Genomic DNA, 72,089 nt, shown 5'->3' with positions numbered 1-72,089 from the left:
GTTTATTACTGAGCTGGGTATTTTTTTATTATTAAATTGATTTATTTATTTTCAGAAAAACAGTATTCATTATTTTTTCACCACACCCAGTGCTCCATGCAATCCATGCCCTCTATAATACCCACCACCTGGTACCCCAACCTCCCACCCCCCCCACCACTTTTTATTTTAAGATTTTATTTATTTATTTGAGAGAGAGCAAAAGTGATCACAGAGGGAGAGGGATCACAGAGGCAGAAGGAGAACCAGACTGCTGCTGAGTGGAGAGCCCAGTTTGAGGTTTGATCCCAGGATCCCGAGATCACAATCTTTGAGTTGAAGGTAGATCCTGAGCTGGGTATTTTATATTGGATAGAAATTGTTGTCTGCCTCCTCACTTTGACTGTATAGGTTCTGTGCCACACACAAAAGTGGAATGGCAAAATTATGGGATAGCAAGTTAAAGAATAAGAGAAAGCACTTCAACTAGGTTGCCATCATTCCAAAGACAAGCAAAAAATTCCCATTACTCAATACTCATAGTTTTTTGAGAGAAACTTATTTTGTTCAGAATTTGTTCAGACAAGACAATGGACAAATATATGTTATTTCTCTACCTTCTTATTATTGTGTTTTATATATATATATATATATATATATATATATATATATACAGAGAGAGAGAGAGAGAGAGAGAGAGAGAGAGATGGAGAACTATAGCCTTGCAGCATTGTATGCTGCAAATAGCATGAAAAGATGAAAAATAAGAGGATTCTTGTCTTGTGTCTGCTCTGGAACCATTGATTATTCCATAAACAAAATAAAAACCCCATACTTTTGGTACCTGCCTGAATCTTTGGTGGGTATCTTATTAGCTCATACTAAAAATGTTCCCTTCCCCTCCTAAATGCATTATCAACCTCAATATTGCAGCTCTGAGTCTGGTTATACATTGGGCCAACATAGAGGGACAAAGGATAATAAGAGTAAAATAGAATGTCATATAAGGCAGTGATGCTTTGACATCAGACACCTGAGTTCAAATTCTGGCTCTACCATTTACCAGCTCTGTCACCTTGGAAAGTTATTTAACCTCTTTGTGCCTGTTACCTCATTTGTAAAATGAGGGTAGTAACACATACCTCGAGGAGTTACAAGGATCAGGGAAATAATGTTAGGCAGAGAACAAGTGCTCAATAAGTATTTGTTGTAATAATAAATACAGTGATCCTCTCAGAGAAGTGTCCCTTCTTATTTTTTTTTAAGATTTCATTTATTTATTTGACAGGGAGAAATGCAGTGAGAGAGGGAACACAAGCAGGGGGAGTGGCCCAAGGCAGGACTCAATCCCAGGACCCTGAGATCATGACCTGAGCCGAAGGCAGATGCTTAACCAACTGAGCCACCCAGGCGCCCCCGAGAGGTATCCCTTCTGATACCAAGCCAACGCAAACACAGACCGACTAAGGTCAGCCTTGGATAACCCATGTCTGGGTAATTGGGGGAATTTCCAGCCTATCTTCTAGCTCAGTAGAACCTTCCAGAAAACACACGGGTGCAACACACACGCACACCCACACCCACTCACACGCCAAGCAAAATAATGGGAAGGCAGTTCACATATAACTCAGATTCAATCACATATATTCTTAAAGAAAATGTTTTTCATAAACAACTTATTATTTGGGGGAAAATGTGATTCACAAATTTTCAGTTGAAGATATTTGGCTCAGATGCCAGTGCCAATAAAAAATGCCATTTCGGGGACAGAGTCTAATATAGAATGTCTTCCATAAAAAGGAAAAAATTAATTCCATTTTAGCCTGTGTCTAGAAAGACTATCTCACTCAGCTTTACAAGCGGATGGCAGTATCTCCGTTTCTGTGACTCTCAGGCCCTTCCCTAGCCAGTTAGATCCTGCTGGTTAGCACTTTTGACTCATGATTGTGTTTGACAGCATCCCTTGATAGGTTCCATTCCTGCCTTCCTCCATGTACCTGCCAATAAACCACAGGGATGGAAAAACTAGAAAGTCAATTTCCCATGCTCTCTTACAGCTACGATTACAGCTACAATTCTGGATGTGAATTCCACATAGCCAACGAGATGCACTTGCACCTTCCAATTCTTGGAAGAAGGTGCAAGTGTGACAAAGGCCATCTTCCTGCTGCTGTTTGCTGGTCGAGGGTCAGTGAGAGAGCGAGGAGGCAGCAGCTCTGTTGGCGGGGGTTGGAGAGCAGCTTCCAACTGTCTGGGTCCCAGTTACAGAGCTGCCTCCTGATCCCCAAGCTTCTAGTCCTTCCAAGGATTTTATAAGCACTGAACCCTGACTGATAAAATTCCCTAGATGCTTTAAAAGCTGTTCCATCAAAGACTTGAATAGTAGTGAGGCATGAACTCTATCTCCTCAGGGTCTGGAAATAGAGCCCCAAATGAACCCTTTCAGACATTAAATGTCTAAGGCTCATGTTTTATTTCAGAAATTAATGCAAATCTTGAATTCTGATTCATAATTCATCTGTTTGTTTTAATGGGAAAAATGTTTTTAATTTTTTGCCTGCAAACAAAATATATGTTAGAGGAAAACATGCTATGCTTATTGTGTATCATAGATCAATGGTCTCCAAACCAGGATCAGCATATGCACAGAACATCCATAACTCTAGGCTCTTGGGTCCAGCACCAGACCTTCAGAATTAGAATCTGAATTAGAATCTCTGAAGATGCATGGTAGACCATGGAATCTGAATTTCTAAAAACTCCTTAGTTGGTTTGAAAATGATTGGTTAGGATCATCAGGAAAATATGTTTCTGGACTTGGTTCCCTCAGTTTCCCCAAAGACATTTTTTCAGTGATTGAGTTGTGATCTGATACTTCGTCTGCATTTCTACAGAGGGTAAATGGAGAAAATATGCAAAGATTTCTGTGTCTTCTCTATACAATATAATAAAAAACATTGTCCAATATGTCACTCAGTGTTGCTTATACAAGATATCATATCATAAGTTTTTTTTAATATTCCTCCTTTAATATAAATACAAACACAAATACAAACAACAGAGTTGACCTACTTGTCTTTTTTGTTTAGGAACCAGAAAGCTCAGAGCTGAACTCTGCTCTCTGCAGTAGAGAAGTCATCCAATATTCCTGCTACAGTTATCTCAATCCTTCTAAATGGTTATCTCATTTCTTCCAAACAATCTGTCTTTTTCAATTTATACATTTATTTTTATTGTTCCATTTCAGGTCTTTTAATATCGCAAACAGCTTTGAATGTAGAAAGGATATAATTTATAATTTAATTAATTGGCATTCTTTGGTTTTAGTCTGTTCAAGATGAATGACAGAACTGATTATACTGAACAACAATTACATTCTGCATATGAAGGTCTCGGAGGATTGTGCCAACATATGCTCCCCTTGTATCATTATTTATTCAGACTACATTCTCATAAAAAAATCCTTGAAGATGCAGGGGGAGAAGTTAAGAGTTCCTTTCTAAAGACATGCCTATTTTACTGTTTAGTCTCTCACTTGTAGTCATATTGCTAACTACTGGTAGCTCATCATCCTCAATAAGGAATTCTCTAACACTAATGTTTAGAAAGCAAAAAAAGAAAAAAATGGTAAGAATTCAGTAAATGATACTTTAAACCAACTACAAACTGCTCATGCATCGTAAATGGACATTTTATTCTCCCTTGGTTGATTCTAATATGTGAGCCTTTAAAAAAAATAATCCATACCACACCGATAGCCAGATCAAGGCACTTAACAGGGATTTTCTTTTGCAATCAAGTCAATATACAAGTTTTTAAGACACCTGTCTTCCAGGTTGTTTTCAGTTCCTCAGAAAACAAAGCCTGCTCTTTGGTTAGTGAATCAAAAAGAGAGGAGTCTTAAGTGGTTTGGCTCTCAATTTGCAATATGAACAGCTTGCAGGAATACTGGGAGGAAACCAACAGGCACAGGTGACATGCACAACACAGTAGAAGCTTCCTGAAGTCACAAGAAGCTTGGCTCATGTCACCATAAAAAACTTGAACTCTTTGGATAAATATTAATAAAGAGAAAGCTTTATATGGCCAGCATCTCCATTGACCAATAAACTATTTTTCTTTGGGAAGGGAAACAATAAACAGATGCAAACAACTGATTCTGCTTGGTAGGGAATTGCTTTATGTGACCACAAATATTTTCCTAAATACATTTGATCTCGGTGTGTGGGTTTGGGGAGTAAGGTAGGGAGGAGGGACACGTTATGCCCCAGTCATACCTATGTCTTTTGACTCCCTTCCATCTACATCCATCCATTCCTACATCAATCCACTTAACAAATACTCATTGCCAGGGCACTGTACTAAACTCACCTTCAGAGAACTTATTAAAGGAAAATGGTTTAAACTATTACTGACCCTGATGTTGTTAAGACATTGACCTAGTCCCACTTTCTTGAACCCCTCAACCTTCTCATTTGGGGGGTGATAACTGACTGACTACTTTGAGACATGGTGAAAGTTGTGGATATTCTCACCAGAAAAATTGCCCCCACACACAATGTTTTAGATAGAGTTTAAGAGTTTTTTGGACCAAACTTGACAAAATGGTACTTCAATCAAAGCAATCCATAGAATGAGACAGCGAAACAGCATTTTGTGCTCATACTTTTGTATAACTTTTCATATAAATGGATTCACAAAGCAAAAACAATCCTTTTGTTGGATTTCACATACTGCTTCCGAAATCAGAAAATAAGGTCACCTTACAGAAGGTGGCAGAGAAACACATTCTAAGAGTGTTCCTCTTCTGCCATCTTGTGGATTTTTGTTGAAAAATATAGTAAAAAGCTGCAAGGGTATTTTTTCCTTCTCTTTTTCACAACACCCAAATACCCCTCACCTATGTTCACCAACTGTTAACATCTAGCTACAACCAGTCCGTATGGCTACACACCCACAAGCCCACTCTTCCTTTTTTTTTCCAAATCATAGAAAAGTAGGCTACTTTCATTGTGACACTTCGCCATGAAATGTTTCAGTATCTATGTCCCAATAAGATCCCCCTATTTAACTACATTAGCACACTCTGTAGAAAAATCATCATAAATTCAATATCCAGCATCCAGTCTATACTACAGTTTCTTCTATTGTCCCCAAAATGCCCTTCGTGACTTCTGTTTTTCCAATCCATGATCCATTCAAGACTCAGAGCATTTGGCTGTGTCTCTTTAGGGTCCTGCAATCCAGAACAATCCCAACTCCTTCTGTCCTTCACGACATCAAATCCTTTGAACTGTCCAGGTCAGTTGTCCTTCATCGTTCCTCACATTATAGAATGGCCTGTTTCCTCATGATGAAATTCAGGTAAAACATTTCCAGCAAGAACATCACATTGTTCTCATTACATAAATGTCACATAAATGACATTGTGTACCTCACACTGGATCTTAGTGGAGGCACTCAGTCAAATCACTACAGGCATTTGCAGGCTTGACCACTTGGTTAAGCTGGTGGCCACTAGACTTTCCATTGTAAGAGCACATTTACCCCCTTTATTAAAAGTAATCTGTGAAGTGATCGTTTGAGACTCGTTCCCAAGAACATTTTACTCAGTCATATTCGCATCAACTGAAGATCCTTACCTCAACCAATTATTCCTTCAAGGGTTACAAGACAGGAACTTTCTAACTAAACCATTCCTTTTATATTTAATAGCTGGCATTCTTCTGTAAAAATAAAAACAAAAACAGAACTTTTCTCTTTTACTCTCTTCTCCTTTAATTTAAATGTCACCATGGATTTCTAGATTTTACATAGGTCAATGTATTACACACTATAACCAACAGTGTTTTTTAAGTTTATTTATTTAAGTAATCTCTACCATCAATGTGGGGCTCAAACCCATGATCCCTGAGACCAAGAGTCACATGATCTACTGACTGAGACGGTCAGGAGCCCTTACCATTAATATTATTATTTTTTAAGCTATCTTAATTTTTTCTTCAAATTTTTATTTAAATTCTAGTTAGTTAATATATAGTGTAATATTGATTTCTAGAGTAGAATTCAGTGGTTCATCACTTATATAAAACACCCAGTGTTCATCACAAGTGCTCTCCTTAATAACCATCATCCATCTAACCCATCCCCCACCTACCTACCCTCCAGCAACCAACCCTCAGTTTGTTCTCTATCTTTGAGAGATTTGTTTCTCTCTCTCTCTTTTTCACCTTCCCGTATGTTCATCTGTTTTGCTTCTTAAATTCCACATATGAGTGAAATCATATGGTATTTGTCTTTCTCTGATTGACTTATTTCACTTAGCATAATATACTCTAGCTCTATGCACATCATTGCAAATGGCAAGATTTCATTTTTTTCCCCCATAGGATAACTTTTATTTTTAACTCGTTCCCGCTATTCTGGTTCATTTTTTTTAATATAAATAATTTTTTTTATTAAATTGATTTATTTATTTTCAGAAAAACAGTATTCATTATTTTTTCACCACACCCAGTGCTCCATGCAATCCATGCCCTCTATAATACCCACCACCTGGTACCCCAACCTCTCACGCCCCCACCACTTCAAACCCCTCAGATTGTTTTTCAGAGTCCATAGTCTCTCATGGTTCACCTCCCCTTCCAATTTCCCCCAACTCCCTTCTCCTCTCTAACTCCCTATGTCCTCCATGCTATTTCTTATGCTCCACAAATAAGTGAAACCATATGCTAATTGACTCTCTCTGCTTGACTGATTTCACTCAGCATAATCTCTTCCAGTCCGGTCCATGTTGATACAAAGGTTGGGTATTCGTCCTTTCTGATGGAGGCATAATACTCCATAATGTATATGGACCACATCTTCCTTATCCATTTGTCCGTTGAAGGGTATCTTTGTTCTTTCCACAGTTTGGCGACTGTGGCCATGATTTCAAGCTTTATTACAAAGATTTCGTTCTTTTTGATGGCTGAATAACATTCCATTGTATATATGTACCACATCCTTTTTATCCATTCATCAGTCAATGGACATCTGGACTCTTTCCATAATTAAGCTATTTATAATGCTGCTATAAACATCAGGGTGCTTGTGCCCCCTTATCTGTATTCTTGTACTTTTGGGTAAATATGTAGTATTGTAATTGCTGGATTGTAAAGTAATTCTTTGTTTAACTTTTTTGAGGAACCTCTGTACTGTTTTCCAGAGTGGCTGGAAAGTTTGCATTCCCATAAGAAATACAAGAGAGTTCCCCTTCTCTACATCCTCACCAACACCTGTTGATTCTTGCATTGTTAATTTTAGCCATTCTGACAGGTGCAAGATGGTATCTTATCATGGTTTTGATTTGTATTTCTCTAATGATGAGTAATATTGAACATCTTCCCATGTGTCTGTTGGCCATCTGAACATCTTTTTTGGAAAAATATCTATTCCTGTATTCTGCCCATTTTTAATTGGATTATTTGATTTTGGGGTGTTGAATTTAATAAGTTTTTTTGTAGATTTTGGATACTAACTCTTTATCAGATATATCATTTATAAATATCTTCACCCATTCTGTAGGCTGCCTTTTAGTTTTGTTGATTGTTTCCTTTGCTCTGCAGAAGCTTTTTATCCTGATGAAGTCCAAATACTTCATTTTTGCTTTTGTTTCCCCATCGTTAGTATTTTTGATGTTCAAATTATTCCAGACTTAGCCAGTGGGTGTCCTTTCAGTTTGGCTTCTGTGTCTTTATGACATGTTCCCATCACTCTCTGATGTTTTTCTTAATTTGTGATCCAGCAAGCCACTCAGGCTCATCTTGTACTTACCTTAAAATCAGCTACTTCTTTAAGGAAACCTGATTCATCTTCATGGGAAATGGTGTATAGAAACAAAGATCTGAGTGTTAGTCATGTTCACTGCTACTGGAGAGTTTTTCTTCTTATATTCTTTTGATCAATGTACAGAGATAAGGGGAAATACATGCCTAAAAATACACATACATTTTAATCTTGAGTTCAGAAGACTTCTGTGATAGAGTAGCCTTCTAGCAGACCAATATTCTAACAAGAAAACTAGAAAAGTCAGGTTTTAAAAAATATCTTTTGTGAAGGAATCAAAGGACCACTGAGGCAGCCAAGATTTGAGAAAGCAAATCCAGAAAGAAGAGAAGCTCATTAAGGTAAGCCTTACTTTCTGCATACTATTTTCCCCTCAGGTTCTTTTTGGCATAGGGCATAAGACAAGCCAGCAGATCAGCTTTAGGTTGCCTCATGGGGCTCAGAAGTCTAAAACAGTAAAGTTTGGAGTTGTCAAGGCAGCTAACAGTTGAGGGACCAAGATCCTAGAAATAAAAGGAGGACACAAAATAGAACATAATACATGGAACCAGTTTTTTTCTAGAGATATTTGCGGTTTAAGCTGCACAGAAAATAAGGGCAGAAAGCATCAGCAAAGCAGAGCAGGTTTGTGACAGACTTACAGTGCTGAGAGAACAAAAGAGGTTATAAAGTGCTACGTAGAAGAAGCCCTATCAAACAATCCTGATTTTTATTTAGAAATCCTAGAGGGCTACCCCCCTAGAAATGGGGGTGAACCAGAGGCAAACCTGGACATTTAAAGACTGCAAACTACCCTAGAGTCAGCAAAGTCTATAGTTGAAATAAGGTGATCAGAATCTCTGCTTCCTGACAGAAGGGAGGGGTAAACCTCTCTGGAAGAAGATAACATGATCTGGAGCCCTTATAATTTTCACACACAATGTTGGGCATTCAATCAAAATTTACTGGCATACAAATATACAAGACCAAGAGCAATAGACAGAGGATAGAAACAGAAACATAGGTGATACTGAAGTTATCAGACACAGACTCTGGAATAATTGTGATGAATAGGTTCAAGAAAATAGATGGCAAGAGAGAAATTTTCACCAGAGAACTGGAAACTATAATAAAAAGCCAAATGGAAAATCTGGAACAGAAAATAACTAAAACTAAGACCTCAACAGATGGATTTAACAGTAAACTGAGCCAAGTTGAAAACATGATTTGTGAACTAAAGGATCAATAGATAATATCTAGAAAGAAGAATGGGGAGCAAAAGGGATGGAAATGAGACATATGAGAGACATATGAGATACGGAAAAGAGTGCATCTGGGAGATCCAGAAAAGTGAGAGAATGGGTCAGAAGCAGCCCTTGAAAAAGCAGACAAATTCCTTGAGAAACACAATTCAATAAAACTGACACAAGAAGAAAATAGTCTTATATGAGTATTATAAATGAAACTTGTTATTAAAAAGTTAAACTGCAGACCTAAATGGCTTCACTGGTAAGTTCTTTCAAACACTTAAAGAAGAAATAACATTGATCTTTAACAAACACTTCCAAAGCTCAGAAAAAAAGGGGATATTTGTTATCTTATTTTATGAAGTCAGCATAACCAAAACCTGAAAGAAATTATAAGAAATGAAAATCACATAATAATAATAATAAAAGGGGCAAGAAGGAAATTTGGGAGGTGATGGATATGTTTTTGGTCTTGATGGTGGTGATTGTTTCACAGGTATATACTTATCCCCAAACTCATCAAATTATATTCATTAAATATGTACAGCTTTTAACATGTAAGCTATAACTTAATAAAGTAGCTTAAAAAGAAATGAAAATTATAAACAATGATATATATGTTTGAATCTAATCCAGTGATATTTAACAATGATTAATACATCTCAACAAAGTGGGTTTATGGGAAGATCAATTAGTGTAATTAGGCATATTAATAAGAAAAGCTAGAAAATTATAGATGCAGAAAATGCATTTAATAAATTGTACTCCTACTTGATGTTAAAAAAATACTCATAGCCAAAAACAAACAAACAAACAAAAACAAACTCATAGATAACTGGGAAGCAAAGGCAACTTTCTTAGTCTGAGTAAATAGTGGCTGCAAAAAAAAATCATTACTTTTTAAAAATCATTATTTTTTAATTTCCCCTGAGATCATGAATAAGACAAGGATATCAGCTAGCAATGCATCTATTTAATGCTGTCCTGGAGGTCCTAGACAGTGTAATCAAGCAAGGAAAACATAGAAAAGGCAAAAGTAGTAAAAACGAAGAAAGAAAAACTATCAAAGACATGACTATACATAAGAAATCCAAAAGAACCTACAAATAATGTAAACTAATAACTGTACTTAATAATATTGATATAAAGTTAAAATGTAAAAATCAATTTATATAGATCAGGACGAGTAAGAAAAATTTTTAATTTATAATACTACCTGGTGTAAGGTGATATCTCAATGTAGTTTTAATTTGAATCTCCCTGATGGCTAGTGATGATGAACATCTGTACCCCAATGTTTATAGCAGCAATGGCCATGATCGCCAAACTGTGGAAAGAACCAAGATGCCCTTCAACAGACGAATGGATAAGGAAGATGTGGTCCATATACACTATGAAGTATTATGCCTCCATCAGAAAGGATGAATACCCAACTTTTGTAGCAACATGGACCAGACTGGAAGAGATTATGCTGAGTGAAATAAGTCAAGCAGAGAGAGTCAATTAGCATATGGTTTCGCTTATTTGTGGAGCATAAGAAATAGCATGGAGGACATAGGGAGTTAGAGAGGAGAAGGGAGTTGGGGGAAATTGGAAGGGGAGGTGAACCATGAGAGACTATGGACTCTGAAAAACAATCTGAGGGGTTTGAAGTGGTGGGGGGGTGGGAGGTTGGGGTACCAGGTGGTGGGTATTATAGAGGGCACAGATTGCATGGAGCACTGGGTGTGGTACAAAAATAATGAATACTATTATGCTGAAAATAAAAAATAAATTTAAAAAAAAAGAAAGAAAGCATTTAGAAAAAAAAAATTATAATACTACCTAAAAGACACCAAATACTTAAGAAAAATTTTAACAAAAGATCTGTAAGATCTTCACACTGAAAACTAGAAAATATTATTGAGAGAAATTAAAGAAAACCTAAATAAATATAGGGATATACCATGTTCATAGGCTATAGTCTCAATATTGTTAATACTGGGTTTTTTTTTATAGAAGTAGGATTTATTGGTGGGCATGAATAGGGAGAGGGCAGTGCCAAAATTCTCAAGAGTGCAGTACCCACCATTTGTCCAAGGGGACATGATTTGACCCCATAACCATCTTGGATGAACCAATTTTTTGCCACCATATCTTCAAATTCATCCACATCAAACTTAGTAAAGCCTTAATTCCTGGAAGTGTGGATATTCTGGTGGCCAGGGAATTTGAACTTGGTCCTGCCTAGGGCCTCAATCACATGCTCTTTGTTCTGTAGCTGGGTACTGATGGACATGATGACTTGGCCAATATGGACCCTGGCCACTGTACCTTGGGCTTTGCAAAGGTATACTGCATACCTGTCTGGAGCCTAGTTTGGAGATAGCATAAGGTCAGACATCAATGTCCACTGGAAAGGGCTATCTCCAAGGTCTCTTAGGGCAACCCATACAATCAACAGGCTGCATACACGATCAAGGAGGGTAGTGGTTGCTGCCATTGTACACTGGGACCCCATTTGGTACACTGTTAATATGCCAATTCCTCCGTGATTTATGGAGTCAATGAAATCCAAATAAAAACTGTAACTGGTTTGTTATGAAAACTGACAAGCCAATATTGAAATTTATATGGATACACAAAAGGTCAAGAATAGCCAAGGCAATTTTAAAGAATAAAGCTGAAGGAATTACACAACCAGGTATCAAGACCTACTATACAGCTTTAACAAGACAGTGCGCTTGTGGGGTCAGCATAGATAAATACATCAGTGAAACAAAATAAAAAGTATAGGAACAAACCACAATGATATAATCTCCTGATTTTTACATCTTTTTTTTTTAATTTGACAGACAGAGACCACAAGTAGGCAGAGAGGCAGGCAGAGAGAGAGAGGAGGAAGCAGGCTCTCCACCGAGCAGAGAGCCCGATGCGGGGCTCAATCCCAGGACCCCGGGACCATGACCTGAGCCAAAGGCAAATACTTTAACCCACTGAGCCACCCAGGTGCCCCAGATTTTTACAGCTTTTTAAAACAGATTTTATTTATTTATTTGGCAGAGAGAGAGAGAGGGCACAAGCAGGGGGAGCAGCAGGCAGAGGAAGAGGGAGAGGGAGAAGCAGGCTCCCCACTAAGTGGGGGGTCCAATGTGAGGCTTGGTCCCAGGACCGTGGGATCATGACCTGAGCCAAAGGCAGACACTTAACCAACTGAGCCACCCAGGTGCCCCTGATTTTTGTATATTCAGGTTATATCCTACTGAGATTATTCAGAGTCAAAATTTACTTGAATTCTTTCATCTGTGATTAAGTTATCAATCTGATACACAAGATCATTTGTTTTTGTCTTTCTTCTGTGATCAAGTTATCAATCTGATACACAAGATCATTTGTTTTTGTATGCATTCAACTTAATATTTGCTTTTCTTAAATCTTTTTTGGATATGTCAGATATGTACATGATACAAAAGTCAAAATTATATTAAAAGAGTAGATATTATTATTTTTTAAAGATTTTATTTATTTTAGAGTGAGATAGAGAGTATGAGTCGAAGGAGGGGCAGAGGGAGAGAGAGAATTCCAAGAAAACTCCATGCTGAGTGCAGAATCTGATGTGGGACTCAATCCCAGGACCTTGAGACCATGATCTTAACTGAAATCAAGAGTTAGATGCTTAACTAACTGAGCCACCAGGTACCCCAAAAGAGTAGAAATTAAACAACACAACTTCATAACCATAAGGTCAAAGAAGACATCACAAAGAAAATTGTAAAATAGTTTGAGATGAATGAAAATGTAAATACAACATACCAAACTTATATGGTACAACTAAAACAGTATTTAGATAAAAATTTATAGCTGTGAAGACTTATATTAAAAGAAAAAGATCTCAAATCAGTAACCTAAACAATAAAAGGAAGAGCAAACTAAACCTAAAGCAAGCTGAAGGGAGGAAATAGTAGATATTAGAACAGAAATAAATAATAGAAAGTTGAAAAATAAAGATCAATGACACAAAAGGTAGGTACTTTGAATAGGTCAACAGAATTGACAAATTTTAAACTATATCAACCAAGCAAAGAAGAGAGAAGATTCAAATTATTAAAATGAGAAATGAAAGAGGGAACCTTATTATCAACCTTACAAAAATAAAAAAGGATACAGAAATAAAATGGATACTATGAACAATTATATGCCAATAACGTTGACAACTTAGATGAAGGCATCAATTCCTAGAAAGGTACAGATTACTGAAATTCAAGAAGATTCAATTAGTAAATTAAAAACTATCCTCACACAAAAGCCCAGGTCCAGATAGCTTCACTGGATTTCACAAACTCTTTCAGATAATAGAAGAAATACTTCTCAACTCATTCTATGAGGCCATTATTACCTTCATATCAAAACCATATAGGTCTTTTTTGAAGATGGTACTGAAGGCAGAGAAAGAAGCCCCTGTCCCTCCCAAAGCTGAAGCCAAAGCAAAAGCTTTGAAGACCAAGAAAGCAGTGCTGAAAAGTGTCCACAGTCACACACACAAAAAATGACACGTGTGACCTACCTTCCAATGGCCTAAGACACTGCTTCTCTGAAGGCAGCCCAAATATCCTCAGTAGAGAACCCCCAGGAGAAGCAAGTTTGATCACTATGCCATCATCAAGTTCCCCTTGACTACTGAATCAGGCATGAAGAAAAGGGAAGACAATAACACACTTGTGTTCATTGTGGATGTCAAGGCCAACAAGCACCAGACCAAACAGACTGTGAGGAAGCTCTATGGCATTGAGGTGGCCAAGGTCAGCACCCTGATCAGGCCCAAAGGAAAAAAGAAGGTATAGGTTTGACTGGTTCCTAACTATGATGCTCTGGATGTTGCCAATAAAATTGGTACCATCTAAATGAGTCCAGCTGGCTAAAGCTAAATCTAACCTTTTTTCACCTTATAAAAAAAGATATAGGGGTGCCTGGGAAGTTCAGTTGGTTAGGTGTCTGACTTCAGTTCAGGTCATGATCTCAGAGTCCTGAGACTGAGCCCCTTGTCAGGCTCCACACTCAGTGGGGTGTCTTCTTGTCCTTCTCCCTCTCTCCCTCCACTCATGTTCCCTCTCTCTCTCTAAAATATATAAATTCTTTTAAAAAAGACATAGACATCACAGACTAATATCCATAAGAAAAGCACAGACCAATATCCTTTATGAATATAGGCACAAAATTCCTCAACAAAGTACCCAATCCAGCAATATATAAAAAATTTATACATCATCACCAAATGGGACCTTGAGAATTAGGTTGGCACAACATATGAAAATCAATCAATGCAACATGCCATATCAATAAAATAAAGTAAAAAACCACATAATCTGAGGAGGAGTCAAGATGGTGGAGAAGTAGCAGGCTGAGACTACTTCAGCTGGCCGGAGATCAGCTAGATAGCTTATCTAAAGATTGCAAACACCTGAAAATCCATCGGCAGATCGAAGAGAAGAAGAACAGCAATTCTGGAAACAGAAAAACAACCACTTTCTGAAAGGGAGGACCGGCGGAGACGTGAATCCAAAGCGACGGGAAGACAGACCCCGGGGGGAGGGGCCGGCTCCCGGCAAGCGGCCGAGCAACCGCGCACAAAATCAGGACTTTTAAAAGTCTGTTCCGCTGAGGGACATCGCTCCAGAGGCAAACCGGGGCGAAGCCCACGCGGGGTCAGCGTGGCCTCAGGTCCCGCAGGGACACAGAAGGATCGGGGGTGTCTGAGTGTCGCAGAGCTTGCGGGTGTTGGAACGGGAAAGCCGGCTACAGAGACAGAGCCGACAGTGAGCTCACAGCTCGGTGTGACCTTGAACTGGTCGCAGGCTCGGTGAGCTCGGAGCGCCACCGGAGGTCAGGCAGACGGGAGTAACTGGGCGCTGTTCTCTGAGGGCGCACTGAGGAGTGGGCCCTGGGCTCTCGGCTCCTCCGGGCCGGAGACCAGGAGGCCGCCATTTGTATTCCCGTCCTCCGGAACTCTACGGAAAGCGCTCAGGGAACAAAAGCTCCTGAAAGCAAACCCCAGCGGATTACTCACCCCGGCCCCGGGTAAGGGCGGTGCAATTCCGCCTGGGGCAAAGACACTTGAGAATCACTACAACAGGCCCCTCCCCCAGAAGATCAACAAGAAATCCAGCCGAGACCAAGTTCACCTACCAAGGAGTGCGGTTTCAATACCAAGGAGAGCAGCAGAATTCCAGAGGAGGAGAAAGCAAAGCACGGAACTCATGGCTTTTTCCCTGTGATTTTTCTTAGTCTTGCAGTTAATTTAATTTTTTTCTTTTTCATTTTTTTGTTTTTTTTCTCGCCTTGTGGCAAAATTTTTTTTTAACTTTTACCTTTTTCTTTTTTAACGTTTTTTAACTAGTTTACCTAATATATATATTTTTTTCTTTCTTATTTTTCTTATTTGTTTTCTTTTTTTTAATTCTTTTCTTTTCTTTTTTTTTTTCCTTTTTTCTTTTTTTTTTCTTTCTTCCTTTTTGAACCTCTTTTTATCCCCTTTCTCCCCCCTCACGATTTGGGATCTCTTCTAATTTGGTTAAAGCATATTTTCCTGGGGTTGTTGCCTCCCTTTTAGTATTTTACTTGCTCCTTCATATACTCTTATCTAGACAAAATGACAAGACGGAAAAGTTCAACACAAAAAAAAAAGAACAAGAGGCAGTACCGAAGGCTAGGGACCTAATCAATACAGACATTGGTAATATGTCAGATCTAGAGTTCAGAATGACAATTCTCAAGGTTCTAGCTGGGCTCAAAAAAGGCATGGAAGATATTAGAGAAACCCTCTCGAGAGATATAAAAGCCCTGTCTGGAGAAATAAAAGAACTAAAATCTAACCAAGTTGAAATCAAAAAAGCTATTAATGAGGTGCAATCAAAAATGGAGGCTCTCACTGCTAGGATAAATGAGGCAGAAGAAAGAATTAGTGATATAGAAGACCAAATGACAGAGAATAAAGAAGCTGAGCAAAAGAGGGACAAACAGCTACTGGACCACGAGGGGAGAATTCGAGAGATAAGTGACACCATAAGACAAAACAACATTAGAATAATTGGGATTCCAGAAGAAGAAGAAAGAGAGAGGGGAGCAGAAGGTATACTGGAGAGAATTATTGGGGAGAATTTCCCCAATATGGCAAAGGAATGAGCATCAAAATTCAGGAGGTTCAGAGAACGCCCCTCAAAATCAATAAGAATAGGCCCACACCCCACCACCTAATAGTAAAATTTACAAGTCTCAGTGACAAAGAGAAAATCCTGAAAGCAGCCCGGGAAAAGAAGTCTGTAACATACAATGGTAAAAATATTAGATTGGCAGCTGACTTATCCACAGAGACCTGGCAGGCCAGAAAGAGCTGGCATGATATTTTCAGAGCACTAAACGAGAAAAACATGCAGCCAAGAATACTATATCCAGCTAGGCTATCATTGAAAATAGAAGGAGAGATTAAAAGCTTCCAGGACAAACAAAAACTGAAAGAATTTGCAAACACCAAACCAGCTCTACAGGAAATATTGAAAGGGGTCCTCTAAGCAAAGAGAGAGCCTACAAGTGGTAGATCAGAAAGGAACAGAGACCATTTACAGTAACAGTCACCTTACAGGCAATACAATGGCACTAAATTCATATCTTTCAATAGTTACCCTGAATGTTAATGGGCTAAATGCCCCTGTCAAAAGACACAGGGTATCAGAATGGATAAAAAAACAAAACCCATCTATATGTTGCCTCCAAGAAACTCATTTTAAGCCCGAAGACACCTCCAGATTTAAAGTGAGGGGTTGGAAAAGAATTTACCATGCTAATGGACATCAGAAGAAAGCAGAAGTGGCAATCCTTATATCAGATCAATTAGATTTTAAGCCAAAGACTATAATAAGAGATGAGGAAGGACACTATATCATACTCAAAGGGTCTGTCCAACAAGAAGATTTAACAATTTTAAATATCTATGCCCCCAACATGGGAGCAGCCAACTATATAAACCAATTAATAACAAAATCAAAGAAACACATCAACAATAATACAATAATAGTAGGGGACTTTAACACTCCCCTCACTGAAATGGACAGATCATCCAAGCAAAAGATCAGCAAGGAAATAAAGGCCTTAAACAACACACTGGACCAGATGGACATCACAGATATATTCAGAACATTTCATCCCAAAGCAACAGAATACACATTCTTCTCTAGTGCACATGGAACATTCTCCAGAATAGATCACATCCTCGGTCCTAAATCAGGACTCAACCGGTATCAAAAGATTGGGATCATTCCCTGCATATTTTCAGACCACAATGCTTTAAAGCTAGAACTCAACCACAAAAGGAAGTTTGGAAAGAACCCAAATACATGGAGACTAAACAGCATCCTTCTAAAGAATGAATGGGTCAACCGGGAAATTAAAGAAGAATTGAAAAAAATCATGGAAACAAATGATAATGAAAATACAACGGTTCAAAATCTGTGGGACACAACAAAGGCAGTCCTGAGAGGAAAATATATAGCGGTACAAGGCTTTCTCAAGAAAAAGAAAGGTCTCAGGTACACAACCTAACCCTACACCTAAAGGAGCTGGAGAAAGAACAAGAAAGAGACCCTAAGCCCAGCAGGAGAAGAGAAATCATAAAGATCAGAGCAGAAATCAATGAAATAGAAACCAAAAAAACAATAGAACAAATCAACGAAACTAGGAGCTGGTTCTTTGAAAGAATTAATAAAATTGATAAACCCCTGGCCCGACTTATCAAAAAGAAAAGAGAAAGGACCCAAATAAATAAAATCATGAATGAAAGAGGAGAGATCACAACTAACACCAAGGAAATACAAACTATTATAAGAACATACTATGAGCAACTCTACGCCAATAAATTTGACAATCTGGAAGAAATGGATGCATTCCTAGAAACATATAAACTACCACAACTGAACCAGGAAGAAATAGAAAGCCTGAACAGACCCATAACCAGTAAGGAGATTGAAACAGTCATTAAAAATCTCCAAACAAACAAAAGCCCAGGGCCAGACGGCTTCCCGGGGGAATTCTACCAAACATTTAAAGAAGAACTAATTCCTATTCTCCTGAAACTGTTCCAAAAAATAGAAATGGAAGGAAAACTTCCAAACTCATTTTATGAGGCCAGCATCACCTTGATCCCAAAACCAGACAAGGATCCCATCAAAAAAGAGAGCTATAGACCAATATCCTTGATGAACACAGATGCGAAAATACTCAACAAAATACTAGCCAATAGGATTCAACAGTACATTAAAAGGATTATTCACCACGACCAAGTGGGATTTATTCCAGGGCTGCAAGGTTGGTTCAACATCCACAAATCAGTCAATGTGATACAACACATCAATAAAAGAAAGAACAAGAACCATATGATACTCTCAATAGATGCTGAAAAAGCATTTGACAAAGTACAGCATCCCTTCCTGATCAAAACTCTTCAAAGTGTAAGGATAGAGGGCACATACCTCAATATTATCAAAGCCATCTATGAAAAACCCACCACAAATATCATTCTCAATGGAGAAAAACTGAAAGCTTTTCCGCTAAGGTCAGGAACACGGCAGGGATGTCCATTATCACCACTGCTATTCAACATAGTACTAGAGGTCCTAGCCTCAGCAATCAGACAACAAAAGGAAATTAAAGGCATCCAAATCGGCAAAGAAGAAGTCAAATTATCACTCTTCGCAGATGATATGATACTATATGTGGAAAACCCAAAAGACTCCACTCCAAAACTGCTAGAACTTATACAGGAATTCAGTAAAGTGTCAGGATATAAAATCAATGCACAGAAATCAGTTGCATTTCTCTACACCAACAGCAAGACAGAAGAAAGAGAAATTAAGGAGTCAATCCCATTTACAATTGCACCCAAAACCATAAGATACCTAGGAATAAACCTAACCAAAGAGGCGCAGAATCTATACTCAGAAAACTATAAAGTACTCATGAAAGTAATTGAGGAAGACACAAAGAAATGGAAAAATGTTCCATGCTCCTGGATTGGAAGAATAAATATTGTGAAAATGTCTATGCTACCTAAAGCAATCTACACATTTAATGCAATTTCTATCAAAGTACCATCCATCTTTTTCAAAGAAATGGAACAAATAATTCTAAAATTTATATGGAACCAGAAAAGACCTCGAATAGCCAAAGGGATATTGAAAAAGAAAGCCAACGTTGGTGGCATCACAGTTCCGGACTTCAAGCTCTATTACAAAGCTGTCATCATCAAGACAGCATGGTACTGGCACAAAAACAGACACATAGATCAATGCAACAGAATAGAGAGCCCAGAAATAGCCTCAACTCTACAGTCAACTAATCTTCGACAAAGCAGGAAAGAATGTCCAATGGAAAAAAGACAGCCTCTTCAATAAATGGTGCTGGGAAAATTGGACAGCCACATGCAGAAAAATGAAATTGGACCATTTCCTTACACCACACACAAAAATAGACTCAAAATGGATGAAGGACCTCAATGTGTGAACGGAATCCATCAAAATCCTTGAGGAGAACACAGGCAGCAACCTCTTCGACCTCAGCCACAGCAACATCTTCCTAGGAACAACGCCAAAGGCAAGGGAAGCAAGGCCAAAAATGAACTATTGGGATTTCATCAAGATCAAAAGCTTTTGCACAGCAAAGGAAACAGTTAACAAAATCAAAAGACAACTGACAGAATGGGAGAAGATATTTGCAAACGACATATCAGATAAAGGACTAGTGTCCAGAATCTATAAAGAACTTAGCAAACTCAACACCCAAAGAACAAATAATCCAATCAAGAAATGGGCAGAGGACATGAACAGACATTTCTGCAAAGAAGACATCCAGATGGCCAACAGACACATGAAAAAGTGCTCCATATCACTCGGCATCAGGGAAATACAAATCAAAACCACAATGAGATATCACCTCACACCAGTCAGAATGGCTAAAATAAACAAGTCAGGAAATGACAGATGCTGGCGAGGATGCGGAGAAAAGGGAACCCTCCTACACTGTTGGTGGGAATGCAAGCTGGTGCAGCCACTCTGGAAAACAGCATGGAGGTTCCTCAAAATGTTGAAAATAGAACTGCCCTATGACCCAGCAATTGCACTATTGGGTATTTACCCTAAAGATACAAATTTAGTGATCCAAAGGGGCACATGCACCCGAATGTTTATAGCAGCAATGTCCACAATAGCCAAACTATGGAAAGAACCTAGATGCCCATCAACAGATGAATGGATCAAGAAGGCGTGGTATATATACACAATGGAATACTATGCAGCCATCAAAAGAAATGAAATCTTGCCATTTACGACAACATGGATGGAACTAGAGCGTATCATGCTTAGCGAAATAAGTCAAGCAGAGAAAGACAACTATCATATGATCTCCCTGATATGAGGAAGTGGTGATGCAACATGGGGGCTTAAGTGGGTTTAAATGAAACAAGATGGGATTGGGATTGGGAGGGAGACAAACCATAAGTGACTCTTGATCTCACAGAACAAACTGAGGGTTGCTGGGGGGAGGGGGTTTGGGAGAAGAGGGTGGGATTATGGACATTTGGGAGGGTATGTGCTTTGGTGAGTGCTGTGAAGTGTGTAAACCAACATGGGGGCTTAAGTGGGTTTAAAGGAAACAAGATGGGATTGGGATTGGGAGGGAGACAAACCATAAGTGACTCTTGATCTCACAAAACAAACTGAGGGTTGCTGGGGGGAGGGGGGTTGGGAGAAGGGGGTGGGATTATGGACATTGGGGAGGGTATGTGCTTTGGTGAGTGCTGTGAAGTGTGTAAACCTGGTGATTCACAGACCTGTACCCCTGGGGATAAAAATATATGTTTATAAAAAATAAAAATTTATATAAAAAAAAACCACATAATCTTGATAGACACAGAAAAAGCACTTGACAACCTCTAACATCCCATCAACAGCAAACTAGGAAGAAACCCGGAATAAAAGTAATCTTCTTCAACCTAATAAAGGACAACTATGAAAACTGTACATTGTAGTCAATGAGGAAAGACTGGATGATTCACCTAAAGATCAGGAACAAGACAAGGCTGTCCACTCTTATCACTTCTGTTCAATGTTATACTCGATGTTCTAGAAAGGGTAATTAGCCAAAAAAGAAATAAAAGGCATTCATATCAGAAAGGAGGAAGTAAAACTGTATTTTCCATCTCCATCTATACATAGAAGATGTTATCTTTTATAAACAAAGTTCTAAGTAATCTGTTAAAAAAAAACTATTAGAACTAATAAATGAGGGGCAACCAGGTGGCTCAGTCAGTTGAGCTTGTGACTCTTGATTTCAGCTCACATCATGATCTCAGATCATGAGATAAAGCCCCACATCTGGCTCTACGCTCAGCCCAGTCTGCTTGAGATTCTGCCCCTCCCACTTGTGCTCTTCCTCTCAAATAAATAAATAAATCTTTTTAAAAATCTGGGCACAGGATCTGAATAGGCTTTTCTTGAAAGAGGATATGGAATTGACACAAACACATAAGAATAAACATAGAATAAACACATAAGACGCTCAACCTCAACAACCATTAGAGGAATGCAAATCAAAATCACAGTGTAACACAACTTCACACCCACTAGAATGACTACTGTCAGAAACAGAGAATAACAAATGTTGGTGAGGATTTGGAGAAATTGGAACCCTCATACATTGCTAGTATGGCAGTTCTTCAACATGTTAAATACAGTCGTACCCTATGATCTAACAATTCCAGGTATATACTAGTATATGAAAAAAACAAAAAGTTGTACATGAGTGTTCATAATCTCATTATTTATAATAGCCAAGAATTAGAAGGAAGCAACTCAAATGTCCATGAAACTAATGAATTGATGAACAAAAGGTGGTATATCCATAGTATATTATTGAGCCATTAGGGGGCATGAAATACTGACACATGTTACATACAACCTGGATGAACCTTGACAACATGATACTAAGTGAAAGAAGCCAGGCACAAAATACCACATATCACATGACTGTACTTATAGGAAATACCCAGAATAGGCAAATTCATAGAGACAGAAAGTATATTAGTGGTTGCCGGCAGCTGGTGGAGGTAAAGCAATGGGATAAGGGCTAATAGGTGTGGGGTTTTTCTGACACTGATGATAACATTCTGGAACTGGATGGTGGTTATTGATGAAAAACTCTGAGAATATACTAAAAATAATTGAATTGTACACTTTGAAAGGGTGAAATTTATGTATTAAATTATATCTCAATAAGGCTGTTTAGGAATATTATGCTAAAAGATATTCAGAGAAGTCTTATTATAATTCCTGTTATCTGTACCCTATTTCTACCCACCTCTTCTATGTAATAATTTGTCTTAGCTTCTGGTTTATCCTTCTGTGTCTTTTTGTAAAAATGAGTATATATTCTCATTCCCTTTTCTTTCTTACACAAAAAGTAGTATATTATATAAATTCTCTTGTACCTTGCATCTTTCACTTAATAATATAGCCAGGAAATCACTCTATGTCAGCTTGTAGAGATCTTCCTTATTCTTTCTACAGATGCACAGTAGTCCATCAACCAGTCCCCTATGAATGGCCAGTTGGGTTATTTCCAATATATTGCTATTACAAACAATGCTTCCATAAATAACCTTGTATGTATGTTGTTTCATATTTGTGGAGGGACATCTCCAGGCAAAATTACTAGAAGTGAGATTGCTGTGTCAAAGGATAAAAATCTTGCTAAACCTTTCTCCATAGGAATCATTTTATAATTATTCCATACTCCCACTAGCAATGTTTGAGAGTGACTGTTTTTACAGAGTATTGCTCACAGAATGTGATGCCAAGCTTGACAAAACTCCTCCATCCTAGCTCTCAACTAATGATGTTGCTTCCTACTTAACTGAGAAAGCTGAAGCAATAGGAACCTCCACAGACTCCCAAGGCCACAGCTTTTGTTTGTGCCCACACTCTCTGCCTTCTTGCCTATTACCACAGGTGAGTTTTCCTGGCTCCTGTCTAATGCCAATTACATATCAGATCCCTCCATTCTCACCCATTGAAGCACATGATTCCAAAAAGTTTGCCTCTCTCTCCTGTATCATCAGTGTTTTATTCTGTACCAGGTCTTTCCCATCAGCATAAAAACATGCTGTTAAGTGTGCCTGAGTGGCTCAGTGGGTTAAAGCCTCCGCTCTCAGTTCAGGTCATGATCCCAGGGTCCTAGGATTGAGCCCCACATCGGGCTCTCTGCTCAGCAGGGAGCCTGTTTCCCTTCCTCTATCTCTCTGCCTGCCTCTGCCTACTTGTGATCTCTCTCTGTCAAATAAATAAAATCTTAAAAAAAAAAAACATGTTGTTACCCATTTCTCCCATTAGAGATACAGAGACTCCTTTAGGATGAAGATACTTGAGCAACATAGAGATGGGAAGGGAGAGGGGGAAAATACACCTTCTCCTCTTAATGAAGAAATGGAGATATTCTCTGTTGATTATTTTGAAGTACACTCACCTGATAATGGTGCTTTCACCAGCGTTTCTCAAATTTTGGTGTGCAGCAGAACCACCTGAAGGCTTGTCAAAGTAAAGATTTCTGATTCTGTAGGTCTTGGAGTTGTGTGTAGGTGCTATGGTCTGCATTCTAACATATCCCCCAAGTGATACTAATCTTGCTGTCCCAGGAACTTCACTTTCAAAACTGCAGCTTGACTCCATCTTTTTCCATTTGATATACCATGTCTTAACTCAACACAATCTGCATTAATTGTGCATTTGTCAGTAAACTTCAAATAGGAAAATGATCTCTTTCTTTTCCCATTATGAAATACACTATCTTAAGAAAACCACACCTCTCTTTATCTCAGTCCCCACCACCTACCAATTACTGCTTGATTTCTTTATTTCTCTCTGAAACAAAATCTCTCAAGAGTTGCCTGTATCTGTCTCTAATTCCTCTACTTAGTCTTCCTTGAACTCATGTGAAACAGAATTTGCCTCTATCCACTCCACCACACTGCTCTCATCAAAGTCTACAATGACCTCAGTATTGATAAGCCTTCAAGTGTAAGCTCTCATCTTATTGACCTATTGGCAGTGTTTAGCCATGGATCACATCTTCTTTTCCTCCAGATTTCCAGATCATACACTTTGGGTTTCCTTCCTACCTCACTTGACATTAGCTGTCTCCTTTGCTGGTTCTCTTTTTCCCTACATCAATTTTGGTATACCCCCAAAGATTACTCATTGGTCTTCTTCTTTATCTTATTCATTCTATCCTGTAGTTTTCAATACCATCTATAGCTGACAATTCCCAAATCTTTATCTTGCAGCCCTGGATTCCTGACCCCTATATCCAATGACAAAGTCAACATCTCCATTGAGCACCTAATAATCATGTCAAATTCAACATGGCTAATTCGTGTTCATCCCTTCAAATCTGCTCCTCCTGCAGCCTTCCCTAGTTCAGTACTGAGAAAAACTCTATCTTTCCAGCTCTTCCTGGATTCCTCTCTTTCTTTTATACCTCACACCCAATCTGTTAAAATATCAAAATATCCACATAATCAGACCCTCTATATTTTTAAGATTTATTTATTTATTTGACAGAGATCACAAGTAGGCAGAGAGCCAGGCAGGGGGTGGGGAGTAGGCTCCCCACTAAGCAGAAATCCCAATGCAGGGCTCAATCCCAGGACTCTGAGATCATGACCTAAGCCGAAGGCAGAGGCTTAACCCACTGAGCCACCCAGGTACCCCAGAATCAGACCTTCTTAACATCACTTCTCACCTGATTCCACTCTGGTTTGGCCTACCTACATTGCTGCAACAGGCTCATCACTGGTGTCCCTGCTCTTCCTCTTGCCATTCTAAAGTTTATTCTCAGCACAATGACCTAAGTGATTCTATTAAAACACAAGCCAGGTCCCACCTCTCTTCTGCTCAAAACCCTACACCAGCTCCCATCTCATACAGAGAAAGCGAAGTCCTCACCATGGCCTAGAAGACCCTATCTATCCTCTGGCCCTGCCCACCCCTCTCACTCCTCACCTCCTACCCTTCCCCTTGCTCTCTGAATCAGCCACCCAGGCCTCTTTGCTGTTCCACAAACATTCCAGGCACATTACTATCTTATGACCTTTGTTGTAGCTGTCCCCTCTGCTGGAATGCATTTCCCATGGATATCAGCTCAGCTAATGCCTTCACATTTTTCCTGAAATTGTCCTTGCTTAATGAATTCTGTCTTGACTACTCAATAGTGCAATCCCTTCAGAGCCACCCTGAACCGCTCTCCTTCTGCTCTACTTTTTAGTTTTTTCCATAGTATTTATGACATCCTAACATACCACATAATTTATTTATTATGCCTATTGTTTCTTCTCTGTTTTATCCTTAACACATGCTACATTCCAAGGAGAAATAGAAAGAAAGCTCTTCTCTCCATAGGACTTGCCTGGTCTATGGGGCCAGTCACAGGAATAGGCACTCTGCTCACTCATCCATCACTAAGATTCTGCCCCTAGAAGCCAGACACAAACCTAACCAGGCCCCATGCCAGATGTAATGAACCTATGAAAATGGATGCCTAGTTATGTCTAAATCTTAGTTTTTACTCAGATATTAACTTCTACTACATATAAAAATGTTCCATGCTAATGGATTGGAAGAATAAATATTGTGAAAATGTCTATGCAACCTAAAGCAATCTACACATCTAATACAATCCTTATCAAAAATCCCATCCATTTTTTTCCAAAGAAATGGAACAAATAATCCTAAAATTTATATGGAACAAGAAAAGACCTCGAATAGCCAAAGGAATATTGAAAAAGAAAGCCAAAGTTGGTGGCATCACAATTCCAGACTTCAAGCTCTATTACAAAACTGTCATCATCAAGACAGGATGGTACTGGCACAAAAACAGACACATAGATCAGTGGAACAGTAGAGAGCCCAGAAATAGACCCTCAGCTCTATGGTCAACTAATCTTCAACAAAGCAGGAAAGAATGTCCAATGGAAAAAAGACAGTCTCTTCAACAAATGGTGGTGGGAAAATTGGACAGCCACATGCAGAAAAATGAAACCAGACCATTTCCTTACACGACACACAAAAATAGACTCAAAATGGATGAAGGACCTCAATGTGAGAAAGGAATCCATCACAATCCTTGAGGAGAACACAGGTAGCAACCTTTCCAACCTCAGCCACAGCAACTTCTTCCTAGGAACATTGCCAAAGCAAGGGAAGCAAGGGCAAAAATGGACTATTGGGACTTCATCAAGATCAAAAGCTTTTGCACAGCAAAGGAAACGTCAACAAAACCAAAAAATAACTGACAGAATGAGAGAAGATATTCACAAATGACATACCAGATAAAGGGCTAGTATCCAAAATCTATAAAGAGCTTAGAAAACTCAACACCCAAAGAACAAACAATCCAATCAAGAAATGGGCAGAGGGGGCGCCTGGGTGGCTCAGTGGGTTAAGCCGCTGCCTTCGGCTCAGGTCATGATCTCAGAGTCCTGGGATCGAGTCCCGCATTAGGCTCTCTGCTCAGCAGAGAGCCTGCTTCCCTCTCTCTCTGCCTGCCTCTCCATCTACTTGTGATTTCTCTCTGTCAAATAAATAAATAAAATATTTTAAAAAAAAAGAAAGAAATGGGCAGAGGACATGAACAGATATTTCTGCAAAGAAGACATCCAGATGGCCAACAGAGACATGAAAAAGTGCTCCATATCACTCGGCATCAGGGAAATACAAATCAAAACCACAGTTAAATACCACATCACACATATCAGAATGGCTAAAATGAACAAGTCAGGAAATGACAGATGCCGGCAAGGATTGAGAGAAAGGGGAACCCTCCTACATTGTGGGTGGGAATGCAAGCTGGTGCAACCACTCTGGAAAATAGCATGGAGGTTCCTCAAAAAGTTGAAAATAGAGCTATCCTATGACCCAACAATTGCACTACTGGGTATTTACCCTAAAGATACAAACATAGTGATCTGAAGGGGCACCAGAATGTTTATAGCAGCAATGTCCACAATAGCCAAACTATGGAAAGAACCTAGATGTCCATCAACAGATGAATGGATAAAGAAGAAGTGGTATATATATATACAATGGGATACTATGCAGCCATCAAAAGAAATGAACTCTTGCCATTTGCAACAACTTGGATGGAACTAGAGGTTATTATGCTTAGAGAAATAAGTCAATCGGAGAAAGACAACTATCATATGATCTCCCTGATATGAGAAAGTGGAGATGCAACATGGGGGGTTTTGGGGGTAGGAAGGGAGGGAGATAAACCATAAGAGACTCTTAATCTCATACAAAAAAACTGAGGATTGCCAGGGGTAGGGGGGTAGGGAGAGGGTGGTTGGGTTATGGACATTGGGGAGGGTGTGTGCTATTCTGTAAGCTATTTTATCATGAACATGCATCCCATGTCTGTCTATACTGGAATGAAGGACTTAACATTCTGACTGATCAATCATTCAGTTCATTAGGTGATTTTTTTTCACCCTCCAGTGAATCAACTGGTCATTTGACTAAATAGTCTAAATAAACCAAATGTGGAAGAATGTTTTGGAAGGTCATCTCTCTTAACTGCAGCAAGACACTGTGGCCTACATAAAAGTGAAAATGAACAAGTATTTTCAGGTTATATTTACCTACCCATTGTCTAACACATTACTTGGCAAGGCACACAAATGTAAATCAGCCCAAAACTCTTCTCCCAGCCTTGGTGCTCAACTAAGACAAAGTAGACCGAATATTTGGGAGTTACATTGCTTTCCCTAGGTGATGCTAGTCTACATTACCTAATTTTTGGTGTTTTTTTTTTAAAAACTTTTATTTTGAAATAATTATAGATTCATAGGAAGTTGTAAAGATAGAACAGAGGGGTCCTACATATCCATCACCTAGTTTTACCCAATAGTTACATCTCATATAGCCGTAGTTCAATATCAAAACCAGGAAATTCACATAAGTACAATGTGTGTGCATAGTTCTGTCATTTTATCACATGTGTAGGTTCACTGTTACCATTACAGCAGTCCAGATACAGAACTACTCCCTCACCCCAAAGATCTCTTAGTGCTACTCCTTTATAGTTATACTCGCCCCCTCCTCTCTACATTACCTGTGTTCAGTTCTTGAAAAAATAAACTGCCCCAGGGGCACCCAAGTGGCTCAGTTGGTTAAGGTTAAGTGTCCGCCTTCAGCTCAGGTCATGATCCTGAGGTCCTGAGATGGAGACCTGTGTCAGACTCCCTGGTCAGCAAGGGGTTTCCTTCTCCCTCTCCCTCTGCTCCTCCTCTCTGCTTGTGCTCTCTCTCTCACACACATGTTCTCTCTTTCTCTCAAATAAATAAATAAAATCTTAAAAAAAAAAGAAGAAACTGCTGCAGATGGAATTTCCCTACTGTGACACACATATCTCTAAAAATTCCAAGAACAGATCTCCTTCATTTTCATAACCAAGAAACCCCTGACAACCCATCAAAGCTGCTTTGAACCGGAGCTCACAGCTATCAATCTGTTTTATTGACATTTAAAAAACAAACAACAACAACAACAACAGCAACAAAAAAAAACCTGATATGTATCAGAGCCTTTCTAGGAATATTTAACATTCAAATATATCTTAATTAACTTATTATATTCTTGTTCTGGTTGAAGCATGGATTTTACAAAATCCCCTTAGTAAGTGATTGTTTAAAATGCCTGCTCCAATGACCTAGTTACATGCTCAATAAGACAATGCAATCTGGATCCAGGGCTCTGAGAAATAACATTTGATCCCTTTCTCTCTCCAATGTGAAAGAAGAGTCATACGTGTAAAAAAAAGAGAAAGAACTATGGGTCATAAGTATCTAAAATACAAACCATCTCATCTCATTATAATGAGAACATTCCCTCTGTGTTACATCTCCCAATCTCCACCAGTTTTCTTCTCTTCCCCTACTCTACATCCTTCCACTTTTCCAACCTATCAGATTTCTTTTCTCCCTTACCCACAATAATCTCCCCCCCTAAAGACACTAAAATCAATTCTATCCACAGAAATTCTATTAGCTATCTCAAACATTTCAAAGATATGCATATATATTTATTTATAATAAAAATGGTACTCAAGTTTACATAGAGTTATATCATCTTTTTCACTCTACACGTGAATATTTTCCCATGTCATTAAACATTTCATTATTCTTAAAGATTTAATATGGAAAAAAATCTGTCAAAAGAGTAGATTGAGCTGAAGTAGAGCCATGCCTTATGCTAAAAATATATAGGAATACTGGATAAAATATAATACTCAAATTTTAATACATAGATTAGCTTGAAAGGAAAGTAAATTTCCAAGGGTTATAAGGGAAGAAAGAAATCAGAGCCAGAGTTAGGGTGACTGCTTGGGTTTAGCAATTCCTGCATCCAAGAAAACCCCTCTGTTCTGGGCAACCAGGACAGTGGTTTTCCTTGCCTAGAGCAGTAAAGTTAAGGGAAGCTGATATACAATAGACTTGTTATAGACTCTAAGTGCTGGATATAACACTCTTAACTGTCTTATTAGTCCCAATTGTTTGTTAATTCCCTTGTATTTTCTATGCAAATGAAAATATTGTTTGCAAATGAGAGATTTCCTCTTTTAGTCTTCAAAGGATATTTGTTTCTCTTAAATGATTTCCTTGGCTAGGTGCTCCAGTATTATGTTAAACAGCTGTGGGAATGTCTGGTTGGCTCAGTTGATGGAGCATGCTACTCTTGATCTTGGGGTCTTGGGTTTGAGCCCCACATTGGGGGTAGAGTTTAGTTAAACAAAACAAAACAAAAAATATATAGTAGCTGCCATACCAGCCTTCATTTCCCTGTTCCAGACCTTAAAGGGAACACCTCTAAGTTGTCTTCATTAATACTTACTCTTTATTTTCTTTTAAAAGGTTAAGGGAGTTTCCGTCTATTTCTAGTTTGCTAAGATTTCTTTAAATCATAAATTGGTGACAGGCATCTGGGTGGCTCAGTGTATTAAGCATCTGCCTTCAACTCCTCTGCCTTCAGCTCAGGTCATGATCCCAGGGGTCTTGAGATGGAGCCCCAGGTTGGACTCCTGCTCAGTCTGCTTCTCCCTCCCCCTCTGCCTGCCATTCATTACCCCCTGCTTGTTCTCTCCCTCTCTCCCTCTCTCTCTGTGTCAAATAAACAAATAAATAAATAAAATCATATATGGATATTGATATTTATCAATTGCTTTCTTCTGAAAATCATGTAATTGTTCTCCTTCAGTTCATTAATGTTATTATATTCTTATGCATTCCAGCATTGAAACATCCTTGTACTGCTGGAACAAAGCCTACTTAATACATAGTTGACTTCAGTACACACAGACACACACACACACACAAACACACATGTGTAGGATTTTTGTCTCTATGCCCTTAAGTTAAATTGGCTTCTAATATTCTCTAATATTCTTGCGTTACCTTCTGGTTGTGATCTCTATAGCACACTGGCCTCATAAAGATGGGCGGCTTTTCCTGTTATTCTACTTTCTAAAACAATTTGTGTAAGATTGGGATTATGTGTTCCTGAAATTTTGGTTATACTCACCTTTTGAAAATGGGGCCTGACTCTGAGGGCAATAAGGGGAAAGTAAAGAGTGCAACTAGAAACCCTTACCCTAACCATCTGTAGGCCCTGGCCAACGTCTGCATTTCCCTTCATGTATTAATCTTGTCCTAAGGCTTTTGAAGATTTTTAGTTGCTACATTTGACGCTGAGTTCCATTAATTTCTCTATCACTTTGTTGGCATTGGCAGTGAGTAAGGGACAGGGGGGACTAGGTTGGTAGAGATAGAGGGGCTATGTGATCACGCTCACAGAAATCCCAAAAATGCAGGGGTGTAAATAAACCAGAGATAAGGGAACATACCAGACAACCTTGCCCCAGGTGTCTGAGAAGGGGAGTCTTATTTTTGATGGTCTCCTATGGTCAACAGAAAATAACCAGACCCTGAAAAAGAAGTAAGCCATCAAAAATGTTATCACTAGTCCTCAATCAATGGTGCAGCCAGTGGAGAAGTTAAAAAGATTTGAGTTCCCTGGTTAGTTTTCAATAAAAGACCAACACTACAAGTCCTCAGCGGCAACCCTGTTGGGACCCCTCTCACTCCTAACTTTTTCTGTATCCTTGCTTAATAAAATTCTATCATTTTATTCACTCCCTTTGGTCTGTGAGTTTCATTCTTCAACTCCATGAGACAAGAACCTTGCTCTCCCTGCTTCATTTTGGAACCAAAACCAAGGATCACTCCCACTGAAGGGTGAGTAAAAGCAGCGTCTTTCCTCAAAAGAAAGAAATGTTGGCCTAACCCTACCCAGTTCTCTTTTCTGTTCATTTGCTTTTCTTAAATGGCTCTCTCCCACCTCAGGGCCTTTGCCTATAGTAGGGCCCTTCGAACCTTTGAGGATCAGTATTCCCTTTTAATCAGGGATTCATTTCAGGATTTAGAAGCACTTTTTATCCTCCACAGTTCCTTTTCAAAGCACCTGGGAATTTTGTGGCTTCAATAGTTCAATAGGTCCTGCTGACTTTGTTATCTGGGAGAAGAATATTGCCTAAGTAGATAAGACTTCTTCATTTAAAAGTGTCTTTGGCAAAAACTTAGTTCAAGAGGAAAATCTTTTCCTCATTTATGTGGACTGGTAAAACATATGTTTTTCTGTTAGGAATAACTTAGGTTTAGTCACTACCAGGAATTATAACCCAAGTTATCAGCAAGCAGGGTTAGAGCTCTTTATCTGATCAATTGGAGTCGTCCCAATATTTCCTGGGCATTTACTCTCCTTGGAATACTTTGGGCATTAAGGAAGGAATTAGAAACCCCAGCCAATGTTTTGATTGGTTGTATTAGCAGCTGGGGCTTTAATGGGTCATGTAGATGAATTTTTCTTGTTTCAACAACAAAAATATCAAATTATGATGATGCTAAATCTCAGGGTCTGCACCCCTCAAACAGGGCCATGCTCACAAATGGGATCTCAGGTATAAGGACAGGAAAAGCCCTTGAGGGGTAAGGCAAGGACTCATAATTGAAATTGGCTTATAATCGGCCTGACTGCTGAGGTACCATCAAGTGAATTTATATGACCAAACAGTGAGAACTCAATCACAGAGCTCTTTATTTTAAATTTTTATTTATTTTTTAAATTTCTTTTCAGTGATCCATATGCACCACATCCAGTGCTCCATGCAATCCGTGCCCTCCATAATACCCACCACAAGGCTCACCCAACCTCCCACCCCTCTCCCCTCCAAACCCCTCAGTTTGTTTCTCAGAGTCCACAGTCTCTCATGCTGTGTCTCTCCCTCCACAAAGCTCTTAAGAAAAAGTTCTTTAAAAGGATTCCCTGCTTTGTGTTAAGGTTCACTGGGGGGCGGGGGGGGGGCGCACAAAAGGACTGGCATTCCAGCACTTTGAACCTGCTCTTTGGCTACCATTGGTGGCCTTGGGTGTCTCCGAGACACATAAAAGGATAGAGACCAGCTCTGGGAGGGGGTGGTGTCACACCCCAGGGAAGTCGCATCCATAAATAGCACATGCCTCCCACTGAGAGAACCTAGCTGTTCATTTGCATTCTTAGCCTTCTAAAGAGATATTAAAGTTTAATCTCACGCCAAGCCCGTGGGGCGGAATCCTGAGAAGACAAGGAGGATCAGCTGACTGACCAGTAAGAGTGGCTATTCCCGCTGGTCTGATCTCTCCTCAACCCAAGACGTTAGGCCAGTCTTTCACCTTGGGTAGGCAAACCAGGGGATGCCTTGGTTCACAGGGGAGAGCTAATATGTAGGGACACCTTCATAGTCACCTCTCTATAACAGGTACGGGGTAACACCTACCGGGATCACAAGATGGGAAGCCATTCTACACAGGGATTCCTCTTTATTGGGTAGGGCAAAATTGGGTAATTTCCCCTTGTAAAACTTTTCTAGTGTTTTCCAGGGATTAAATACCACGGGTTCTTCAAGGCAAGGTAAAATAAAGTGTGACCTCCATGGCAAGGCAAGGTCTCTTCAATTCCCAAAGACACCTTGGGGTGTCTTTTAATCCACTGGAAACAATCTGGACTGCAAACTTTAGGAAAGGACCAAGCTCCTGTAACACTCACTGCATGGCCTGGGATCTATCAGATCTGTTCTGCAGGAAAACAGGGTCACTAGATGGAGGTAACCTAAGTCCAACCAGGCTTTCAGGGCTCTAAATCAGGACCCAGACCCAGGGGCAGAACATGTTTGGTCATAACCAGACCAGTAAACTCCCTCCTGATGTATTGGATGATAATTACCTAAACAGGCCTTCTCTGAATAAACCCAGGTTGCTGGAGGAAACACAGGCTCTCCTTGGCAAAGGGGCATATGCCGACACTCTCTCACTGATCCTCCTAATAGACGTGGGGGCTTTTCCCTCATCATTTTCCAGGTTAATGGCTATAATTGGAGCCAACTGTGGTTAGTCTACCTCAGGATGGGGAATTTAAGGAATATTCCCGAGCAGTCATTTAAACTCTCTTTGTTTCAGGGAAGTTCCCTGTCTTCTCTGGCCTGACATGGACTGCCTAATCCCACTTGTTGGTGAAAAAAACATGGCTTTTTCTCATCTGCCCAAGTGGATGAGATTTAGAACCGGGAACACTTTTTCTCTGCCTTCTGGCTGCATTTTGCCTTCTCTGTCTCCCCCACCCCCTCCTGTTTCCCTACCACCTTGGATAAGGCCTGCATACACCACCCACCTCGGATTTCCCCACCGTGTATCAGATAAAAATTGACAATGGGGAAAAAAACTGACTTTTAAAAGTGGACCCAGGTGAAACATATTCAGTATTTAAATTAGTTTAAGTTTGTTGGTTTAATTACGATAGACTTGTCTTTAAAATTATCAGCATTAAATATAAAATTTTTATTCTATCGAGGTTTGCGAAAAGTCAAGTAAGCAAGATCTGTTGCAATGTGTTAGCAAAAAGATGACTTAAAATAATGGTTAATTGGCTGTCTCAAAGTTCATGGTTAATTGTTAAGATCGCTTTCAAAGTCTTTAGTAACCTGAAACCTAAAAGTTCTGTTTGGATGATAAGTGGGATTAAAGTCACTGGACATCTAGGTCTTTTCCAAATAGGATAAAGTTCTAAAGCATTGACTGTTGAATGTAGGTTTGTGCTTTTGACTTCTTTTTGCAGAGAAACTAAGGATATTTGAGTCTGTTGGTAAACATGCTTTCTACTTAACTGAATAAACTTGCCATCTAAAAATTCTGGTGCAATGCTCTGGTTTCTTTTCAGATCGCATAAATCTTTTGCCTTTTAAAAATTCTGGTGTTCGGCGCCTGGGTGGCTCAGTGGGTTAAAGCCTCTGCCTTCAGCTCAGGTCAAGATCCCAGGTTCCTGGAATCGAGTCCCACATAAGGCCCTCTGCTCCGCGGGGAGCCTGCTTTCTCCTCTCTCTCTCTGCCTGCCTCTCTGCCTACTTGTGGTATCTGTCAAATAAATAAATAAAATCTTTTTTTTTTAATTGTGGCATAACAGTTCACAATTGGTTACTACTTAGCCTTCTTCACTGAAGACTAAATTTTCGAAGAGTTAAAATTCTGCTAGATGAAATTAATACTGATGGAAATAAGCAACAGTACAAGATCTAAGATCTTGTAAGACGTTGTAAGAAGATCTAAGGAGTGGGAATGACTTTTTGTTAAAGGTTAAAGGAAGTAACTTTGTCCTAAATAAGACTAACTGTTTGGAGAGACATGGCTTGGGACAAAGTTATAGAAGGTTTGTTTTAGGGAAATTTTTGGAAAGGAATTTTACACGTGGTCAGGACAGACTAAGATTAGAATGAAGGGATTTTAAAAGTACACGGATATAAGATTGAAAGTCTGCTTTCTCTCAGTCAAAAAGACAAAGTTTTGGGACACCTGGGTGGCTCAGTTGGTTAAGCAGCTGCCTTCGGCTCAGGTCATGATCCCAGCGTCTTGGGATCGAGTCCCATATCGGGCTCCTTGCTCGGCAGGGAGCCTGCTTCTCCCTCTGCCTCTGCCTGCCTCTCTGTCTGCCTGTGCTCACTCTCTCTCTCTCCCTCTATCTCTGACAAATAAATAAAATCTTTAAAAAAAAAAGACAAAGTTTTCTTTTTTTTTTAAATTTGACAGAGATCACAAGTAGGCAGAGAGGCAGGCAGAGAGAGAGGAAGGAAAGCAGGCTCCCTGCTGAGCAGAGAGCCTGATGTGGGACTCGATCCCAGGATCCTGGGATCATGACCTGAGCTGAAAGCACAGGCTTTAACCCACTGAGCCACGCAGGTGCCCCAAAAGGCAAAGTTTTCTTAAATGATTGGTCTGTTTGGTCTGCTCTTGATAAGAAAATGTAAACACTTGTTTTCTCTTTGCCCAAAAAACCCATTTTCTATGTTTTGCCTTCATCAGGTATTTAATGATCCTAATCCTATTTAGGCATGTGCTTTAAAACATTCTTTTTTTAAAATTTTTATTGTGTTATGTTAGTCACCATAAAATACATCATTAGTTTTTGATGCAGTGTTCCAAGATTCATTCTTTATGTGTAACACCTAGTGTTCCTTACAATGCTTTCTAAGGTTTTCTTTAAATTATTATTATTTTATTATTTTTTATTAACATATCATGTATTATTTGTTTCAGGGGTACAGGTCTGTGATTCATCAGTGTTACACAATTCACAATGCTCAGCGTAGCACAACCCTCCCCAATGTCCATCACCCAGCCACCCCTAAGGTTTTAACAGACTTCCCAAGATTTGAATTATAAACGAAGTCTCTTTGATTCACTAGGACTTTTATTTCCTATGGTGAGTTACTTGGAAAGCACTGTCAAATAATGATAAGCCTTGGGTTATGTTTGGGTAAATGCTATTACATTTCTAGGTATACAATTCCTAAAGTTTTAGTATGTTTTAATATAAGGTCATCACTTGATATTTTGATTATTGAAGTGTTATGTGTCACAGAAATAACCAGATTTCCTTGCCAGCTATATTGTAACCTCTCATCAGATCATTGGTCATGTCCATTTTTATGTCTTTTGTCATTTCTAATTGTTCTTATTCCCTTGCAAAATGAGTTTCATTTTCAAGGAGGTTCATAAAGAGGACTTTAGGACAAATACAGGTATTTAATATCTTTAAGATCAAAACTAAAATGGGTAAGAATTTTCAGAACTAACTAAAGTTGCATCCAAATTAAACAAGAATAGTAACATGGGACTAAATGAACTAAAAAGATGATTATAGTTCTGTGACTCTTGTTTGAAACATTGCTGGTTCTCTAATGTTTGCTCTCCCATATAAAGGAAACTTCCTCTTACGATATCTATGACTTACAGAAACATGATAAAGAATTCATTAGTGAACAAATTGAAGCATTTAATTTTTCTCTCTACCTGAACCCTCGGAAATTCATAGGGTCTCAGTAAGTATTCTTTCTCCCATGGCAGTCACAGTTATTTGCATAAGTTCATTAAGAATCTGTTCTCCTTGTAACAGGACACTATTGGAAACATGGGTTATTTTACCAAGGCTTTTGAGAGAGACATGCATAGACTCAGATATGACCAAACAGCTTTGAGGAACTAGGGTTGACTTTATGAAACCAGGAACCATAAAGCCCCTTGGAAATGTGGGCCTGATACCTTGCTTAGATTCCCAGCAGCCTCACCAGGTGATAAAGAATGCCAAATCCTGGCAGGGGCAGCACCTCAGGATATATTGGGGACCTAATGAGGAGGAATCTGCCCACATCTATAGGTATTGCAGGCATGTCTGATGGCAAGCACTTGGCCTGGCTTCTGGCTTGGAGGGATGACTAGGAGTTCAACCTAAAGATTCCTTATAAAAGTTGCTGCAAAGCAGATTCTGAAAGATTTATATGATCCATCATTATACTTGCTGAGCTCATATAAATAATTAGGCCAAGTTTGTTAAAATTGGACTTGTTTGGTAAAACAAATTGGTCTTCATTTGACTATCTCTGGAAAAAAAGGGTGATATTAGAGAGAAAAAATATGCTTCAATAACACACCTTTGTGGATGTTAAATCCTAGTTCTGGTGGTCTTTGAATGAAGTTTGCCTAAGCTAGACGACCTGAGGTAAACTTCAGAGAAATTGCCACAATAGCTCATGTATAGGCAATCTTCTTGCTTATTATTCTGTGGGGATCATAACAGAACCCCATGGGCATATGGTTTTTTAAACAACTAGAAAAATGGGATTGATTCCCCAACAATTGTATAATTCAACTAGCAACTTGACCAGTTCTGTGTGGCTGGGATGACAAATTCTTCCCTTTAAACCCAGAGCATACTCACCCCACTGCATGGTGTTGATTTATAGATTTATGGAGGTAATGGATGACCCCCACTTTCTTTATGAATGGATTGGATGATGCACTTGGGGATGACCTTATCTCTTGAGACAAGTTTTCTCCCACTTGCCAGTGATTCATTGTAATTAGGATATTGTTAAGGCTAGACCTCAAAGAAGGCTTCTTGATGGTTTTATTCCTTAGTCATATTTATTCTAGAAGCCATTTCTACTGAGGTACAATTACAAATGAAGGTTTTAGCCAAGCACACAACAGCACTCCTGGGGGAAAAAAAAAAAGAAAGATAGTCTGAAAGCTCACTATGGGTCTTCCAGGACTTAGCAAATAAGTAAAACAGTATGCTTGCTCAGCAGGACTCTAAAATGATACTTCCCAGTCACTAGATACACTAAGCCAAGAATTGAGTGAAGTCAAGGGACTTCTCAAGAACTGCGCCACAATTGACTGTCTACTATTGCTACACCATTTGAGGTGAGATGAGTTTCCTCACATGTATTAACATCATAGTTAATTCCTGCAAGTTGTCTCAATAGGGGACCCTTGTGATCAATTACATAAGATCAAGATATTCACTGGTCTGTTTGACAGAATTGGTAATGGGATATTATCTGAGGGATGTGATCATAATTTTGGGACCAATATTTGTTTTATATTTATCCTTATTCATGTGCTGATGTATGCACCATTTGTTGTCCATCATGGCCCCCTGGAGTCATACCACAGGCCTTTGGACTGACCCCTGGATAGATTCTAACTGCCACACCGCCCACCACCCCATTTGAGCAGGGAGCAGCCAAAGCGGTCATCATCCCATTCCCTAATGCCAATTAGGGTTACTATTCCAGGGAGAGGGATGAGTAAGGGACAGGCAGGACTAGGTAGGGAGAGATGATAGGGCACTATGTGATCAGGCTTACAGAAATCTCCAAAATGCAGAGGTGTAAAGTAACCAGAGATAAGGGAACACAGTAAACCACCCTGCCCTAGGTGTCCGAGGTGGGGGGTCTTATTTATGACAGTCTCATGGTTGGTTTCATGGGCATGTAACTTATGCACTCATAACAGGCCCAGATCTTCTCTCACAGAAGGGCCTTGTGCTTGGTTTAATGTTCTGCTGTCACCATCTTGAAATTCTTAACAAAATGCAAACCATATTTTCATTGTGAACTCGGCCCCATACATTATATAGCTAGTCTTGCTATTCCTAAATAATTTTCTATTTGAGTTTCACCTTCTTCTGTTCTTTCTACCCTGAAGTTAGAACCCATATACAAGTACACTTTTTTTGCCTGAGATCTGGGACAGGCAGCAGCTAACCCACATATTACAGCTTGGTCTGAGGCTTTAAATTCAGCCTGGCAATCCTATAGTAGGTATTATCAGTTTTCCTAGTCCTCCCAAGGGAAAGTTGTACATCATTTAGACCATAAATAGACAAGAAATATTTACAAAATGCTATAATGAATAAAATGTGTCTTCTTTCACTAAAGAGAAGTCCTTATTTTATGGAACATTTCCATTGTCCATGATGCTGATATCTAAGAGAGATCTTGTCCTCATTTTTAAACAACTGAACTTTACATTATCCAGATTCTCTACCAGTGTCTGGTTGCCCATGGGCTAATGTGCAAGAGCTTTGTTTTTGACCAACTGGTCATTCTTGGCTTATTTTTCTTTAAATGTTGTATTTGTTTGAGAGAGAGAAAGCACAAGTGGGGAGAAGAGACAGAGGGAGAGGGAGAAGCAGACTCCCTACTGAGCAGGGAGCCTGACGTATGTGGGACTCAATCCCAGGACCCCAGGACCATGACCTTAGCCAAAGGCAGATGCTTAACTGACTGAACCATCCCGGTGCCCTGTTTGTTTTTGGTTTAATGTCTCAATGTCTGTGTAGTTGGGGAGAATGCTCATAACCTCTGGTTTTAAAACAATCACCTTAATCAGTTTAAGTTCAGGCTCCGCATCAGAGGTACTTCTTGTTTAGTGTCTTTTTATTTGGAATAGATACAATAATGGCTTGAGGAAAATGACTCTGTGACTGTTAAAGTTTGCATTTTAGTGACACACTTATGATCTACCAATTTATCTCTTGCAGGACTTGGTCAGCCATATCAGACATGATTTAGTAGTGTATTAGGCACTGGTGTTGGGAACAGCTCTCTAAAAACACTTGTTTCCTTCCCACTCTTGTGAGGGTCTGTTTGGTTTTTAATCTTTAATAATAATAAACTTCAATTGCTTCACCTTTTCATCTCTGTCCCAACATTTGTTCTGCATCTATAGCTGTTTGACTACCACTCCAAACTCACATTCTTTCCCCTCACATTATCACCTAATAGTAATCTCTATCAGTGTCCCCTGCAACTTAGTTTCTTTTTTTACAAATTTTTTAATTAAATTGCTGGTCACCACCCCAGAGTTGCTGAGTCAGCTCTGGGGGGGCGGCTTCAGAGTTTGTATTTCTTTAATTCAAATTCAATTAGCCAACATACAGTACATCATTAGTTTTAGATGTAGTGTTCAATGATTCATCAGTTGTATATAACACAGTGCTCATCATATCATATGCCCTTCTTTTTTTTTAATTTTCAGCATAACAGTATTCATTATTTTTCACCACACCCAGTGCCCCATGCAATTTGTGCCCTCTATAATACCCACCACCTGGTACCCCGACCTCCCACCCCCCCGCCCCTTCAAACCCCTCAGATTGTTTTTCAGAGTCCATAGTCTCTCATGGTTCACCTCCCCTTCCAATTTCCCCCAACTCCCTTCTCCTCTCTAACTCCCCTTGTCCTCCATGCTATTTGTTATGCTCCACAAATAAGTGAAACCATATGATACTTGACTCTCTGCTTGACTTATTTCACTCAGCATAATCTCTTCCAGTCCTGTCCATGTTGCTACAAAAGTTGGTTATTCACCCTTTCTGATGGACCTTTGCAGATGTTCCTGTCTATTGCTTTCAAAGTACTGCATTAACCATACTTATAACCATAGACTGCCACTGCTTTTTTATAAATTTCAATTTTATACTCTAAAAATATGTTTCTTTTTGTAGTTGTTTTATACTTGTTTCTACCCAGAGAACTTTTTTGTTTGTTCTTTTTCATTTAGTTTTGCCTGAATGCAGTTCTTAAAATTTAGAGCAGCAGTATCAGATTCCTGGGGAATAGCTTTGAAAGCAACCACTTATTTACTGAACTGGTGATCGTCTGTTGTACAGTTTGGCTTTTTTTCTAAGACTTTATTTTGCCTTGGAAGTGCCCATTAATCATAGAAAAAGTGAGGAATACCACAAAAATGTCTTTGTTTCCAATCCAATCATCCAATAGTTATTTTATATGTTGAGCACCTTCTCTGTGCCAGACACTGTCCGTGGCACTTGGGATATATCCCTGAACTGAACACAAAAAACTCCCTCTGCTCTAGGGGAGCTTACATTCTGGCAGGGGAAGGCAAATCATAAATAATAAGCATAATGAATAACCAAATTATATAGTATGTTCACAAGTAATAAATGCTATAGAATAAACAGAACAAGGTAAATTGGGGATCAGTAGGGCAGGCTGAAACTTCCCCACACCTCCAGCCTTTACACTAAATGTTCCTTCTATTCCCTTTCTTTAAAAAATTCTCCCCATTCTAAACTACCAATCAATTACTATACCTCTTCACAGCCAAACTTCTTCAACAAGCTTTCCACACTGATTTCGCTTTCTCACTTGCAAGTCACTCTGTGACTCAAGTTATCTAGTTTCTGCTCCCATCTCATCACAAACTGTTACAGCCAAAGTCACCCATTACTTCCATGTTACCAAATCCAATGGATTTGGTAACAGAATTTTGATGCTGTTGATCATTCCCTCCTCTTTGAAACATGCCATCCTTTTGGATTTTGTTACATTGCTCCATAGGAAAACAAAACTTGCCACCCCAAAATGCATCTCTTTGTCATGTGGATTATTTCAGGCTGATTCTTTTTAAGAAACAGAAAACTGAAGAATTTTTTTTGTGTTTGCTTTATTTTTGCTTTTTGTTTTTCATTTTTTGCCTTCCTGCTAACTGCCAAAAAGAATTCAGATAGAGGTCCTACTCCAGGAAGGGAATAATTAGCATAGATAACTACTGTATAATATGAAATAGGTATGCAAACAGGAAGGAACCTAGCAAAGTTTGTTTGTTAAAATTTCTCTCTGTATCCCATTGTTTCTGTATGGCCCAGGAAACATTTGCTTACCAAAAATTTACTTGTTTTCATCTACCAGTGAATTTTCTTCCCTTTGAAGTCCCAGACCCTTATCTTTTTTCTCCTTAGCTCTGAATGGCATATAAGCCTCAACTGCCTGACTGCCTACAAGCCTCAAATTCTTTACAGAGCATCTGTATGTACATAATTAAATTTGATTTTCTCCTGTTTGTTTGTCTCATGTCAATCCTTAGACCAACCAAAAGAATTTTGAAAGGTCTAGAAAAATTTTTCCTCCCCAATTCTCTCCTGCTTATTCTCATACTTCTCAGTCTCCACTGACAGCTACACCATTTCTGGCCGTCCCTTAAATGCTTGTGTTCTTCTGGATTCTATTCTAGAAGTTTCTATTCCCTTCTTTTTTTCTTATTCTTCCTGGTGGATATCAGTCATTCACTAGGACTTCAATTATCATCTGTATATTGATGATTCCTAAACTTTTACACATAACCAGACCTTTCCCCTGAGCTCCAAACCCATACATCTAACTGTCTACTGGTCATTTCAACCTGGATGTTCCACAGGCACTTCAAACAGCCTATCCAAAAATGACTCAGCTTCATCTGCCACACCTGTCCTTCTTCTCATTGTCCCATCTCACTGAATAGGAATAGGACCACTATCTTTCCAGATGGTTCATCACTTAGAAACCTGAAATTTATACTGTCCTTTCAACCTCCTCATTCCTTCCCCACACAAGCGAATAACCAAGTCCTATTAATGCTACATGCCAAACAGCTCTTAGATCTACTTACTTTTATCCACAGTCTCACTACCCTTGCCCAGGACACTGTATTTTCTCATCTGTGTTAATACAACAGCCTAAGTGATTCTCTTGACCCCAGTACTGTTCACTTCCAATTCTCCACACAATAGTTAGAGTGGCCTCTAAGGATATGGAACTAACCATACCCTTCTTGTGCTTAATGCTCATCATTGGTTCCCTTCTGTCTAAAAGATAAAGCCCATTTTTAAAATGTGGGTTATAACCAAAAAGAGGAAACCAACTAAAAACCAGACTCTTAACTATAGATAACTGGTGGTTATCAGAAGGGATGGGTGAAATAGGTAAAGGGGGTTAAGTGAACACTTATTTTTGGAGCACAGAGTAATATATAGAAATGTTAAATCACTATATTATACACCTGAAACTAAGTTAACATTGTACATTAACTATACTGGAATTAAAATTTTTTAAAGGGCCTAAAAAATAAATAAATGTAGGTTATAAAGTTCTCATCAGAGCCACCTGGGTGACTCAGTCAGTTAAGCATCCTACTCTTGATTTCAGCTCAGGTCATGATCTCTGGCTCTGGACTCAGCATGGAGTCTACTTGTCCCTCTCCCAAAACTCCTCCCCCCACTTATGCTCTTTCTCTTTCTCTCTCAAATAAATAAATAAATCTTTAAAAAATAAAGTTCTTTTAATCTAACATCTAAATTGAAGTTGCTGCCATCCCAAACTATTTGCCATATTCCAAATATTCCATGTGCTTGGGCCTTCATATATGAAACGGTCCTCCCACCACACACTGACTGCATGGGAAACACCTGTTGGTCCTTCTTACCTTCCATTTTATGCCTCTTCCTGAAGTCTGGGCTAAGTGACCCCTGCTAAATGCTCCCATAGAACTTTGTATGCCTTCTCTCAGAGCCTTGTCATTACTTCTTTACCTGGCTTCCTCTCTAGCAGGTTTGTGAGCTCAATGAAGGAAAGGCTAGCTTTATCTTGCTTATGACTACATCCCTGGCACATAGAAAGTGCACTGCCCATAGCAGAGGCTTAATTAATGTTTGTTGAATGAATGAGCAACAAGCCAATGTAAACTTGAGCCCCATACATTTCAAAAAAGGAAAGTGAATAATAAAGACAACTTTTTAAAAAATCAGTTAATGGGGGGCGCCTGCATGGCTCAGTGGGTTAAATCCTCTGCTTTTGGCTCAGGTCTTGATCCCAGAATCCTGGGATCGAGCCCCACATCAGGCTCTCTGCTCAGCGGGGAGCTTGCTTCCTCCTATCTCTCTCTGCCTGCCTCCCTGCCTACTTTTGATCTCTGTCAAATAAATAAATAAAATTTTTTAAAAAAATAATAAAAAAATAAAAATCAGTTAATGTATGTCATAGAACATAGAACATAATTTTTAAAAAAACTAACAACAGTGTTCAGCTCTTGGTAGTAGGATTATGGATAATTTTTCCTTTCTTCAACATAACTTTATATACCAAATTTTCTATAATGAGTGTGCCTTTTATGGTAGAAAAATAATGTTATATGTTATAAAATAAGAAGAAAAACCAATTACAAAATATTTTATGTCTTTTCTTCAAAATAAAGACAGTATCAAATACAGTGAAATATGATCACTGGATTCCCCCGTGTCCAACCACTTTGCTGGAAGGTGAGTAACACCATGAAATCTCTGCCTTATTTCACCCGACAGAAGTATTATGCTGATAACATAACCGAAGTTGCAAAAATCACATTAGTACCTAAGACCTGAATTGTCACCAGTGTTTTTCATACATATTTTTTAATTCTGTAGAAACTATTTTTAATAAGAAGAACTCAAATCCTGATTTGATGCACAGAAACATAACTATCAACTTTATTTTATATTCGGAAGGAAACATGACAAAAATAAGGACTCCGTCAGATTTAGATGACTGGAACAGTCTCTCCTCTGCTCTGAATGGTTTGTGTTCTTTTCAGCGGGAAAATAATGCTACAGGAGAGAAGTAAAGTAGAGTAAAACAACTTGAAAGGACTAGTATACATACATCACACTTTGTTAGAAGAGGAAATGATTGCAACAAAGTTCTCAAACTCTGTATATTCAGTGCTATGTTTAACTTATCTATTTTCAGTTGGCCAGTGTATCATCTTATGTTACTGTGAGGCTAAGACAAAATACACTGTGGCAAATACAATGACAATTTCTGAATAACAAGGTGAACTTCCATGCCCCAGTAAATGGCCCACAGAAATCATATTGTTAGGACGTGTCTGTGTGTGCATGCATATACACATGTATATATTGCATTAAACTTATAGAAAGCAATGATATATAGGTATGTATATACATGTATGATCATAATATATATTTATGTATTACCTTAGATATATATATATATATATATATATATATATATATATATATATAAATACCTTATATAAGAATTTTGTTTCTTCTGAGATAAGTCACATTTCTTATTCATCTAGTCCAAACTTCTTATTTTGCAGCTTGGTGAACTGAAGCCCAGGGAAGTTAAGGGAATTGCCCAAGTTCCCACTGTACATAGTGACAGAACTGAGACTAAAGCCAGAGTCTCCTGACACTAAGATCAATGGTCTGTTATTCCACACCTCTGCTTCTCTGTAACTGAGGCTAGAACTTAACAATTTAAATGTGAGTACTGCACTGCAATTTTCAAAGCATTTTCACATACATTATGTTGTTTAAGTGATATAACAAAATTTCAGCTGATGGTATCAAGTTGTTGAAAGGTGAACTTGTCTGTGAAAATGCTATAAGATAATGGCCCGAGCCTCCTGACCACCCCCCAGTCCAATACTCTATTCCCTGATACCTCTCTTCTAACTGACCATTTTATTCTTAGTTGGCTCTTCCTAATTATTATAAGAGAAGGAATCTCCAAGCCTAGGAGATCTGTAAGCCTGAGGTCCAGGTAGTCCCTGCTGTATGATTCTGGGATCCCTCAACCACTCATAATACTAAATTATTTAAGTTTGGGGAGCAGGTAGTTGAAACTAACAGCTAGGATCCAGGATTGGATTGCAGATCTGTCAGATTCCTGAAGCTACCCTCTTTCGCCTGCCTATCTGGCATGGTCAGTACATATGGGGAACTACAGCCATTACTATTTAGTGAAGGTGTCTTTCATGGAGCTGCAGAGTCAGAGCAGACAGATTCCACTTATTTCTTCTAAAGGGCTGAACTATGTATACCAAACAGTGCGGTACCCAAACAACTTGGCACCTTTCTTGTCCACCTTCCTAGAACCCAAATATCCCCAGTGATAATACTGTTTCAGAAGCTCATATCCTGTGATCCAAACATTTGTGGGATAAAAAACAAAAACAAAAACAAAAACAAACAAACAAAAAACCCAACTAACCAACAAAGCACATCAATTGAACCAAGATAGTGGTAAAAGAATCAAACATTAAATACTTCAATTTTATACCCTACTGCTAATTACCTTTGGTCTCCTGCTCTTTTTCATCACCTAAACCTTCCTCCTCTTCTGCTGCTGTCCGTAACATTTCAGCATCCCTCTTTATTTTCTTTCTTTGTTTCTTCAAACCCTTTAAAATTCTGTTGACTCTCCTTCGTAAAGGATTGGCCCATTTGCTGTAATGTTAAAAATTCAAAGTGAAACCTTATTTTTCAACAGTGATAGAACAATAACAATTAGGGTGATGGGTTATAAGGAAAAGGCTATTTATCCACATAACTCTTTATACATTCCCACCTGATTATTTAACTCACCATATTTAACAAATCTGATAGAAAATATTGCACTTGGCTCATTCATATTTATCTTTGTAACCATTACTATTACTCTACATAGTGTCATTTTGATCACTTGATCCTCTTCCACAATGGTAATGCTGCGGTACCCCCCTCTGCTGACATCAATATGACTCACACTTCAAGACCCAGCGTATATATTATTTGCCTAGGAAACCTTCCCTTTTACTCCTAGTCTATAGAGATTCTTCTCTCCTATTAATTTAAAAACTAAATGGTAATAGTTCACATTACATTATCATCTATAATTTTACAAGCTTACACTTTCCCTGACTATTGCTATCATCTGGAATTCAGGTGCCCCAAGATCTCTTACTTTCTAAAGATCTAAGCACAAGCCAAGGAGAAAAACTAGAAATGCTCAAAGCAAAAGTAAGGATGGAAACCCAAAAGAGAAAGGAAGATTTCCATATGATGTTCTGACAAAGTAATGACAGATACATAGTCCTAGCCTCAGCTCAAAACGAGGTAGTGTACAGAAGAGGACACCTGGCTCCTGACAGTGCTACTGAGCAACCAGATTCTTAGCATGTGGGGTCCAGAGATTGATAAGCCTGCCTTTGAAATGATGACTTTGAAGGTAATATTCACTTTTCTCCCCTCAAACTGCATTACTGAGTTGTCACTGAGCTCCACCAAGTAAGACATATATGAAGCAAATAAATACTTTTTCCTCAGTTAATCATAAAAAAGTCTCCAGGCATAAATGAAATAGTGGGTGAAGGCCAAAAATATATTTATGATTTACCTATGGCCTCTTTATGTTTTAGTGCTATTAACTTCAGTCTCAAAAAAATAATAACTGAAACAACTATATAGTTCTCAGTCTCTTGTGGCCAGATGTGGTCCAGAGTGCAGAATATTTTGGGTTTTAGAAAGGTAATATGACATGATATACCGAATATTACATGGCACTTCCATAAGGTCTGAAGCAACATCTCGTGATCAAACACAATAATATTTCTATGACAAAATATATGATTGTTCATTTTAAGCATTAACTGATGACTAGAAAATGTCTCAGTTCAGGTCAGCTCAGGTTTTGTTGCCAAATGAGTTTGAAAAAAGTTTTAAGTTTGTAGAACTTTTTGAACTTCAGAATTTTAGATAAGAAATTGGGGATTTATTATGCCTCCATCAGAAAAGATGAATACCCAACTTTTGTAGCAACATGGACAGGACTGGAAGAGATTATGCTGAGTGAAATAAGTCAAGCAGAGAGAGTCAATTATCATATGGTTTCACTTATTTGTGGAGCATAATAAATAACATGGAGGACATGGGGAGTTAGAGAGGAGAAGGGAGTTGGGGGAAATTGGAAGGGGAGGTGAACCATGAGAGACTATGGACTCTGAAAAACAATCTGAGGGTTTTGAAGGGGTAAGGGTTGGGAGGTTGGGGGAACAAGGTGGTGGGTATTAGAGAGGACACGGATTGCATGGAGCACTGGGTGTGGTGCAAAAAGAAGGAATACTGTTATGCTGAAAATTAAAAAAAAAAGAAATTGGGGATTTATTCTGTTTTTCTAGTGTGACTTCAATATATTTTATTTTACGTAATTAAAATGACTATTTGTTTTATCCGTAGATTTTACTTTAAATTTAATCGAGTACATTTCACCTTAGTTGACAAAGAAAAATGCAACATGACCTTATTATTTCGAAATGCACAGCATTAGTCTAGTTTGCAGAGAACTATGTTTTAGATTCAGCCTTAACATTCATTACTGAGATCCAAAGTTAGATATTCTACCCAATATCTACTGAGAATGCCCAAGAGGAAAAGTAGGGGTGAAATGATTTGTCCAGAATCCTAGAGGTGATTTTCTTCTTTTTATGTAAAATGTCATATTGTGACCAGTATACTCGCACTTGAAACGTACAGATCAACTTATCTCATACTTATTTACTCGCTGACACATTTGCTCATTTATGAAATAAATACCATTCTAAATACTAGAGACATAAGATGAATAATATACGTATCCTGTCCTCAAGAAGCTTAAAATTTAGAAGGGAAGACAGCTATATAAGCTGAATTATATCACATTGAGACAAACCAAACTGCAGTAAGCAGAGATTGGTAGGAGACAAAAAGGAAGAAGCCTGACCCAGTCTAGGTTGGTGGTCTGGGGTAAGCTTCCTAGAGGAGGTAACATCTAAGCTGAGTCCTGCATCCAGGGCAGGGAGAGCCAGATAAAGAAGAGTGGTGATGGGAAGATGCACAAGAGCTTTTCAATCAGTCGGTGGTACATTGTGTGAAAAGATCAGAGTGGCAAAGAAGTAAGTTGTTTGTAAACACCAAGTAGAGTGCTGTGGCTGGAAACACTAATTGGATCACTGGGAATTTCTTGTTATACAGATCTATACAGTTGTGAGATTATTTTTCTCTAAGAATTCCCAGGATGCTATAGATCTAGGAGCAGAGAAGTAGTGTGGATTCTATTTCAAAGAAACAAAGGAGCTGGAAAGAATGGACTCATGTATCAGACGATAGGATCCAGGTTAGATAAAGAAATCAGATAATATTAAAAGATAGAAAACAGAAGTAAGGGAAAACAGAGTTAAAGACCCTAGAGGTCCCAATGAGAATAGGTGTAGCAAGAGTAAAAAAAAGAAAAAGAAAAAGAAAAAGAAAAGACAAAGCACCTATAGTCAAAGAGTAGTTTGAGGTTCGAAGTTTAAGATTTCAGAGACTCAGAGTTCAATTTGTGATGAATGACAAGATTTAGGATATGAGCATGAAACTGGGTGGCCAATACAGAATACAGGAGAGATTCCTCAGAATTGAGTGCATCAGGGAACTCTGAAGCTATGGGCTTAGATGGCTCATAACATAGACAGTGAAGCTTCCCATGTAGATGACCAGATGGAGAAGAACACAACACATAGCAACTGCCCAGACCAAAGTAAGAGCTCGATAAATAAGAAATAAAAATAAATAATAAATAAATAATAATAAAATAATAAATAAAAGGTCTGGAATCCAGATATTCTTTTATTTTTAAGATTTGTATTTATTTATTTGACAGAGAGAAAGACAGAAAGAGAGGGAATACAAGCAAGGGAAGTAGGAGAGGGAGAAGCAGGCTTCTGCTAAGCAGGGAGCCTGATGCTGGACTTGATCCCAGGACCCTGGGATCATGACCTGAGCCCAAAGCACATGCTTAACGACTGAGCCACCCAGGCACCCCTGGAATCCACATATTCTTGAATGCATTAGAAGATCTTGAATAATATAATAAAACGAAATAATACTATCTTTGGAAGATTAATCTGGCAGGACGTTACAGGATGGAATAGAAGGAGCATAGATTAGGAATCCAGATATCAGACGATAGGATAGGATGTCCAAGTGGGCTTGGTAAGCATCCTTAATAACTCCCTCCTTCTTAAGGGCACAGCCATATATTCCTATCAAAGTGCCAGGAACCTTCTCCAGGACTCAACTCCTAGCCATCTTCCAAACCCCACTTACAGTTCCAACCTAGTTATATTCTCTTGTGTATAAACTCTTTGGATTAAACACCTTATTCCAGTGCCCTCTGCAGTTCTCAATCTTTTCTTTGCCCTTGGATGCTAGCTAGCCTTTTGTTACAGGACTGAATGCTTGTGTCCTTAAAACCCATATATTAAGCCCTAACTTCCAGTATGGTTATATTTGCAGACTGGGGTCTCTAAGTAATTACGTTTAAATGAGGTCATAAGGGTGGGGCCCCAATCAGTAAAATGAATATCATTATAAAAACTAATTTTTCAGTTATTTATTTATTTATTTATATTTTTAAAAGATTTTATTTATTTATTTGAGAAAGAGAGTGAGAGAGAGAGCACACAAGCAGGGGGAAGGGCAGAGGGTGAGGAAGAAGCAGACTCCCCACTGAGCAGGGAGCCAGCCCAGGGCTGGATCCCAGGACCGTGAGATCACGACCTGAACCAAAGTCAGACACTTAACCAACTGAGCCACCCGGGTGCCACAACTTTTCATTTTTTTAAACTAAAAACCAGAGATTTTGGTTTTTCCTCTCTCTTCCCCTTCTCTCATGCATCAAGGAAAGGCCATTTGATTACACAGTGAGAAGATGGCCATGTGCAGGAAGAGAGCCCTCACCAGAAATCAAATCCTCTGGCATCATGATCATGGACTTCTAGCCTGCAGAATTGTGAGAAAATAAATGTCTGTTGGTTAAATCCCCTGGTCTCTGGTGTTTTGTTATGGTAGCCCTAAAAGACTAATACAATTTGGCTCCTTTTTGCTCCTCTCCTGAAACCATGTAACCAGGACAGAAGTTGACAGCATACAAGACCTGGAACAAGCTGTAGAAACAGATAAATTTGAGAAGAGGCAAATCTCAGACTCATTCCAAAGGAAAGCAAAAAAAAAAAATGACAATGGATTAAGAGAATAGATTACATATTACAAATAAAGGAAAGTAGTCACAGATGACTCTAAGGTTTCTACTCTGGGAGACTAAAGAAATTATTGACAGAAATATACAGATGTCAAGGGGAGATGATTTGAGAGAAAAAAAGAAAAGTTCAGTTTTCCACATGTTGCATTTAAGGTACTAACAGAACACCTAATTCATGAAGGCAATTAGAAATTTGGAAGAGGTGGTAGAGGTAAGGATTTCAGGATTCAGATTTTTTTTAAAGATTTTATTTATTTATTTGACAGAGAGAGAGAGATCACAAGTAGGCAGAGAGGGAGGCAGAGAGAGTGGGGAAAGCAGGCTCCCTGCTGAGCAGAGAGCCCGATGCACAGGGCTCGATCCCAGGACCCTAAGACCATGACCTAAGCCGAAGGCAGAGGCTTAACCCACTGAGCCACCCAGGCGCCCCAGGATTCAGATTAAAAAAAAAAAAGATTTATTTAATTGTTTATTTATTTGGGGGGGGGAGAGCATGAGAAGGGGGAGGGGTAAAAGGAGAGGGGGAAGAAGACACCCCGCTGAGCAGGGAGCCAGATGTGGGGGCTTGATCCCAGGACCCTGGAATTAGGACCCGAGCCAAAGAAAGATGCTTAACTGATTGAATCACTCAGTCACCCTCCCCAGGATTCAGATTTAAAAGAGTTATTCACCCAGAGAAAATCAGAATATTACTATCAGAAAGGACCTCGGGAATTATCTAACTCAATTCTCTACTCTAACTTCAAGAGAAAACCAGTACCAAAAGAAGCTAAACTCACTATAAGACTGGTAGAAAAGACAGAACTAGAATACAGATCTTTTCAAATGTTCTTTCTGATACATACCTGTAATATTCTCTGGTAGATAAGAATAAGACTTTGGAAAACAACCATGGCTGGGAGTGGGAGAACAAAGAAAAGCAAACTGCGATGGATCAGAATGTAAGGGGAACAATGAAATCCAAGGAAGGAAATTTTCAAGAAAGGAGCAGTCAACAATGTACTACTATGTGACAAAAAGTTAAAGTTGGATGGGAATTGAGAAAAGGCCACTGCATTTTGCAATGAGGTTATTAGTTACTTGGCAACAAAATGTTCTTTTTAATAGTACCTACTATTCCAGAATTCTCTAAAATGCTGCCCTTGGAGTCTTTGCAATGGGAACACCTCAGACATATAATCCGCATATAATGAGATTCTCTTATTATTTCAGTAACTAAATTACTTTGAACAGAGTCCAAGAAGAACTGGCTTTATGTGAGTTTCAAATCTATAGTGACTCATGTCAGAGCAGGGTTCCAGTTTGCTCACATTTTCATCTGATCATGTTTTATCAAAGTTCTTAGAGACTAGCCATACTTTTAAATTTTATAGACTTTATTTCCTTTCTCTGAATTCATATGTATATAATCCAGGAACTTCAAACCTTTCAGCAGTTGGTTAATTACTACATAAAGCTTTTCAAGATAACATTACTAATTATATTGTACAGTATAAGGAAACACACAAACATGGGGATTCAAAAATGTAAATGCCTATTTTTAAAATTCAATGGGTGATGATTTTTAGGCAATTTTTGACACATTTATTCCCAATTCTTTACCTCCCTTTCTAAGAAACTAAGCGGTATTAAGACTATCTGCATAATGAAAACCACATTATAAATTCAGAGAATCACGCAGCAGGATTTGTCTAAATGTAGAAATTTTCAGTAACAGCCATCTGGCAAGAAGTAACATTGAAAGTGTATGGGGGATGTTCTATTTACATCATCTGTGTATCAGATGATCTACAATCTTTAAAAAAATGGCTTTTTATTAGTTGAGAGAAAACATAGTTTTGTCATTTGCAGACCAAGTTCTGAATTTTTTCTTAATTCAAAGTTGCAAAAAAAAGAAAACAAGAAAATGCACTCCATCTGAGTTTAATAGGCATGGTATTATAATATTTGAATTTTCCACCTTACCAAAGCTATGTACATACTCAAGTATCATATCACTATGTAATACACAGATGTTTAACTGACCTATGCATAGAGATTAAACTGTACCTAAAAACAGATAATGATTAAAAACTGAATGTGACACTTGAGACTACTATTATGGGCATTCTGTTACTGTAACCGGAACAATTCAGACAGCCCTCTCCTCTCTCCACTAGAGCCCTCCTCCCCTGCTTCCTTTTGTCCTCATCCACCTGATCTTTCCCTTTCTTCATTTCTATATAAGTCTTAAGCCAGCCAGTGACACTTAAACCTAATGAGGCTTCTGATCCCTATTAATGAGAATAAAAATAGATCTTACATAACCTTGAAGATGTAATGAATTTCAAAACTCATCTTATATGCAAGTTTAATAAGGCTATTAGTAGCCAATTCTTAGAAAGTGTTTCACTAATGCTTTCTGCTCCCTTTTGTATATGTGCAACCAGCTCAAGCGGTCTCGAGTTCTCTGTGTACCTGGCTCGTACCACACCTGAACTCAAGTCAAGTAGAAGCAAACTAGAGATTCCATTATAGATTACTCCAGGGGCAAATTTCAACCACCTCTGCTTACAAATGATGAGCAGTTAAGGGGGAGACTCCATCTCTACGTACTGGATTCTGTGGAAGCATCCTTCAACCTAAATCTTGTCCTCCCTTCAAAACTCAGCTCAAATAGCACCTCCACTGTGGAACCCACTCTGCTCTCTCCCACTTTTCCTGATCCCTACTGCCTCAGAACTTCAACAAGTTATTGCCAGCACTCTTTTAGTCCTTAATTATATTCCGTCTTGTACTGTTATTTAATATATCATGCTTGGGACTTATTTTAAGGTAGATTTAAAGTTCTTGAAAGTGGGGCCTATGTCTTGGACATTTCTATATCCTCCCTAGCACAAGCAGTGACTAAATACGGTCAATTATGGAAAGCATGAATTAGGCACCAAAAGAATGAAATACATTTGGCTCTGGAAAGTGATTATCGTCTTCCCTTAAACTGTTTTCTTTCTCCCACCTGCTCATATTACTTCTCATTTTTACTTCCTCCAACTCTTGCCTGAGGCAATCGGTAAATAAGACTCACTGTCTAAATTGCAGGAGCTGGGGAATGTCAAGACATCACTTGTCGGCTTATAACTAAAGGCTGAGAGGGGAGAGGTACAACATCTGAAGGTGTGTATATTTAATGTATAGGACAGGATCCAGCAGAAGGAGGAGCTTAAGGGTATCTTTCAGTGTCTCAAGAGTTCTTCTAACAAATAGGTCCAGATCATGTTACTGCAGATCTGCTTTTGGCTTTTAGCCCCTCTGATTTAGACAAACTGTGTTTGGCTACTTTCTTTTCTTTTTAAAACCACTACATATTGATTTTACTGCTGCATCTACTTCCCTTTTATGTGATCATTTATTTTATCTACTGCAGTATTTTATCTATCTCTTTATTCTTTGAAATGAACAGGAAGTGAGTTAAGGGGATAGTTCTAAAGAGATATCTTGACCCCCAAAAGGCAGAGGGATGGTTAGCAGGCTTTGGCTTCCATTTAAGCTCCTTGTTTGGTATCAAGGATAGGATCTTTATTCTATCACAATTACTACCTTTGCCTCTAACATCAGCTTACCAGGAAAAGCTTGACAGTGCCACATCCACCCTTGAACATCCATTGTTCCTGGAAATTAAGCTAAGCGGCAAGCTACCCCCACAAAATCCAGGGTTGCAACAACCAACCCAGGACGTCTGAAGGAACATACCACTCTTACACAAAATTGTAAAACAAATTTAAAAAATAAACAAATAAATCATAGTAAACCAAAATTTTTGGTGTTCAATAAACATACTATTCACATTGTTCAAGTCCAAAGCAGTTTACACTATGTAGAAAGAAGAAAATATATTCTTATCAAGGTATAATTCTTTGAATTTCATTTTAAAGAAAAATCCAGTGTACCTGAATATCCCCACAAAACTCCTTGGCAGAGACACAATAGAGAGGCTATAATTAAGTTATTGTACCAGGCCTGTTATACCAGGCTCCAGATTGCATGGCATAATCCTAGCCACAGTTTTCTATCAAATATTATTTCATTTTTATTCAGAGTTATCTTTTATCTGAAATCAAACTTTGAAGAAGCAAAGGTCAAAAATTCCACTCCTATTCCCAATCATCTGTGGAAAGAAGAAAATGAGAGAGGCCTAGGGATTACACACTCAGTAATGGAAACTAAGTAAAAATGGAAAGAACTGTCAGCAAACTGGAGGAGTTGAAATGCTGTGACTCCATGTGTCTTCAGAATGGTCTGAGAAAATGATATAAGTGATGAAAAACTTTAAATTACTGTAAGACTGCCTTCCAGGCTAGCCAATGCCAGCTACTGTATTTTTTTTATTCATTCAACCACTCATTTATTCAACAAAAATATATTAAGCACCTTAATATATGAAGCACCCTGCTATGGAATGAAAATACAGTGTTGACTATGACATACTCATCAAACACAAGCAAAATGTACAAAAAAGAAAAAAAAGACTTAATGATCTTTATGGAAAATAAGGTAACTTGTGTATAGTATAGTGTCAACCTTCCAGTGAAATCTAAACAATTTTTTGGTACCTCAAATACCACTTTCTCATTAACTTGAATAAAAACATCAGAGAAGCTTAATCTTCAATAGGTGACTTTGCTTTTTCTTTTCTTTTTTTTTTTTTTTTTAAGATTTATCCAGTCATTTGAGAGAGAGAGGGCACACATGCATGGTGCAGGAGTGCCGTGGGGGTGGGAGGTGGTGAGGGAGAGGGAGAGAAGCAGACTCCCCACTGAGCATGGAGGCTGAGGCAGAACTCCATCTCAGGACCCCGAGATCCTGACCTGAGCCAGAATCAAGAGGCGGACAACCAGCCGAGCCACCCAGGCATACCAGGTACCTTTTCTTTCTCCGAGAACTGAAGAAAACACCTACACACGTGGTCATGCTAGTGCCCTTATACCGACCTGAGAGCGGGCGCCTCCTTACGTCTGGTGCTCCAGCTGTCTTACTCGTCCCGGCCCTGCTCTTTATCTCCACACCCACTGTTCCAGTAGGTAGAGAGGTATTTTTTAAAACCTTAGAAACATCGTGCCAATAGGCTGCTGGGATTTTTTATAAGATGGTAAGAAGAAATCTGATACAAATTGGCTTGAAGACAGACCAAGGCTTTTAAGACACAATAGTAGATGACCAGCTACTAGATGGAGACAACACTTCTGGGAACTCTTCTGACTTGCAGTTAATAACCACTTCCACTCACACACTCCCAGCTCACTGATGTATATTTCCTTCCAATTGTCTGATGAGGGAAGGTACAGACTATGCAAGAAAATGTCTAAATTTATGGAAAAATAAAATAATATGCACTTAAGCATATTATGGGAACTCTATTTTGGGTTTTTCTTAAGCTACCTTCTTTTAAACAAAAGGGACCCAAACATAATCCTTGTGTTTCTAGTGCATACGAATAAATGTGTCTACACAGAAATATCCAAATACATTCAGCAATCCGCAAATAAAAGTTTATGTTTGCCTACCTCCTCCGGCAAAGAGTGCAGCAATAAATGGGCAGACATCCCAGGATGATAATGCTGATCACACCAAGTCCAAACATCCGGAACATCTGTGTAGGCTCTGTTGGTTTAATTATATCCTGTTACTTTTATGACTTAAGCAAGAGAAGCAAATCTGAGCTCTTTCATAAACTTTTTATTTAAAAAACTACCAGTGAATAAAGCAAAATAAGGAGTTATTCTTATATGACAGGTAAACATCTTTGCTACTCTATCAGAAACAGGAGTTTATGAAATGTTCTTGAAATACAACTAAACACTACACTTGAAATACATGCTTCCCAAAGGAAGCCTTAGCAAAATGATCCTACTGTTTTTGCTAACAGACGAGTAAGACTCATACTATATATTTCTTCCTATAGCTTAAGCGTGTTTTTTCCCTTGGCCACGTTATACATTCTCAAGCAGTCAAGGAGTGAATTAATCTATGAATAGTTAATTTGTTAAAGGAATGGCTTCTTAAATGTTTACTTCAAATTATAAAACATTGAAAAAGAAATTAAGAATTTGCAGGTCAATAAGCATATTTTATTCATTTTCAAGATTTTACTTATTTGTTTATTTGCTTTAGAGAGAGACTAGAGGGAAGGACACAGGGAATGGGACAAGCAGACTCCATGCTGAATACAGAACCTGCTGAGAGCTTGATCTCGCACCACTGAGACTAGGACCTGAGCTGAAACCAAAAGTTGGACACTCAACCAACTGAGCCAGCTAGGTGCCCCAAGCATATTTTATTCTTATATTCATTTGGATGCATTCTAATATGACTGGGGAATTATAAGTCACGGTTCAATTTTCCCCTCTATAAAGACCAAATGTCTCTTCACACATAATATAAAGACTAAACTGATGAATGAATTATAAACAACATGTGACAGTGTTGAAATTGTAATACTATATTCATGATCAGGTTTCAGTCTCCATTATTAATACTAGATGTTCAACAAAGAGCTGTAAATTGAATAGGGACTATATTAACCTAAGACATTGTTTTGCATGCATCCTTTTTGTAGTATTTTTTAGTGTTTAATCATATCTAATATGCCCTCAAGGGACCAACTGGTAATATGTCCCTACTGTCCAAATGCAGGAGCAAAAACAGATGGTCTAGTTCTTAAAACTTTGTAAAGAAAAAACAAAACCTTAAGAACCTGATTCAAAAATAATAGAACAAAAAGAAACTAATAAACAAACCTTAACAAGGAACATTTGAGTCTATTGTTACATACTGAGATGTTGAAGAAAAGATAAATGGGAAGAATTCTACTCAAGTAGGAAGAGAAGTTAAGATGAGAAAAATAAGCTAAGGCATGCCTGATTGCTATCTTCTCCCAGGCACTGAGGGTCATGTATCATAAAGTCTGAAATCTTTTGAAGAAGACGGAGAGTGGCCAAAGCAAAAGAAAAGATAAGACTAATTCCGAACTGCCAAAGTCACATCCAAGGGCTAAGCAGAAACTGTTCATGAATAGATGCCTGACAACCTCAGGACTTTCACAGAGAGTGTTGCTCTAGGGCTGGGAGCCCCCTTTATGTGTGAAGCAGGGAGATTGAAATTTAAATTTGTGCCATTGTGACATATTTATTTGATTTTTTTAAAAAGAAATAAAATAAATGTAAGAGGATGAACTTACTGTCTTTTAATGGGGCAAAACAGCTGAAGTTACTGGTCCTGAAGGATGTATAACAGCATTTGTATCCCAAACATTCACTCTTGTTATAATCTTGCAGCTCATTGCAAGCCTTCACCACCTGATCCACCTTTGGAATGCACGCTTTCAGAAACAAAATCCAAGAAAAAGAATTCAGTATGGTTAATAAGCATTTTCCCTAATTAAATAATGACTGCAAAACAAAAATAAAATTCGTTCAAACTGGTGCGTTTAAAGACTGAATAACATATACAAAGTGATGAATGCTGAAAAAAATAAGAGTTAAGTTAAAAATTATCACAAAGTTATTAACATCACATTTCAATTCTAGGTGAACTGCAGAAAAATATAAATTGTTAACAGGTCATTGGTAAGGTAGTTTTAAAAGGACTATAGATCATAAACTGAGTAGTAGGATACATACATAAAACAGACGGAGCTAAATAACAAGAAATATCAAATGTCTTTAAAACCGACACCTTGTTAAAATAATACCATTGATATCCTCTCACTCAATTTTTCTAAACTACAGAAATTCATTAAATATATCAATGAAGATAAATGTAAGTAAAATTCACAGCTTATTGCTAGAGTATAAGGTAAATGGTACTACTGATATTGACCTACTTTCTGTGAACACTTACCATATTAGCACTACAGTATGTTTTAAGACTCTTCCTTTTGGCCTTAAATTATATCTCTATAATTTTGAGTAAGCAATGATTTATAGCATGAACACCAAGGTTCATGCAACTGCAATAAATCCATACATATCTGAATCTATAAGATTTACAAGCTCATGAATAGGTAAATAAATAAATAAATAAAGATGCACAAGCGCAAATACCTGATTTTTTAAAAATCCTGTTTTATAAGCAAATGATGTATAAACAAATGACAACCAAATATCGAAAAGAAAACTTCCACGGTATGGCTTAAGGCCAGCATAGATTCAGTTCACTCTCCAATACAATCAACAACTATAGACTTAGAAAAGTAATAACTGATATTTCATGATCGCTCCAAAGAACTTTAATGTCAACAAAGAACAATATCGTGGTTACAGGCATAATTTTTTATCTCTTAGTGTATATATATCTATGTGTGTGTGTGTGTATTCATTCTCCTTTTTAAAGATTGCCTATTCCTAAAACTAAAGTAAAAGTAATAATAGCTACCATTCACTAGGTATCTGTTTGGGCCAGGTTCCTTGCTTTACACCCATTTCTAATTTTCACAACAAACTCTCAAAATGAGTTTCAAAACCCCCATTCTAGAAATGAAGATTCAAAGTAATCTGCAAGGCCATAAATTTAATGCATTTCTAGCTGACTTGGATATTCATTTCCCACACATTTTATAAATGTGAGGGTTTGGTCTACTTTCTTTTTATCTGACAGAGAGAGAGACAGAGAGAGAGTTCACAAGCAGGCAGAGAGGCAGGCACAGAGAGCGGAAGCAGGCTCCCCACTGAGCAGAGAGTCCGACGTGGGCCTCGATCCCAGGACCCTGAGACCATGACATGAGCCGAAAGCAGAGGCTTAACCCACTGAGCCACCTAGGCGCCTGGTCTACTTTCTTGTTATATACACTGGGCAATCTATTCTCCAATTTTTCCAGCCCCACAGTGATTTCCTCTCCGAGGCTGGACTGCATTGGGAATACCATGTGCATTCCTAGGCACCACACACTCAAAAAAGGATGACTAGAGTTAGGGCCTTGTCAGAGATGGTATGAACTTAATGCGTGTTGCATTTACTATTGGCATTGCTCAAAGACCAATTTCCAGGAAGGGAAGTCAAAGAAGAGATTTTAAATCACAGAAGAGACTGGACTGTATGATCGCTAAGATCCCATCTAATGTTGAACTTCTGTTATTTTATACTGAAATTGCATCTGATGGACTTTATGCCAGATACTAAAATTAGCTTTCAGACTTAAATTACCGAGACACCTGTATTTTGAAGAATAAAAAGGGTAGACTAATATTTATCAGGTTTCTGTATATAATTTTGTCCAAAGAGAGAAGGATCATGTGACCTCTTGAGCTTCCCTGCCAGTCTGTCTCAAGATTATTGCTTTAATGAGCAAGAGATAAATCTTTGATGAACAACAGCCTGATGACAAAACGGCTTTTTTTTTTTTTAGTGCTTATGTGGGGAGAGTGTTCCTTTTCAATTATACCCGGGAGGAAATAAATTGGTTAAAAGTATTTCACATCTTATGAACCCGTAGTTATTCTTTTCAAAGAGACAGCATATACATTTCATAAATATTTAATCCCTGTTTTTGAAAGATTTGAATCAACCTGGGCCCAAAGTTTCTTTTAAAATGAACAGTCTGGGGGCGCCTGGGTGGCTCAGTGGTTTGGGCTGCTGCCTTCAGCTCGGGTCATGATCTCAGGGTCCTGGAATCGAGCCCCGCATCGGGCTCTCTGCTCCGCAGGAAGCCTGCTTCCTCCTCGCTCTCTCTCTCTCTGCCTGCCTTTCTGCCTACTTGTGATCTCTGTCTGTCAAATAAATAAATAAAATCTTTAAAAAAAATAAAAAAATAAAAAATAAAAAATAAATAAAATGAACAGTCTGATTTTGTTGGGCGTCTCATACAATTGATTTTGACTCAACTTACTGCACCAGGTTGAAGGAATATTTTGGAATGCAAATATTCATATTTAAGCTATTTTTAAAAGTGGCTTCAGTGTTTGTATAATGTTATTAGAGGTAATTATGGGACAGTGTATGTCTGTTATCTCCATAAGCTCTAAAGCTTAAGTCATCATCTGTTGTTGTTTATGACCAAATTTGGCACTCAGCAACCATTTCTTAAGTTTCACAATATACCTTCTCAAATTTCTTCCTTTTTTTTTTAAAGTTTTTATTTCTATTTTTTTAAAGATTTATTTATTTGTTTTAGAGAGAGTGTGTGTGAGCTGGGGTGCAGGGCAAAGGGAGAGGGAGAGAAGCAAACTCCCAGCTGAGTGTGGAGCCCCATGAAAGGCTCAATCGCATGACCCTGAGATCATAACCTGAGCTGAAATCAAGAATTGGATGCTTAACTGACTGAGCCGCCGAGGCACCCCAATTTTTATTTTTATTTTTTACAGTAAACTCTATGCCCAACATGGGGCTTAAACTTACAACCCCGAGATTGAGATGCTCTACCGACTGAGCCAGCCAGGCAACCCTTCAAATTTCTCTTTGTTCACTCAACTTGACCGTGGCCGTTTTTAAAGTTTAAGGGCCTCATTTATTTTGTTATTCTCATTAGTAGTAGGTGTTATAATGCCTGTTTTGTACTGGATGAAACCAATATAGAGAAATGTGAAGAGATTTATGCAAGATCACAGAAAAATTAAGTGGTAGACCCTGAAATTAAACAATGGATACAATTTTGTGCTTATATATGTACATCAAATTTTGTTAGAATAAATTCTCATGATTTTTAATAAAAGCTTCATCCTTGTAATTCACATATCAATTTATTTGAAGATTCTCCTTGAAAGGGCACCACATGCTGTAGAAAATGAAACATGTTTATTTGTGGTTAATAATTCTCAGGGGTCATCATGTGCTTGATAAACACATTATATACAGAATCACAAAAATATGATGTGACTTGAAACCTGAACTTTTTATCATTAAAACAGATGGGAGAACATCTGGTATATTCCATAACATCAGAGCCACACAGTTCCCTGATTAATGCTAAAGAAGATATTGATTTCACAATATTGGGTCAGTGACTAAATTTCAGGCAATGCCATTAAGATAAACTATGAAAGGTTTAGGTATTTGTGAAGGAGAAGCATTTCCATAAAGAGTTAACATTTATGGAATGTCTTAAAAGTACAGTTTCAGGTCATCCTCACAATTCTTTGTGGTAAATATTTTCATTTTAAAGATGAGGACACTGAAGTTCAGAGATGTTACCTCGCCTAAGACAAAGGGCAAAATCAGCATTAAAACTCAGGTCTGGCTCTCCCACATGCCAATAACCCACACTGCCTCCTAAACATGTAATTACTCTTCAAAAAGAGAACAGTGGGAGGAAAAAAACAAACAAACAAAGAACTTACTTGTTGGAAAGAAAAAATTTAACAGAGCTTCCCAAATGGAAGTTTTTTCCAGAGACCGTCCATTAGCATTTTCACCGCTCCACAGGATACGTTCACTTGGAGACACAGAATTCGAGAACCCTTAAGAAACAGTGAAATTATTAATCCCAAAGTATAAAGCATTGATCACTTTTTATGACCCTTTAGTAGTAATTACCTTTTGCTTAGTTAAATTAATTATGGAAAGTCTTAGGACTAACAGGTATTATACTTACATCTCATAACAGTTTAGGTACTATTAATCAGAATGTAATTCTGCTGAAAACTGAAAAACTAAGTATTAATATTTTAAAATTTTTTTAAATAAAAAATAATTAATTTTAAAATGCTTAAGCCATAGGCTAACACATCTTATTATTGTGCTATAAACTGAATTACAATACTGAATTTGCCTCTGACAAACAACATTAACATTCAGAGGCCCAACCAATTAAAAAGTTGGGAACAGTATGTATCCCAACTAAATCAGACCCCATCACAGAAACTCTTGGCCTATATTGATGGCTTCTTTATTTACTGATAAAAATGAAGCCCTTAGACATTGTAAAACTCTCCTTATCCTTCTTCCTCAACACTTCAAACAGACTGTTGTTAGTTTTATTTGCATCATTCCCTTTTATACAAGAGGAAAGTATATCTGTCTTTGTTCCTGTAGCATGGATTTGTCCATATCATTCAATATTTTTCAAGACAATCTTTAATAATTTCACAGTATTCCATTATATGGCCCTATTACAACTAAGTTAACCAATCCCCCATAGAAAGACATTTAAGTTATTCACAAGATATTGATATTACAAAGAATACTGCATAGAACTCATAGATACAAAAGTAAAAGAAAACTCATAGACAAAGAAGAGATTGGTGGTTTCCAGAGACAGGTGGTAGGGATAGGTGAAATGGGTTAAAGGAATCAAAAGGTACAAAATTCCAGGTATAAAATAAATAAGTTCCGGGGACATAATGTACAACACGGTGACTGTAGTTAATAATACTGCATTGCATATTTAAAGTTGCTAATAATACTGTATTGCATATTTAAAGTTGCTAAGAGAGTAGATCTCAAAAGTTTCCATCACAAGAAAAAATCATTTGTAACTATGTACGATAATAGATGTTCACTAGATTTGTTGTGATCATTTTGCAATATATACAAATATCTAATCATTATGTTGTACACCTGAAACTAATGTAATGTTATATGTCAATTATACATCAGTAAGAAAAGAAAAAAAGAAAGAACACTGTAATGATAACCACTGGAACTATATATTTGCCAATAGCTATGAAAAATAACTTAGGATGAATTAGTAATGAATTGCTCTTGATTTTGGTGACACTACCCTCCAGCAAGCCTGCCCAAAAGTACACTTCTACCAGTAGTGCAGGTAAATACCAGTTTTCTCACACCCTAGACTTTTTGTTGCTGTTTGCCAGTTTGATGGCGAAAATAATGGTATTTCTTTTGTTTTAATTGCACCTTCAGTCATCAGTGAGCTTACGTCTTTCATACATTTGTTGCATAATAGAGAACTTAAGCTTTAGTCTGTTAGATATGTTACAAATATTTTTCAAGGTAGTCAGCTATCTTTATATTTTTTATGATGTTTTGGGAAGTTCAAAAGTTTCAAGTGTTTTATGTAATCGAATGTATCAATCTCTTCCTTTACTATTTCTGCCTTTTGGGTCATGTTTAGAAAGATATTCTAAATTCCAATATTTCCTTCTAACACTTTTTTTTAAAGATTTTATTTATTGGTTTGAAAGACAGAGAGTGAGTGAGAGAGAGCACAAGCCAGGGGAGGCACAGAGAGAGAGAGAGGAGCAGACTCCTCGCTGAGCAGGGAGCCAGATGTGGGACTCCATCCCAGGACCCTGGGATCATGACCTGAGCTAAAGGCAGGCACTTAACTGACTGAGCCACCCAAGTGCCCTCCTTCTAACACTTTTGAAATTCATATCTTTAATCCACAAGGAATATATTATGAAGTAGGGATGCTTTTTTTCTAGTTGTTCAAATAAATAAAGTCCATCCTTTCCTACTTATGATACTGCCATCATATTCTCGGTCATTAAAGATTTATAAATCTTATTCTTGAATTTTCTACTCTGTTCCATGACTCTATGTGTTCATGAACCAACAGCACCACTGTTATAATTTATCTTACACTGTTATATGTTTTAATAACTGATCTGGCAATCCTTTCACTAGTCTTCATTATCAAAATTGTATTCTTAACTCTGAAGAATGTTTTAGATGAAGCTTAGAATCATTTTATCAGGTGAAAAAAATTAATAATATTTTTATTGCAATTATGTTCACTTATTTAAATTTCATTAAAAATATTTATTATGTGTCTCATGTGCTTGGCATAAATTCAGTTATATGCCAGCTCATTTGGAATGAAGTGATAACTGTACAATATTTTTTCACCCAATAATAGGTTTGTTTTCTCGACTCATTAACTCTCTTCTTCCCTCCCTGAGTAAGGTTTATTGTTAGATTCATGCAGGTCCCATGCCTTATTCTTACTATGTTTACTGCCTTATATCCTATATATTTTGCTATGTGAATATAATCTATTTCATTACATTTTTTAGCTGATTTACTGCTGGTATGTAAGAAAGCTATTGATTTGGGTTCATGTATATTCTGATTTACTACCTTATTTGGCGCTCTTTAGCTCTCCACTGTTCTCCATTTTCATTCCAGATCTATACAATCATATTATCACTAAATATAGATGGTTTTGCCTCCTTCCTTTCCAATACTAACAGCTCATTTCTTTTTCTTCTCTCACTATGTTTTCACTATGGTGAAAAACAGCTATGATAATGGGCATACTATAGTCGATCCTGACTCTAATGAGAATACACTAGTGTTTCAACATTAAGTATTACTGGCTGCTGACTTAATGTGTATATATACATATACAAATACATATACATAAATATATATATATGTGTGTGTGTATATATATATATATATATATATATATATATATATATATGATAGGATATCAAAATTACCAATGACACCAAAAGAAGTTGACATAACTCACCATACAGCAAACCTTTATAAAATACCCCTTAACATCTCTGTTCTTTCGTTCCAGGGATCACTTAAACTGTCCTTTCCTCTCTCCAAAATCTCCCATCATCCCTCATCTAAGTCTACTCAGATCTTCCTCTTCACCCTATTCGGCTCCAGACTCTTGCTCCTCTGGCATTGTTTTTCATAGGCAGAATAACTCCATCCTCTCTGCCTCTAATTTGCATGTGTACACTTATTATGCTCAACAAACAAAAGATTAGGCACCAGCTTCCTTAAAAAGCAGGAAGAAATGGTAAAAAAATATATATATTTCCCCATCACAAAGAATTTTATTTTTTAATTTCCCTGTTACAAAAAAAGACTGAAAATCTAACTACATTTAAAAAAGAAAAAACAGACTCAAAGCTGCAGGATCCATGGGTATGAGACCTGTGCAATCTACAGTCTGGCTCTTAGAAGGACCCTACTCTTGGGGTCCTAGTTCTGCTATCATCTTGAAATGTGTAATAAATTTTGAACATGGGACCTTGTATTTTCATTATGCAAATTATGTTGCCAGCCCTACTCAGCAGGAAGGTCTCTCAGATGAGGAACTGTATTAAAGAGTGAGGAGACAGAATGGGAGTAGTGGCTAATGGTATCACATTGGAGAAGATTCGGTTGGGACTTTCTAGGCTTTGGTCTCAAATAGACCTAAATTTGCATTCTGGCTCTGCTACATAATCATTGGTGATCTTCAAATCAGTAAACTTCTCTTTGCCTCAATTTATTCATCTGTAAAATGGAGATAATGTTTATTTTTAAGGATTGTAAGGAGTAAATGAAGTAAAAAATAAAGTTCTTAGTACAATGTAAAACAGGTAAATATTTTGTCATACATCCTCCATTGTTTATTTTAATTTTATTGCTTATAATTTTAAATTTAATAACATTACTTTGTTTTCAGAATATTTATTTTTATAAATAATTGTCATAGTAGCAAATGTGACCAGTTTTCAATTTATAATTGTGCTACAGTTTCCTTTTAAAATAAATATATTTATGTTAAAAAAGTGGAGCAGTTCAACAAAAGATGAAAAACTGGTAACATTAAGATAATCAAGAACTATGCAGATGTTATACAAATGACTGAGGCAGGAGAAACACTTATCTAGTGAAATCTCAATTTTTAAACAAGATAACAGAAACCTAAAGAGGTAAGGTGACTCATCAAAGGTCACACAGCATGTCAGTGGCAGAATCAAGATAACTTGGGTCTCCTAACTCCTAATTCAGAGCTCCTCCAAACACAACTCATGCACAAATGGTTAAAACAAGAGCAAGCATGGTGCTTAATGACGTACATGGCAAGTAGCCAGACCTTCTTTCTTTTTTTTTTTTTTTTAAGATTTTGTTTATTTATTTGACAGGCAGAGATCACAAGTAGGCTGAGAGGCAGGCAGAGAGAGAGAGAGGAGGAGGAAGCAGGCTCCCCGCTGAGCAGAGAGCCCAATGTGGGGCTCGATCCCAGGACCCTAGGATCATGACCTGAGCCGAAGGCAGAGGCTTTAACCCACTGAGCCACCCAGGTGCCCCACCAGACTTTCTGTCAATATGCACTGCCTCGTTCATTCCCCAAGGAGAGCAGGTAAGTGAAGAATTCTAATATAATAATACAGAAACTAGTCACATGGTTTTGTCAATGGAGCTGAAGTATTTTGAAAATACTACCTATTAGTAAATCTTTATTTCTTGTTTTATGTTTTAAATCTCCCTGAAAAAGATGCACAATGAAGACTGATTCAATAGGTTACAGAAAATTGGTAAAATAGGTGGGATCAAATTCTCAGTCCCCAATCTGCTAGTCTCCTCATCCTGTATGTCACCAGTCTTTATGTCTTCTACATAAATATAACCTGAAAAGTAAAGTGGCTTGGGAACCCAAGTGAAAATATGAAACTAGAAATATCCCGGAGCTACCTCAAGTCCTTCAACTTCAAATTCAATTGGTGACATTAAGTCTAAAAGAACTCAGAAGTGTCTGTCTAGGAAAGAGAAGCAGAAATTCAGCTCTAGGACCATGTACTTGCTTTCACCATAATCCTCCAGGCCATGGCCGCACTATTTTACTCTTCAGTGCGTATTAGTTTGCTAAGGTTGTTGAAACAAAGAACCATCAACTGGGTGACTTAAACAATAGAAACTGATTGTCTTACAATTCTGGAGGCTAGAAGTCCCCAAATCAAGATGTCAATAGGATTGGTTCCTCCTGATGGCTGGGAAGAAAAAACTCTCTCCTTGGCTTATATACAGCGGTCTTCTTCCTGTGTCTATTCATTTGGTCTATTCACTGAGTCTATTCACTCAATGAATGTCTAACTCTGTGTCCAAATTCCCCCTTTCTATAAGGACACCACTCCTATTGGATTAGGGCTCACTTCATTTTAATTCGGTTAACTCTATAAAGACCTTTTCCCCAAATAAAGTCACATTCTGAGGTACTTTGGTTTAAAATTCCAACTTTTTTTCTGGAAGGGACACAATTCAACCCATAACACACTGCATTTAGTTAAATTAATTAAGTTAAATCATTTAAAATGCAAAATGATACTTAATCCATCCAGTCACATATCACCTCCTGGGAATCTGGGAAATCTGACAATGTAAAGAATGAATCATGGATTATTTTAGGAGAAAACATGTTAAACCTATATTGGAAAAAGTCCCCAAGGAAATAAAGAAATCACACTGAATAACAGTATTCTTTTTTTGTAAGAGTTCCACTCAAAATAGAAATAGAAAATGAAGAAATCATGGACTAAGAAAAAAATGATGTACAATTTATAGTTTTGTTTTTTAACTTACTTTTTCAGAGAATGAAAAAGCTCTCAGTTTGTAAGGCTCTGAAATGTATTTGTAACTAACATTTACAAATACAGTAAAAGTAATTCAGAAAGACTTTGGTATTTTAGATGAATAGAAGAAAAAATAAATATGAATAATTTGAAGTAATACGATTTGCAAGCAATCATTTAAAAAGTATCTTAAGATATTTGTGTAAAGGCAAAAATTATATTTTCCCAACTTATGGAAAGTAGCTGATAAAAGAATGAACAGCATATACTTTATTTAACTGTGAATTTCATCCCCCACCAAAAGTTACAAACCCACAAAGTTATGACATAGTATACAGAGGTCTGTTTCATTTACTTACAATGCTTCTGCTCCATTTTTGCCTCCTTCTTTGACCGTAGGAGGACCTTGGTTGTGGGCATGAAGGTCCTGGAGCAGGCAGGGACAGAGAAGTCCTTGAGCTTAGAGGTGGAGGGATCAGGTTGGAGCTTGAGCGAGGGAGAAAGACTGTGGGAAAGCCAAGGCCTTTATGCAGATGAGGAGACAGAATGCCCCTGAGAGGGAGCTGTGAGGGGGGGCAGGCCAGGGGTTAAGGTAGGGAAGGTACTTTTGAGAAGGCCAACTCGGAGCTGAGGAGAGAAGGCTGTGGGGAAAGAAGTATTGGAGTGAGGGACAAGCAATGTCTGAAGAAGGAAGTGGGAAAGACTTTGAGGAACACAAGGCTGCAAGACCATAGAGCAGATGGAAAACCAGGTTCTGGGGCAGAAGGAGAGAGCACCTTCGAGCAGTGAAGGAGGAAAACTTAAGGGTAGGGAGAAGGAGGCCTTTGGGGGGCTGAAAGAGGCCCCCAAAAGGATTGTGAGCCAAGAAGGCCTGAAGGAGGGTACAGAAGGAGGCAAGAAGGATTCCGAGCGAGGGGAGGGAGGACTTCGTGACAGTAAGTTAGAGAGAGGACGACGTGAAGTTAGTGAATGAGGCCTTTTTCCCAGGGCGGTCTGGACTGAAGACCCGGGGCGAGGGGAGTCAAGGGCTTCGTGACATAAAGAAGGCTTTTGAGGAAGGGGGTTGGAGGCTCGTAAGGTGAGCACAGGAAAGTCATGCTGCGGACGTGAAGAACGAAAAGACCTTGACTGAACGTTTGAGCCGTGAGGGAGCGAGTCCGTCTACCAGGTAAGGTGACAGAGAGAAGGCCTTTAGGAGTATAAGGAAGGAACACGTTTTCCAGAAAGGGAGGAAATCACAATTCTGCTCCCAGGTCTATGCCCAAGAGGGCTGAAATCACATTGACACAAACACTGTACACAAGTATTCACTGCAATATTACTCATAATAACCGACAATCAGCAATAACCCAAACGCCCAGAACATAATCAATGGATACACAAAACGCAGGAATATTATTCAGCCATTAAGATGACATGAAGTACTGATACGTGCTACAACAGGCGTGTATCTCGAAAAACGTCACGCTAAGTAAAAGAAGCTGGATTTTCACTTGGGTGGATGAAAACATTTTGGAACCAGGTAACGGCAGTGGCTTTGCAACAGTGAAATAGACTAAATGCCACCGACTCATTCGCTATAAAACGGGCCATTTTCCGGGAGGGAAATTTACCTCCGTTTTTCCAAAAAAAAAAAAAAAAAGGCAGGGGGCTGAGGGGGATTCGAATTTTAGAATTTTGTAGGGGGGAAGTCGGAGAAGCGAGGTCGCGAGGAAAGGCCCCGGGAGGAAAGGGCTTTGGGAGGGGCTGTGAGGGGCGCGACAGGGGACAGATTGGGGAGAGGAGAAGCGGGGAGGTGGGGGGGGTGGAAAAGCGGGGGGCGCGGCGGAGCAGGGGCGGGATGTAGAGACGCGACCGCGTGGCTAGGCCGAGGCTGGCCACGGCCACTCACCGGTGTTCAGGTAGTAGCACAGGAAAAGCAACATCCAGACGGTGAGCAAGAGCAGCCCGAAGCACTTGTGGGCCCACATCTTCAGCAGAGAATGGCGCGTCTCGGCCCGCAGGCCTCGCAGAGACGCTTGCCAGCCGGGCTGAGGCGTGGCTGCCATGAGGGCCTGGTGCCCGGGGATGCTGCCCCCTGGGTGCGACCCGATGGCTGCATTATCCGCACGACACCCCGCCTCACAACCTAGCAGCCTGGAGCGAGCCCCTCGCAGGACACTGGGCTTTGACCTAGTCCTCCCCCGCATCAACCTCCCCTCGGAAGCCATGGCTCTGGGTCGCTGCCTCACCGAAGTGACGGATCAGTGCCACGGACCTGTGACCCAAAAGCCCCCGCGGTGATGACGCAGACGTGGCCCCCCCTCAGTCTCACGTGCCAGGCCCCGCCTCTTTTTAACGGCCGTCCTACTGACTGGTGCCCCTCCCCCACCCGAGGGCTGGCCCCTCTGAGGCTTTGCTTGCGAAATGCCCTTGAATGAATGACTGCCGCCTGGAGCCGGGTCCTGTGACGTGACTGCTTGTCATGGATCCACCAGATATTTCAAGGGAATTGGCTGCTCATTCTTCCCCAGATTCAGCCCCGTGACGCGTGCCGTACTCTGCGGCCACTGCCGTTAAGTCAGTCCCCACAGTAGCCACTAGGCAAATACGGCGGTTTAAAGAGCAATTCTAATTAATTAAAATGAAACAGAGTCAAGGAACCAGTTCCTCGGTCACAACAGGCATGTATCAAGTGCTCAGTGGCCAGATATACCTCGTAGTGGCCACATGGGTCGGTGCCAGTTGGGAGCGTTTCCATCATGGCGGAAACGATCATCGGGCAGCGCTGGATTCATAGTGACTAGCGAATACGGTACATAACTTAGTACGTTGTTACCCCGTAGGAGGAGCTTTTAAGTGGAACGACATGATATGTGCCTTCAGAGATTTTAAGGTTTAGTTACCAATAAATGAAACAGGACAACATGAGGACGAAGAATGTGTAAGGAACACTAAGGAGCGACTCAGAGCACTTCGATTTTATTACCGTCATTTGCCACCAACGAATGGGGGTAGCCCTAAGTGTCTTCCTACTTGGCCTCAGTGCGGCAATGTGTAGAGAGTTAGCATCGTCTCTAAGCCCCCTTTTGACTCTAAAGCCTGACCCGTGGGCAAAATCCCAGTAGCTTGCATGGTTTGGGCGTGTCTGCAAAAGAAACATGTGGTTGAGGCTGGCTTACCTACAGCCTACCTCATGCCAGTTTTCAAAGGATGTGAAACTCGCAACTGCATTTCCATCCTTGTTCTGATAGCATTTGACTCTGGCTTTCCAAATAGTTTTCTACTGATTTTATTCTATTGTTCTTATTGTTCTTTCCAATGTTAATAGGCATTCCATAGGGGGAAGGACGGAGGAAAGTTTCTATGCAAATAATTCTTGAGGCTTAGCCCACTAGACCCCACCCTCACATCCAGCAGCAACTCATAATGCTCTTTAGTTTCTTAAAGGATATGACAAGAAAAGAACCTGCTTCCCTCTCTTTGTATTTTTTATAATTTTTTTTTGCCTCAACGTTTCCCAAACTAATTTAACCAGAGGACACCGGTCCCACTTAATAGCTTCTGAAGCCACTGCTTGCAACTCTGAAAAACTGAATTTACCTGACTTTACCCCACTTGCGAATAACAAGATAAGCTACTGCAGTTTCAAGGATGCTGGCAGAAGATGCAAGACAACTGGGGCAGAGGCAAAACATGAAAGCTCCCCTGAGACACGCAGAAACTTGAGAGACCCATGAACAATTACCTACGAACAGCAAACTTGTTCATGTCATGGCACACATGGAAAATGATCCTCTGACCAGGCACCATGCAACCACCCTGAGGGCTCAGGGAATTAAGCTAGAGCACATGGGCTAGGCACTCAACTCTTGACCACTTCACAGTTTGTGCTCTCTGAGACTTAGTTTCCCCTTCTGCAAATTATGGGCTACAGACAGCCTGATAATGAAGATCCCTCCTGCTCTGCTTGCTGTGACTTGTCCTGGACAGTAGCATTTGGGGTTGCTGTAAACAGGCAAGGCATGGCAGTTCTCCAGCAATGCAGTACTCCTAAGCAAGCCACATTCTGCCATTTGAAACCCAAATTACTAACTGGAACTCAGAGGGACAAAAATCCCTAAGATTATGCCTGAGCAATCCCTGGATTACATAACACTAATTCAAGATTGGAGACACAAAAAGCCAT

General features: G+C 38.7%; 1 protein-coding gene and 1 pseudogene across 1 annotated transcript; both read right to left on the bottom strand.

Moving 5' to 3' along the window:
• Positions 1-11,432: 11,432 nt before the first annotated feature.
• On the bottom strand, positions 11,433-11,541 carry LOC116583824 (annotated as a pseudogene).
• Positions 11,542-44,315: 32,774 nt separating this feature from the next.
• On the bottom strand, positions 44,316-70,203 carry FMR1NB (FMR1 neighbor). The gene is made up of 6 exons (XM_032331754.1): positions 69,813-70,203; positions 61,994-62,113; positions 57,901-58,041; positions 56,228-56,324; positions 45,945-46,096; positions 44,316-44,446 (listed from the first exon to the last, which is right to left on the bottom strand). Exons 1-6 carry the CDS (start codon positions 70,129-70,131, stop codon positions 44,430-44,432), a joined length of 846 nt encoding a protein of 281 aa, XP_032187645.1. The 5' UTR covers positions 70,132-70,203; the 3' UTR covers positions 44,316-44,429.
• Positions 70,204-72,089: the final 1,886 nt, after the last annotated feature.

Source organism: Mustela erminea, chromosome X, assembly GCF_009829155.1.
Source record: "Mustela erminea isolate mMusErm1 chromosome X, mMusErm1.Pri, whole genome shotgun sequence".
Classification (NCBI taxonomy): Eukaryota; Metazoa; Chordata; class Mammalia; order Carnivora; family Mustelidae; genus Mustela; species Mustela erminea.
This window is presented reverse-complemented; position numbering and strand designations above follow the sequence as displayed.

Coding starts and splice junctions, on each gene's coding strand:
- FMR1NB (XM_032331754.1), bottom strand. CDS start 70,131: ATGGCTTCCGAGGGGAGGTTGATGCGGGGGAGGACTAGGTCAAAGCCC. Junction 56,325..57,900: donor TTTTGCCCCATTAAAAGACA/GTAAGTTCATCC, acceptor TTAAACCAACAG/AGCCTACACAGATGTTCCGG. Junction 46,097..56,227: donor TGCACTCTTTGCCGGAGGAG/GTAGGCAAACAT, acceptor TTAACATTACAG/CAAATGGGCCAATCCTTTAC.